The 72,089-nt window shown below is 32.7% G+C and overlaps 5 protein-coding genes across 7 annotated transcripts in view; 4 read left to right on the top strand and 1 right to left on the bottom strand.

Annotated features, from left to right (window-relative positions):
- Positions 1-3,507: 3,507 nt before the first annotated feature.
- Positions 3,508-7,784, top strand: LOC126704222 (eukaryotic translation initiation factor 3 subunit B-like). The gene is made up of 10 exons (XM_050403241.1): positions 3,508-3,546; positions 3,630-3,749; positions 3,949-4,080; positions 4,709-4,834; positions 4,923-4,988; positions 5,073-5,197; positions 5,293-5,491; positions 5,621-6,150; positions 6,417-6,519; positions 7,363-7,784. The coding sequence occupies exons 1-10, from the start codon at positions 3,508-3,510 to the stop codon at positions 7,636-7,638; spliced, it is 1,716 nt and encodes a 571-aa protein (XP_050259198.1). The 3' UTR covers positions 7,639-7,784.
- Positions 7,785-26,768: 18,984 nt separating this feature from the next.
- Positions 26,769-33,105, top strand: LOC126715337 (uncharacterized). 2 transcript variants are annotated; one of them, XM_050415902.1, is made up of 9 exons: positions 26,769-29,187; positions 29,316-29,414; positions 29,516-29,668; positions 30,228-30,261; positions 30,337-30,391; positions 31,366-31,513; positions 31,678-31,800; positions 31,892-31,979; positions 32,575-33,105. In XM_050415902.1, exons 1-9 carry the CDS (start codon positions 26,848-26,850, stop codon positions 32,739-32,741), a joined length of 3,207 nt encoding a protein of 1,068 aa, XP_050271859.1. In that variant the 5' UTR covers positions 26,769-26,847; the 3' UTR covers positions 32,742-33,105. The 2 variants fall into 2 exon arrangements, with proteins under 2 accessions (XP_050271859.1, XP_050271858.1); XM_050415901.1 differs by having other exon boundaries at positions 26,773-29,187; positions 30,228-30,391.
- A 9,326-nt stretch (positions 33,106-42,431) lies between these two features.
- LOC126715336 (probable LRR receptor-like serine/threonine-protein kinase At3g47570) lies at positions 42,432-46,968 on the top strand. The gene is made up of 2 exons (XM_050415900.1): positions 42,432-45,503; positions 46,354-46,968. Exons 1-2 carry the CDS (start codon positions 42,491-42,493, stop codon positions 46,707-46,709), a joined length of 3,369 nt encoding a protein of 1,122 aa, XP_050271857.1. The 5' UTR covers positions 42,432-42,490; the 3' UTR covers positions 46,710-46,968.
- Positions 46,969-47,903: 935 nt separating this feature from the next.
- LOC126704213 (uncharacterized) lies at positions 47,904-51,898 on the bottom strand. The gene is made up of 7 exons (XM_050403234.1): positions 51,539-51,898; positions 50,678-50,764; positions 50,062-50,369; positions 49,312-49,915; positions 48,884-49,139; positions 48,640-48,769; positions 47,904-48,462 (listed from the first exon to the last, which is right to left on the bottom strand). The coding sequence occupies exons 1-7, from the start codon at positions 51,896-51,898 to the stop codon at positions 47,904-47,906; spliced, it is 2,304 nt and encodes a 767-aa protein (XP_050259191.1).
- An 18,685-nt stretch (positions 51,899-70,583) lies between these two features.
- LOC126715334 (uncharacterized) overlaps positions 70,584-72,089 on the top strand; it is a 5,975-nt gene continuing 4,469 nt past the window's right edge. The window contains exon 1 of one of the 2 annotated variants that reach the window (XM_050415893.1): positions 70,584-70,733. The gene's annotated coding sequence lies outside the window, so the exon portion shown is untranslated. The remainder of the gene's footprint in view (positions 70,734-72,089) is intronic. The other variant, XM_050415894.1, reaches the window with a different exon arrangement.

The following is a 72,089-nucleotide window of genomic DNA, read 5'->3' as shown; positions in this document are numbered from 1 at the left end:
AAGATTCTCCTGCTTTGATTTCACTTTTCTGTTGTCCAAAATACCCTCTCACACCATATTAAGTCTTAAAAGAATAGGGTCAACTAAGTAAATCAATTTTGAATTAAAAAAAAAAAAATCAGGAAATACAATTCTAAGCTCAACTGGTAAAGTCTTTGATGGTTGAATAAGAAATTTGTGACTCAATTCCTGCCTACATTAAAAACCAATTAGTGTCATAGTTTGATGATTAAGAGCTATCATTAGGAGCAGACATCATAGGTTGAAACTCTTTATAAATAAATAATAATAAATAAAAAAAGCTTTGGACTTCTATTTTTATCTACTAATAGTTCCGTAACCATAAAAGACTTTTCCCACTCAAGAACGATTTTTTGCACCCAAAAAAGAAAAAAAAAAAAAAAAAAAAAAAAAAAAAAAAAAAAAAAACCCCACATTTCAGTCCTTCGTGCTTTTTTTTTTTTTTTTTTTTTTTTTTTTTTTAAATCTCAAACAAAAAGATTTAAATTTAAACCTAGTTTTTTTTTTTTGGGAAAAAAATTAGCGAATGCCCTAAAGATATTGATTTATGAAATATTTTTAGAAACTTTATGGGAAAAGAATAATGCAATTGATTTTTTTTGTTAGCTTTTTATATTTCCCACAAAAGTGATATCAAAACTTTCCAAAAATAGTTGTCGGGATGTTTTGCAACAAGGGCAAAAAATGCAAGAATGACCCAAATCTCCTCTTGGGTTCTTTAGAAGTGATTATTTATGGAGAGCCAAACCCAAAATTCCAATAATTAGTGAATAGAGATTAATGGTGCATTACAAGAGAAATCAAAATGCCAATAACTACCACCGCACACCCTTAGTGCGTTGGTCACTCCACAAGTATAAGTGCTTGTGAGGTGTGGGGGGTAAGGGTTAGGATTCAAGTCTCCAGGAGGGGGCTTTACACACATATACACTTAGATTAGGCTAAAGTAAAAATTCTATCTTATATAAAAAAAAAAAAAAAAAATGCCAATAACTAAAAATGCATAAAATGTTTAGAAACAACAAGTCTGAAAATTCAACCCACAAATGGCAAGAAGAGAAAATTGAGAGAAGTTGTGAGGAAGAGATGAAAGGTTTCCCTGTATCAATATTTCCACCCTAAATTTCAGATTTTTTGAATGTTTGGCTCCATGGGTAAAACATGGCTAGCTCCTTTTGAATCTAATTGAGGTCTTTTGTATTGATTTCGAGGTGCTCTAAGTGACTAGTTTTTGGTTAACAGAAGAGGCTTTGAACCCTAGGATTTCAATAAAAAAGGATATGGTAAGATTTACTTTATTTGGGTAAGAGGGTTGACTTGCTTTTTGCATAATTTGGGAAATGAAGTGGCCTAAATTCATGGGCTAATATTTCCTAGACATGGCAGGTCCTTGGAGGCCACATTTGATTGCTCCAATAGACAAGGCTAGCCACTTAGGGCCAATTATGTGTTTTAACACCCCCCCCCCCCCCCCCCCCCAAAAAAAAAAGGTAAAGCAAAAAAGTTGGATCACAGACAACAGGTGAAAAAGCTCTTTTGGGGTGGAAATTTTGGGTACAAGACCTCTTCCATGAGCTTGAGGTGCTACCAATATCCCTTGCTCACTTGGTAGCACACATAGGTTGGGCTTATGCAAAATGTTCATATGAAACCGACATATACCCTCCAAACCACATTTCCTCAATTTCCCCAATATGTCTTAAAAATGGGTATCAACAATGGTCTATTTAGTGCTATTCATAGGTCGGTTCGAGTCGGGTGTATATCCAATCCACAACTAACTCGATCAGATCAGGTGGAGAATTTCCAAACCCATAGTCAACCCTTAAGGATATTTGGTTGGTCAATTCGGATTACTGTTGGGTGGTGGTTGGTTTTGGGTAAAGCCAAAAACCATCGAAATCTACCGAAAGCAGCGAGATCTCGTCAGATCTGGCGAGATCTTACAAGATTTGGTGAGATCTAGCCAGATCTAGTTGAGATCTTGTCGAATTTGGAGAGATTTTCGCCAAAACGTGTAGAGAACTCACCGAATCTAGTGTATATCCACCGGATTTAGTTGCATTGGTTGCCAAAATTTGTAGTATTTAGCTGGAAAAAGTTGCCAAAAAAAATCTTGAAAAATTGTAGTAATTAATGTATTTCTGTTGGGTTTGGTTTCACAGGTTTTAGAGGAGGAGACCCGTAATTGACCCACTGATGTTGGGTTTTTGAAGGTTGAGACCTGTGTTTGTGTCTGACCACCTTTAGCAATCGGATTGGGTGGCAACGGGTTGGTGAAGGTTGGGTTGGTGGGTCGAGTGGGCGGGACACCCCTAGGTCTAATAACAAATGCACTAAGGGCACTCATTAATCGAACACTAATTTTTTTTAGGAAAATTGTCCCTACAACTTTTAATAGCCCAATCCACTTTTGAGTCTTCATCTCAATAAAAAAAAAAAATTAAAAAAAAAAAATCTCAAACAAAAATAATTAAATATGTGCATGATATACTCAACCCCCCCCCCTCCCAAACATTTAAAAAATTAAATTTTGACCACCGTAAACCCTTGGTACGATGGTCACTCCATAAGTATAAATGCTTGTGGGATGTGAGAGGCAAAAGCCGAGGTTCAAGTCTTTAAGAGGGAGTTTTACACATATATACTTATATTAGGTTAAAGTAGAATTTCTATCTTATATAAAAAAAAAAAAAAATTAACATTAAATTAGAAAAATAAAAGCTCTAAGCACGAGCGAAGCTCATGCAAAAAAGAATTAAATGTGTTCATAATATGCTTTCATGAATCATGACATGCTCTCTTTTCCCCCACTTTTATAAAAAAATATTTTTAGGAACTTTTATAGATTAAAAAAAAAAAAAATTTGAAAGGCGCTAAGAAGTCAAGTAGGGAACTAGGGATTTTTTCTTTTATAAATTATAATAGAAAGAAAGAATTAGGGATAGGTTTCATTCCTAAGAAGATTTATCTAGACAAAGATTATTTACGAAGAACAAGGTAAAAGCGAAATTGCAAAAAAACAGATTACTCTACAGAACGATTTCAGTTCTCAATTCGCTGGTGTTGTGTTATGCACATATATGTAGAATTTTAGATGCATTATAAAGATGCTGTATGTGGATTTCAAGTCTACAATGTTTTTAATATCAGTTAGAGTTTAATAATTTTTTGTGAAGCCAATGAACTTTATATTATGTGTTTTGGAAAGTTCTTAGTTTTACTTGTGTGATAATCTTAATTAGAAACTTAATCACTTTCATCCCGGGATCAATCACTTTGTGAATCAAGTATTCGAAATTTAAGCGTGATGACATGTGATTTCGAAATTGTGAAATTTCACTTTATCTGATGATGTGAGATCTCTAAAAATGTTTTGTAATTTGATATGTGGTGAGTCTGGTGACTAATTAATCCTAGCCAACAGTATAACCAATTCCATATTGTTCCCCCTTTTTGACAGAGTTAAACTTAAACAGGATCATCATGGAAGTTCCTACAGACTCTAGTTCATCCTCTTTTGGGGTAATTTTCTCAATATTCCCTAATATTCTTTTATATTTTTTGAAATCCAAATTTATATCTGATGATGTAAATGCATGAGACAGTTTAAAAGTACTCATTCCTATCGGAATTATGTATTTTTGGAGCTTAATCTTTTAGGAATTTTTGTGCAACATGGATTGATTGTCATTGATTTGCATAGTTGGATCAACATCTTTGTATTAGTATGTCTTGCGTCGTTTATTTGAGAAAAATGTGAAAATTGTAGAAATGGCTCGTATTCTAAGCTTGATAGATTGTTTGGATGGTATAGACTTGTCCATTCCCCATCATAATTACATACTTCCTCTCTATTTCTCACATACAAATTGACACACAAGATGGTGCTTTATGTGGTTAGTTACACATGTGAGTACTGTATAGGTACATCTTCAAAATTGGCTTACTGACAAAAGAGTTCGAGATCAGTTTCTTATTCACCGTTTTGGGGAGCTTGAGGTTTATTGGAACATTGGTACAGGACAGTTGAAGCCCGAGCTTTTTGACTATCGTATGGTAAGTTTTATACATAATCCAAGGGAGAACACTCTTACCTCCCTATTACTCTTGCTTGCAAGTTGCAAACTCTAGCTATTGACCTGCATCCTCTCTTCTTTTTTTTTTTTTTGTCGTATATTATTTGCAGTAGTGAACATTGATGCATCATGATTAAATTATTAGACATTAAGGGAGTTTCTAATAGTAGATGCACTATATTGAAAAAAAAAAAACTAGCATGTATGCCTTGCTATCCCATTCTCATCCTCATCCTCATGCTTGATGTTAAGATTACAGTTTCAAATTTTGTGATGCAACTAGAGAGAAGGAATTATCTGATAATGAGTATATGCAGATGGAGAAATTTTATCACGGATGGTCCTCTTCCACACTAAATGTAAACAATTACTTAGATAAACAAGTAATGTAATAAGATAAGGAATACAAGCAAATAATCCTGTTATTTGCAGATTTATGGTGAAAAGCAACTGAAGTTTCTATAGGAACCAAAATGTCTTTTCATTTTTAATTAATTTGGAGTAGTTTTATTCCTTTTTCATTCCTTGTTATTCCAATTAAATTTTCTCCTGAAAGGAAATGAAAACATACAAATAGCAATCGATAAAATTTGTCCTTTCCATTGCAGGTTTATCCAGAATCTGTTATGTGGTCTCCTTCTGGGACTTACATGGCCACCACTTTCAAGAAGGGATCTGTTATTTGGGGAGGCACCACCTTCTTTAGCCCATTAATGTTTTACGATCACAAAATGGTTTTCTTCTTGAGCTTTATTTTCATATTTGTCCTATAAAATTGTACTTGCCTTCTGTAATGATTTGACATTGATCAAAGTATTGCAGGTTAAGCTGATTGATATCTCACCTGGGGAGAAATATTTGGTTAGCTACAGCAAGTATGAAATAAATGTGAGTTTGTATATTCTCTTATTTTTTTGGTTGTATGTTCGTAGAATGAATTATAAGCTAATTCTAATGTGAACTCATTATTAGGGAGCTGTGCTTAAAATCTTTGATGTTGAAACTGGAGAAGTAAAGATGGTTATCGATAGAAGTAAGTTCGAGCACGCACTTGGGGGGATCGAAGCCATATCTCAAGTATCCTGGCCTGTTTTCAGGTTTTGATTTAGTTAACTTCTTGTTTTAAAAAAATGATGTTCTTAAGCATTGTTTATTAGCTTCGGTTTTCATAAATTATAGGCATCTTTTGTAGATGGAGTGGTAGAAATGATGACAGGTACTTTGCCAGAATCGGAAAAAATGCAATATACATATATGAAACCAAGACCTTTGGCCTCATTGACAATGAACCCTTAAAGGCTGAAAATGTAATGGATTTTTGTTGGTCACCTACCGATCCTATAATAACTCTATTTGTTCCTACAGATGATGATGAGGTGCAGCCTGCCAGGGTGCGTATTTAAAACTCCTCCCCCAACAAATTCATATTTTTGGAAAGCTTAAATAATGCCTTAACAAATTCTATACACACACAAACACACATTATATTTTCATTTTTCTTTTTGTTCTTTCTATTTTAGGTGAGTCTGATACAGGTTCCCAGTAAAGAGGAGTTAAGGAGGAAAAATCTCGATGGTGTTAGAGATTGCAAAATGTTTTGGCAAAGCAATGGGGAATACCTTGCTGTTATGTTTAACCAGTTAAATGAAACAAGGAGTACCACTTACCAACGGTTTGTGATCTTTGGTATCAAAGATCCAGGTATCCCCATTGAGGACTTCGAACTTGAGAATAACAATGATATGATTATTGCATTTGCTTGGGAGCCAAAAGGCCAAAGATTTGCAGTCATCCATGCTTTGGGTGAAAGGCGAAATGTGAGTTTTTACTCGGTTTTGAAAGCTCACAATAGGCTCCAATTCTCAAAGCTTGTGACTCTGGAAGTTGAGCAAGCAGGATCTCTTCACTGGTCACCTGTTGGGCGTTTCATTGTAGTAGCAGCAATGAAGGGTTGTGGTGGAGACTTGATATTTTATGATGCTGCTGCTCTTGGAACCTTAGCTACTGAGCATTTTGCGGCAGCAAACATTGAGTGGTCTCCTACTGGAGGGTAAGTGATGCATACTTCAATAGCATCATATTGTATATTGTTTTTTTTTTTTAATAGTTAGCAGTCTGGCAACATTTATTCTGGTTTTGAACACATCCTAATCATCTACCGTTATAGTTCCTTTTGTTGGATACATTATCCATCTTTATTTTTAAGAAAGTTGGGGTCAGTTATATTCTTGTTTGCTAAAATTGACTTCTATCAGTTGGTGGTTTGCTGAAATACAATTTATTTTACTTGTATAATTATGTCAACCCTTTCCGCAGGTATGTTGCAGCTATATCTGATGAAACGGACGTCGGGCGAGTCATGATTTGGTCCTTCTTTGGGGTGCTACTGTGTCAAATTCCAAGGAGGAAACTTAAACAGGTATAATTAGTGGACGTTTGGATTGCACTGAAAAGGAAAGCAGACGTGCGTCTGCGTTTTTTGTGTGGGTTCCATGCACTGTTTACGAAACCCACAAGTACTTTTTTCATAAAAAACAACTTAAAACTGGGTCCCACGGTACTATTCACACGTTTAAAAATTATTTTACTACAGTATTTTCAGTTTTCAATAATAATTAGCGGTATCCAAACAGACCTTTAGTGATATCATGTGAATGGAACAAAATTAAAAAAAAAAAAAAAAAAAAAAAAAAAAAAAAAAAAAAAGAAAAGAGGATATTTCAGTAAAAGTACAAGGTACAAACAGTTATCTGCCTATTTAACTCTTCCATTGTTTTAGGTCATGAGATTCTTGATACCAAATTGTTTTAAAATTTATTTGAGGTTTAACCCTTATTAAGCTTGGTGTCTGTCTACTTAACACCCCTTGTTCATTTTTGTTTGATCATTAAGATCCATGTTTTTTTTGGAGGGATGGGGTTGGAATTTAGTTAGCAGTTCTATCAAGGATATGATACGGATTGAACTTATTATTCGTATCCAACATTAAATATCATAAAAGGGAAATAGCTGGTTAATTTGTTTGACTAAGAATCTTCACTCTTTGCCATATGTGAGCCTTCCCTAACAGCATCATAGCATGAAGCTCATGAAAGTAATATGTGCAGGGCTTTTTAGTATTAGCATATGCCTATAGTTTTTGAACATAGCTTGTGAGTCTATGTGCTTGACAATATAAAATGCCATAACTGGAGTTCCCTTCAAAATTTTTAACAATGTCTAATTATATTTGGTAGTTCATCTTTCTCATGTTACTTTACAGTTTTGTTGGCGTCCAAGGTCCTCTTCCTCCTTTAGTATGGATGAAATGCAAGACGTGCTAGAGGCTGTGAACAACCTTGTTGGCGGCCTTGCTAACCTTAATAACGAGGACGAAGATGTTTTCACATTATCTATGGAGCAGTGTCAAACATGGGAAGCACCAGAGGGCTGGGATAGATGCTGGACAGAGATTTCACGTATGATGAATAAAAATCGGAATGCAGCAGTGGGGGAGCTTGAGACGAAGGAAGTGAGTCAAGTGACACGGGATGGATAGACATTGGTTGAAAACTGACGTACAGATACGCAATATGATCGTTTTCTTTTAAGTTCTTGACCAAAGTGGTGAAAGTGATCGCAATATAGCATGCGTGTAGTGTGTGTTTGAGATAGATATACAAGCTCCCCCTCCTAAACATCCAATTGGGGCCTTGATACTACAGTTTTTAGTTTGTACTCTGGGCTATGGAGTTGTTAGTCTGATAGTGTTTACTATTTGGTAAACAACTTGGTTGCGAGAAAGGCTCTGCTTTCGTTTTGTTGTTGTTGTTTTTTTTTTTTTTTACAGAAAAAGAAAAAAAGAAAAAAAAAAAAAAAGTAACAGAAATTGACAAAAGATCCCTCACACTGATGTAGCAGTGTGGTACTGTAATAGTCTAAATTCTACCATCTTAAAAGGAGCCGCAGAGCTAATGCTCCGTTTGTTTCAGATTTTCCCCCCTTTGAAAAGTGCTTGTTCTATTTATTTCATTGGATATATGTTATCTATCTATATCATATTATATTTAAAGGTTGCTTAACTTTTATTGTTGCTATACTCCTGTTAAGTCATATCAGCAGCCATATTTAGTGGTAACGCCACCTTATGACTAGGGGCCACCCTGACCTGAAAAAAAAAAAAGAAAAATTAATATAATAATTTAAAATTTTATATTTATTTACCTTTAAAAAAAAATTTAGGAACACCCTGAATTTTTTTATGTCAATAAAATTAAATTTTGATTCATAATTTGAGCAACTGAACAATATACTGAAGTCTTTCAACAGAAGATAGCAAAACAGGTCTGATAGGTTCGTAGTGGACAAAGGTGTAATGCCCCTGGGCTACACCTACACTTTGTTTTGGTCCTTTCTCTGGGCACTTGTTTTAATGGTTTACTGTTCCCCGTTTCCAATGAAAAAAAGAAAAGAAAAAAAGAAATATGAGCTTAATGTCCAGTCTTTTACTTGTATTCTATTTCGAGTCTGTTTGGATAGAACTTATTTTGTTGAAACTGAAAACTTAAAATTGAAAACACTGTAGCAAAATAATTTTTAAATGTGTGAATAGTGCTGTGGGACCCATTTTTAATGAAAAAGTTGATAAAAAGTGAAGTTTGTGAGACCCGTGAACAATGCACAAGTGCACTGCTCACACAGGACCGGGTCAACAATTGCTGCTGGGGAGAATAAAAAAAAAAAAAAAAAACGCAGAAAACGTGAAACGTAGACGCGCAACGCTCTATACAAACACACACTTCGAGGGCGTTTGGCTACTGTGTTTTCCTGCGTCTCCGTTCCCGTTCTGGGTTTTTTTTTTTTTTTTTTTTTTTTTTTTTTTTTTTTTTTTTTTCTTTTGCCCGCATATGTTGACTTTGGTGCACAAAAATTACTGTTTTGCACTGTAGCAGTACTGTTCATGTACTGTAGCAACACTGTTCATGCATTAAAAAATATTAAAAATGGGTCCCACGGTACTTTTCACACATTTAAAAATTATTTTGCTACAGTGTTTTCAGTTTTCAGTTTTCAGTTTCAGCAACAATAAGCTCAATCCAAACGGACCCTTCATTTCAATAAAGTTTTCTATTGAGTTCATAAAAAAAAAAATATTTATATATATATATATATATATATATAAACATTGGAGTCTTTCAAGCAAAAATGAAAAACTCAAAAAAAAAAAAATTTTTTGAACTAAAATCTAAAAAAAAAAAAAAAAAAAAAAAAATTATAATAAAACTACTACAGGTTGGACAGTGGCTTGATTTCTTCGACTCAACACACTACCCAATACAACACAATTTTCAACCTTTTATTATTTTTTATTACAGTATTATTTTTTCTCACCAGACATATATTACTTACTTCTCATTTTTTATTATTTTTTCTTATTTATATTTAACCACACACGTCTTCTGTCTTCTTGATTTTTACACTTCATACTTTTAAATTTTATCACATCTTCATCTACACTTTTACATTTACGTTTTGCCTTCCTCCTTGTTTGTCTGTGTCTTCTACCAATACTAATGCGGCATTGCCTTTTCTCAAGTTTTGAGTTTTAAATTTCTCAATATGATTTTTTTTTTAGCTGTATAGGTACCTTTGTTCATTTCATTTCTTTTTATTTTTTTATTTTTTCCTTTTGAGGTTTTTGGTTTACAGAATGCAAATTTGTTCTGGTTTTAAGAACAATTTTTTTTTTTTTTTTAAGCACAAACTTCATGCCGGCCGAATCTTGAATTTCAGTTGGTATTTACCGAAACACCCTGAAACACTTGAAATAGACCGGAATGACCCGGAATTTTTTCCGAAGTGGAATAGGGTGGGTTACTATTTCGGTTTGTTTACCGGCATGGTATTTTCTGGCCGGAACGGAATGAAATTAATAACATTGAATCAAACCTAATTACCTAAAGGCTAAAAAAAAAAAAAATAATAAGATTGTGTAATTTATACTTCCTAAGGAACACCCTAAACAAAATTCCTGGAGTCGCCACTGGCCATATTATCCACTTACTTCTAACATTTTCTCTCTCAATTTTAAGTATTTTTCTCCTTATTAATTTATCATCTATTCATCTTATAATTACTCTTTCTCCAACATTTTCCCCACTTTTAACCTTTTATTTCCCACGTTGAGCAAAAAACTTTTTGTTTCCCCACTACTCTATACCTTAACCTTACAATTCCTTCATCCCTTCATATTCCTTTTATTTTGACTCTTCTCCTCATTTTTTTTTTACCATAAATAATTTCTTTTCTCTCTTCCATTCTATCTATATTTTACCTACACAAACAGGTGAATACTCTCTCCCTCTCTTGTTTCTTTTGGTGAATTTTTAATTCTTTGTTGCACATCTAATTTCGGTTGAAGAATTTTTTTTTTTTTTTTTTTTGAACTTTACTTTGGGTTGATGCATTTGGTTATATTTTAATTTGTTATTTTTTTATTTTATTTTAATTTGGTTATATAATGTTATTCTACTATGTAGCATAGCTTGGATAATTTGTTGTTTACAATTATACATTTTCTTTTGAATATTCTTCTACTAACTTTATTTTATATAATTTTTCTATTTCTCTCACATTCTATCCTAGAATATGTGATTATTCTCTCTCTCTCTCTCTCTCTCTCTCTCTCTCTCTCTCTCTATATATATATATATATATTTATTCCTTCTTGCAACTCTACTTTCGATACTTTGGATCGATACATTTTGGTGGTATGTTTTGTGAGTTTCTCATCACATATAATTTTGGTTTGAGTTAATTCTTAGATATGTTGGAAGTGAGAATTTGACAATTTTATTTACTTGAATTTAAGTAAAATATTATATGTTTAATTTTAAAAAATAAAAAATGAGAAAAAATATAAATAATTTAATGATATGGAGGATGTGGCTAAATTTAAAGGGTTAATAAGGTAAGATGAGAAGCAAAAAAGAAAAAAGAAAAAAGAAGAAGATATAATAATAAACACCAAGTTATCCAAATCAAGTTATGTATAATAGAAATATTATATTCTTATCTACTTTTTTTAAAAAAAAAATAGTAGATAAGAATATAATATTTATGTTTATTTAAGAAAAAAAAAACGTACAGATGATAGATTGGAAGAAAAAAAAAGTCTCAATCTCAATCTCAAATTTTGTTTTTTTCAAAGAACGATATTTATGTTTATATTTGCTTTTAGAATTCAAGGTTCTAAAATAAGTTTTTCAAATAGAAGAAAATACTTGAGTTGGTGTATAAAATTTAGACATAGCAAAACGGGTTGGGATTCATTGACCCAACGCGAACCTGAAGGAAAATACCCAACTTGATCCTGAAATTTTTGTCCCAAAGAAAAAATAGGTTGACATGTGACCTGACTCTTTTTCTTTTTCGTTTTTTTTTTTTTTTTTGGGTGGGTTAACCCGTGACTCAACCCGCTAACCCCTGACCAAACCCATTTAAAAAAAAAAAAAATTGGACTACACGCCTAACTAGGTGCTAGATACGTAGAGGCACAAAGCCCTGCATTGCCTAGCCAGTGGTCATGCCCCCATTTATTTTCTTAAATAAATAGTTAAAACTAAAAGTTAAAAACCAAAAGGAAAAAAAATACAAAAGGCAAAAGCATTAAAATCCAAAACTCTTTTTTTTTTTTTTTTTTTTTTTTTTGAGAAACAAATTCACACAAGGAAGAGAGAAAAAGATTCTAATATAAGGGCACACCACATTACTATTTCACACACAAGGGAGAGGGAAAAGAGTTCTAACACATACACATACAAAAATCCAAAACTCATTTGATTTGACTATTTCACACTTATAAAAAAAAAAAGATTTGACTATTTCACTCACATTACTAGACTCTAGTATAGTAGTAGTAGAGTTAAATCAAAATAATACATACTAACAAATTTATATATAGATAAAAGGTAACATTTGTTATTATTATACTCATATTGAGCCACATTAGCAGCCATATCATCCATCTGTTTCCAACTCTCTCTCTCTCTCTCTCTCTCATTTTTAACTCTTATTCTTCTTATTAATCCCCAAATTATTTTTACTCTTTTTCTAACCTTTCCCCTCCCTTTTACCTTTTCATCTCCTTACTACTATGTACCTTAATATCACTCTTTCTCCATCTCTCTATCTTCCTTTTTTTTTTCTTATTCTTGTCCTTTTACAATAACTAGTAGCAAAGTAGAACACATCATCCCAATTAATTTCCCCACCTATTTCAATACTTCTTTCTTTCTATTTTATTTTTGACCAACTACTCTCTCTCTCTCTCTCTCTCTCTCTCTCTCTCTCTCTCTCTCTCTCTCTCTCTCTCTCTCTCTCTCTCTCTCTCTCTCTCTCTCTCTCTCTCTGTGGAGATCACCAACAAGCCATAAGTGTTGTTTCCTCTGCCGTCTACATATAGTATGGCCACCACTACAAGCCACCGTGATAGAGGGATCTCCTTTGCTGCGAAGTTGTGAAAAATTGATCTCCTCCACTACAAAATGAACATTTCTCTAATCCTGCATTGTGAATCTTTCTATATTGTCATCTTCATGTTCTTGTTCTTCTTTTTTGAGGTTAGGGTGTTCAAGTTTATATTTTAGGGGGGTCAAAAAAAAAAAGTTATCTATATATATAGTTACAAGCAGAGGGGGAGAGGGCCGACTGAGGCCGTCTGGGTGCGGAAGCATAAATAAAATGTTACAGTTGTGAAGGTGACTTTAGACCATTTCAGGGTTTTAGGTACCTGAACTTTGGATCTAACGTTTGTGGTTTGGATGAGAGTAGTTTCTCCCACCTTTCTCTTATCTATGGCTTGGATAGACATGTTTGTTCTGATGCACTTATAATACACTCTGTATATAAGGGCTAACTGTCTGGTTCCATGTAACATGAGAGTTCCATGGGTCTTGATGTTGAGGGTGAGGACCTTCATGATGTGAGGGTCATCAAGTGCTACAGTGAAATTGGGGAAACAGTCGAAATGGACTGGTCCACCGCTAAGAACAGGAGGCTCAGCCTACCACCAAAAGAGATTACAGTAAACAAAGACTAAGAAAAAATAATAGATGAAGAAAGTGATGAATGGGAATGGAAGTGTTATCAGAAAATAGATGTAAAACAAAATATAATTTGTAGGAGATAACATAATCAAAATAATGTATAACCACAAAATAATGTTCTGAAATCATAGTTATCCATTTTTGAAAATATACAGTAACTTACACACACACACACACACACACACATATATATATATATATATATCATATATAAAAAGTTCACCTCAATTCAGGGGGTTCTTTTGAACCCCCTTCCATCAACGTAACGCCGCCCTTGAAGTACATTAACCAATATGTTAAATTCAATCACTAGTATCCAATCACTATTCACTATTGAGATTAAATTCTATAAGAATGTGGTGTAAAACCTATGTTTTATCCCTTCAATCCCAACATGTCACATCATCTTATCACATATTTAAGAATAAGCACAACCACACCCAATTAATTCTAATACCCATATATATATATATATATATATAAATCTAACTAAATTAGGAATTTATTAAGATGTTATTATGTGTGATAAGATGTATTAAATTTTAAATAAAATACTGATGTGACAATATTTTATTGGATGGTGTAAAACATGAGTTTTACACTTCATCCTTACCAAATTCAGACTCTTCACTCTTATCGATCTCTTTCATTTATCTAGTTATGAGCATTCACATCAATCTTTGTAAAATAGAATAAGTCCCATGGTTTGCCCAACCAACCCCAAAACCTCCCACATTGGTCTATGTATTATCAAATTAGGTACATCAATAGGTAAAAAAATAATTACAATTGAAATATGTAATTTTTAGGTGATTGTCTCAGCAAGTTGTTTCAAATAATAATCATAGTAGAAAGCTTATAATTAGTTAAGAATCTTATAATTTAGTGATATTTAATGCTTTTCTTTATAAGAACTAAAATTTGAATCTCCATCTCTCATTGTTGTAACTATTGAATTAAAATACTTAATTAATTATAATCTTAAATAATCTTAAAATCTGAAGAGTTCCTATCATGCGAGCATAAGCAAAAGGAGGATTCCAAAGACTAGTGTGCTAGTTACGCATAAGATTCTAAATTCCAATAGATGACACATGAAAACTCTATATATATTTTAAAATCTTGATAAAGTTATGAAAACTTCACTTTTTATTTCTTAATGTTGGAAGAGACTTGAATTTAGGTTCTCCAAGTTGCAAGATTCTCTTCATATTTACTTGTAAGTTCTCTTTCTCGTTTCTCTTTTTTTAATAGAAGTGACATTCATCGTATTGCGCAGTTGAAACTTTTTAAGTATTCTAAAACGTGAATATGATTTGATACAGGTCTCTTCATGTCTAGATGTCACCCATCCATCCGAATGAAGGGGAACACAAGTGTGAGACAACTTCTACATCTAAAAAAAAGGATTCTTCATTGAATTATTGTCATCCTTAAATATTTTCTTAAAAATGATTCTAGTCCAAATATGTGAGCCACATGAGCTTAACGTGTGTATTTTATCACAACCCAAAACGATAAAATATGTGAAACCAACCAGCATTTGACACAAAGCAATTCCATGAGTAATCTAGCTAAGATCTAACTCCTAACGTTCGGCATCAAATCAAACACATGCATAAATCTCACTGGTTTGCTTCTTGGTTCTACATATAAATTAGTCCAAGGGACCCGCCCTTGAATTCTTATGAGAGGGTTGGAATAGAAAAATTCTAGCATACGCAAAAAAAAAAAAATAATAATAAATAAAATAAAATAAAAAAATTGCCAACTCAACTAGTATAAAAAAATATTAATTATTTTGTATATGTAGCATTACTCTTTAGAATAATAAGATTTGAAACACCATATTTTTCATAATTTTGTTTCAAATATAATTTATTGTCATTAATACATGATAAAAGTAGTATTGACATTAGACTCAAATAAAAAGACTAATTTCTCTTAGAAACAATCATATTAGCTGTTATGAAAAAAATTGAGAAAAATATTTTTATCCTTAATTTAGAAGAATGATGTTGAAAATACTATAATTTTAACTAAGTAAGTTGATGTGTTATCAATTACAGAAATGTGATTCAATTTTTGATTTGTTAATTATAAAAATGACATTAATTAATAATTATATTCATTACCACATAAATTCATATATAAGTCTTTTATAATAAAAAAATTTAATAACTTAGCATCTTCCAGTATAGAAATGGTTTCGAGACTGACTACTGAGTACTGACTAGTTTATTTACTTGGCACACATTTACTCCCACCTTATCACCTAAACCCAATGGAATCGGCTCACTTGTCAATTGTCGAGTACTACTAAGGAGTATCAATATAATCACCTTTTGTTGTTTTCAAGAATGAGTTGGAAATGGATCTTAATTAGTGGCCCACGTATGCACTCAATTTTCTTGCCGAACAAAGTTGAAGATGGAAGTTATGCCTAACTTGATGCTGAAGTATTGGAATATATAGAATAGGACGCTATGATGGGGTCGACATGCTAAAGTGAACCAATGAAGAATGTCAACCTCAATTCCTCAATATGTACAATCTCATTTCTCAAACACATGTATTTATTGTTGTTGTGCTTTTTTTTCCCCTATCTTTCTGTGTTGAAAAGCATAGCATAATTTATGTTCCCAAATCCGAATAGTCCCTGCCTAAAGTTAAATATTGTACGCTTGTATCCCTTTTACACTAGGAAAGATACCACTTCAATTATTTAAGGGGGAAAAAAAGAATGAGGATACCACTTCCATTTTCTGTTCTTTTTTTTCTTTTTTGCATGTTATATGGTATTATGCTCAATTCGAATTTTCTATTCCCACATGTCCAAGTCCAATGGATAGAGTGTCACTATGATTACGCTCAAGTGAAAAATGACAACTTAGGTCGTCCCTCTATATACCTTTTTTTTTTTTTCCATCAAAAAATATATTACCATTGTGTGATTTTTTTTTTTTGCATTTCATAGTTTAGGCAATAGCGGTTTTTAGATGCTATTCTCAAGCAGGAAATATTCGTGATGTGTTTGGAATACATGTCTAATTTTATCTAAAATGAAGAGACTGACTTTTGCTTATGGAAGCTTTGAATTATTATAATAGAAATTATATGGGTTCAGTGGTGGTCTTTTCACACCTCTCGTGATCAATATAAGTGTTAGAAGCATATTATGATTGTCATGGAATCATAATTAAGTATGTATACGGAACTTCTAGTCCATATTATGTTTGCCACGTATACTACCTGTACACATACAAATATTCATCAGAAAAAAACAGTGAGTAATTTGTAGATATTTGACATACAATCACTTACGGGAAATGGAAGAAACTGTAGATATCTCTTTCTTTTCTTTTCTTTTTCTTTTCTTTTTTTTTTCTTTTTTATAACAGAAATATTGTAGATATCTCTGTCATTCTACTTTCATTATGGGAAATGGAAGAAATTGCATAAACATGAAGCCGCTATGTTAGGTTACGAAAATAGTTGTCTTATAATTAGTGTGTTTTTTATTTAACTTATTTTGGTGACATCAAAATATGCAGGGTTATATTATATATATGTATAGTTGGCTCTTTTTTATGCTATCACATAAATTTTTGGATGTCAACATTTTTCACATCATTATTATAATTAAAAAAAAAAAAAAAAACTTGGTTGTGGTAATTTGTCAATCAAAACCAATTAGAACTTACTATTTTATTAGAATAAATAACCCAACATTAAAAAAAAAAATTTATTGAATTTTTTTTTTGGGTCAAAATCTTATTTCATACATATACATTGCATCAAATAAAGCAACAGTTCTCTACACAATTTCTAATTAACCTACGTTTTGCATTTAATTATGTAGATTATTTCATCCTAATTCTTTGATTTAGTTTGTTATTTGTTGAGATATATAAATATATATATATATATATATATATGTATGTTTGTTTGTTGTATGCATGCATGCATGCATGCATTATTTATAAATATGTTTTGATAAATTTCCCATGCATTGCATGTGTTGACTGTTTTATTAGCATAAATCAAATGGTAACAAACATGCTTTAAGTGAAACTAAGATCCCGTTTGGTAGAGTTATTAAACAACTAATTTTTAGTTTTTAAATAATATTAAATACATTTTTACACATTTTTTACACACTTTTTTACCTACACATATTTCAAAAAACTACAAATAATATTACTCAAACTATTCTATCAAACGGACCTTAAATTTTTTTTTTTTTTTTTTCCTAATGTGCACTAGAAATAAATAGGAAAAATGAAAAACCCCCGTCAATATATTTGGAAAATTGAAGTGATTGTTCAGAAAGTGAGAATCCTGTATTAGGCTCTGTGCCCTTTCCCCTTTTTTCTTTTTTTACCAAAGGATGCTGCGCACCTTAAAAAGCATGAGTCATCTATAGCCCTGTTTTGGGAAGAAACATTCTTTTATCTTTTGCCAATTTGATAAAAAAGTTTAATACAATAATTAATTTTTGAATCTAATACAATTATTACTTGATATAATAGTTTAAATTTTTCTTTTTCTCTATAATTCCATAATTACAATGGAAGTGGCGGTATTCGAACCTTAGATATTTTTGTTGAAAATAAATACTAGAAGTGCTGGCTGAACTACAACATTATTGACGTAATTACAATTTTTCATGTCAGTCGAAAGCTTTAATTAATCTCACCAAATTGATAAGCATTATTATTAAGCTCAAATGAACTCCACCAATTATACCAATGAACTGGTAATATGACGTCTAGACCAATTTGAGTATTTAATTAGATTGTTTAAGCATATGACTCAATTAAATCCAATCAAGTCCAATAGGTTTTTTTATAACCTAATCAAATTGAAAAGATTTTTTAGAACCATTTTAATGTTTTAGTGTACTTCGAATTACTTATTTGCCTAACTTTTAAAATTCTATTCTAAATTAAAAAGATATTCGAATTTTGGTATTTTAGAAAAAAAATTACTATATTAAAAAAAAAATAAAGGAATATTATATCTTCAATGATTTATATAGGGTCTTGATCTACAGTTCAAGCCCAAAACGTATGGGATATTGGCCCAATGAGCCCAATACAATAAATTTGTAGAGAGTGGGTCGAAGAACTAGGCCCTAATGAGTTGAACAACAACTAGTACTGAATTGAATGATAATCAAACACAAAATAAAAGATTTTGATATCAATAGACTTTCAGTCTGAGAAGGTCACACTTGTATATATTGATCACAATTAAATACAAAGACAATTTAGATTGCTACAGTCTTGTTTCTCTATTTTTCTGATCTTTTTCTCATGTAGGGTCTCTCACATTATATAGCTCTCTGTGGAACATCTTGATTCTACACTTGTTAATCATCTGAGCCTCCATTTGAGTACCTGTCTCTTCAGACATCCTTTCTAGCTTTCTGTAAGTTGTGGTAGCCAAGGTAACACTGTTCAAAGGTCTTCCCCACATAAATGCGGCCAGAAAAGTAATTGCAATACATTTAATGCAATAACAACAGCTTTTCCTTAAATATTTTTGGGCTTCCTTCCTTCTTATATGTTCATGAGACATGTTCCTATCATTGTAGCTTCTTGGAGGGTCATTCTAATTGCTGAAATACATATTTGAGCTGCACACGCCACATCCGAGGAGTAATTCCTCCTCGTACTACCTTCCATTCGTTCCTTACTTATGAGACTTTAAATTGAGACCCTAAATAACTATTTGCCCCTCCTCGGACCATTCAGCATCCTCGGACAAAAGCCCAAGGCGCAACATATTATTCTGGGCCTTTATCCCTACAATTTATTTTCAAAATTTTCTCTCTCTTAATTTAAATGAATTTTTTAATGAAGAAGACTTTAAATTATTTTCTTTTCAGCTTTTTTTATTTATTGTTTTTCATATTTTTATTTTTTGTAAATAAATTGACTTTATTAAATTTGTTTTGGACTTTTTTTATAATAGAGCTCTCTTTTATTTATTTATTTTTATATTTTTAGAGAAAAAATAGACTCTTTTACTATTGTGATGTTTACCATTTTTTAAAAGGAAAATGCCATTTTGGTCACTACATTTTAGGGTTATTGTCAATTTGGTCCCTACATGCATTTTGGTAGCAGTCAATTTAGTCCCAAAATAGTATTTTCATTTAAGTTCCCTAGTTTCTTTTTTCATAATATTTTTCTGTAAATAAATTGACTTTTTTTAATATATGTCCCCAACTTATTTCATAATAGAGCTCTCTTTTATGTCTAACTCGTAGAAAGAAAGTTGAGTAATTAGTATTGTGAATTGTGATGTTTACCTTTTTTTTTACTAATAAATTAAATAGTATTGTAATTATGTCATCATATACTTCTGAATCTTTTATATAACTCTTTGTTAATTGACCTATTAAATTTTAACCATTTATTTATTTTGTATACATATTGCTAATCTACTCTTTTTTTTTTCTTTTTTTTTTTTTTGAGAGTTCTACTTTGTTTCTTAATTGAATCTACAATTCATTCAACGGCCCAATAATCTAAAACCTACATCATGTCAAGTCCCAATATGGGTTTAATAGCTTGGTTTCAAATAGTTAAATTGGTAAAGTATATTGTCATCAAATAAGGGACCAACCCTATGTTCGAATTCCATCTATACCAAACATCAATTAGTGTTTTGGCCAGTGATAAAAAGAATTATCATGTATACATGCAAGTTATATTTTAGAATAACTCAAATGCTTTGTGACCTAAATCCTAATAGTACATTTGGGTGTCATGCTTGTTAAGTATAAAAAATGACATCTTTAACACCAAAACACAAAAAGGGAAAAATGGCAAAACAGATTAGCAATGAAAGAAGAGGTGTGTATGTGGAAAAACCCTATGAATATAGATTAAAAAAATAAATAAATAAAAAACCACGGTAGGATGAAGGATGGGATATCCTTATCCCTTAAAGACTATGCAATATTAAGAAAATTTGAGGACTACACGGTGTTTCTTCCCCCAAAATCCTTACACTTTTCTACTCTCTTTCTCTACCCAAATTTCTCCTTGTTGTTTTCTCTTTTCTTAACAACATTCTCCTCTTATAGTACGAGGAATGTTGCTCGCTGTACAAGGATAGGTGTATCACTCTCATTGCTCCTTACAAACCCTAATATAGCTACCACTAGTACCATTCCGCAGCTGGAAGAGAGAGAAAAACCATATCTTTCAAAGTGGTGGGTTGAAGGGCGGTTTTGTACTATCATGAAGGACAAGCAGAGAGAAGGAGAAGGAAAACGTGAGGCCTAAGGACGTTACATGTGTCCTTGGCGGTGGTCCCAACTTATACTAACCAATGAGAGATGTCCTACAGCATCTGATCAACAGGGGTTGGATTCTTTCTCATGATAATGCTTGGTGTCCATGCTAGATTGCACATTTCTCTTCCTTCAATGGCATTCACACCATTGGTACGAGCCAAAGGCATAGCTTCCCCAACCAAAGTCCCGTGCTTTTATAACTCAAAGTTGTCCACGTGGAGGGTCAAGTTGTAGCCACCAGCTTCTATAACTCATCGAAGTCGGTATGCTCATTTCCACCAGCTTTTGTACTATATATCATGAAGCGGACGACATAGGTATAAATAATTATCATGGTTTTAAAAATAAATTGGACCGACCGGTTCAATCGGTTCAACTAGGAACCAACCACTAGTCTGGTTCGAACAAAAAAAAAAACACTAAAATCATCAAAAACCGGTCAAAATCGGGTTGAACAAGGGATCGGAGGCAAAAACAGTTTTGCCCTTGGTTCGGTTTTTAAAACCATGATAATTATCAAAAAGCAGACAACATAGGGGTATATATATATATATATATATATATATACTAGCCTCATCACAAGCGCTTCGCGCGCAATGAGGGTTTTTTTTTTTTTGTGTCATAATTTTTCATTCATTCTAATTTGAGGTTTTCATGTTTTCTCATTAATATTAAGCATTTACCTGTGTTTTATTTTATATATATAATTTTTATTATGAGAATCTAATTTATAAGGGGATAAAGTAATTTGAAAATCAATAGGAGAGTGATCCTATTTTTTAAGCAATGTTTTAGTGACAATTAGAGTTGTATTTTTACCAGATTATCCTTTAGTTTAGTCTTTACTTAAACATAAGGGTGCAAAGACATTTTTGAACAAAAAAATGAGGATTCTAAACAAGGAAACCCCTTAAATATTAGTGTATATAAATATATATATATATATATATAAATATAAGTTTAGTAATTATGCATCAAAGCATTTAAATCTTATATTTTCTCAAATATAATTAAAGGTAAATTATAACTTACCCACCTGTGATTTGATTGAAATTTAAGTTGCCTACATGTGGTTTGAAATTTAACACTTTACCCACCTGAAGTTTGACCAAAATTTAAGTTATCTACTTGTGATTTGAAATTCAATGATGCAAGTGTTCTGCTGAATTCTTTTTAATCTTATTTGATTTTGTATTTTTATTTTTTTGTATTTTTTTTGGAGAGAAACATAAAAGTTGAGTAAAATTACATATTTAGCCATATTTTTAATAGAAATGGATTACGAAACTCTAACTAAACTAACCTCAGGTAGATAAGTGTCAAATTTCAAACCATAGATAGGTAACTAAAATTTCGACCAGACCACAGATGAATTAGTTGTAATTTGCCCTAATTATTCCGTACTTTAGGAGTATAACCACATTGAGCTGACATAGGATTGAATAGTTACTCCTATTCTAGTGTTGATAACTTCATTAAAACACCTATAATGATTATGATAATGGTTTTTAAGATAGATAAATAATGGAAAATGAGGAGGTGGAATTCCAATTACGTACACTGTGCACTATCAAGGTAATCATGATAAAAGTTTTTTTTTTTTTTTTTTTTTAATTTTAAGAAGGCAGTATTTAAAATAATAATAATAATAAAACCTGTAGTTTATATTATCGACATGACATAATAAAGGTTAATACAACTTTATTGCTTAAAAGTAGCTTTTTTTTTTTTTTTTTGATAAGAGTAAAAGTAGCTCTATAGTTGATGGGAAGTGATTTTTGCATGCACGCAGTGTGTAAATATGGGAAGTGATTTTTGCATGCACGCAGTGTGTAAATATGGGAAGTGATTTTTGCACGCAGTGTGTATGTACACACTGCGTACAAATAATTAAAATCATGGTTTCAATTATTCTCCAATTTCGGTCCGAAAAATACGAGGAACACTTCAAAGTTGCCTAACTCGATTACTTTTTCAAGTTTCAACTTTCAAGAATCTATGAGCTGGTATTTGCCATATGGCCAGCATGTTAAGCTTATATTCAGTGTATCAGTCATGTCCCAAATTTATTAAGAAAAAGTTTTTCTTCTCTTTTTCTCATTATTTCCCTCTCCTTTCTTCTATTGTCTTATTTCCTATCAATTCCAAAAATCACCAGAAGGAGGACACGTACACATTCGGTGGCAAGATAGCATATTAAATTAAAATAATATAATGTTTATGCATTTAGTATGCAAAGTGCAAACCAAATTTTTGTCCCAATTAGCAGACAACGGATCCACGTCGGAATGTTATAAAAAATTTCAGAGTACTGAGTAGAAAGTAGAGCTCTTTCCTTCACTTTTAAAATTCCTTCTTCTTTTTTTTCTTTCTTTCTTTCTTTTTTATTTATTTTTTTTATAATATACAATAGGAAAAAGTTTAACTATAAAATTGGTTATAACATAAAACTACAACCTTACTCAATATCTTTTTATTAAAGGTGAATTTTGATAATTCCATCATTGAATTACATTTTTTTCTTATATTCTCCATGTTTATCAAAATTTCTAGAAAATTAAATATCAATAACTATGTTATCAATAAATTGTTTAAATTACAAGTTTTTGTAATTTAAAATTATACACAAAATATAAGGTTATAGATAATATAGTAAATAATATTTGATTGACACAAAATTTGACATGTGTATTAAGAGCGTAAAGAGCATGCAGTTTAACGGTTAGATTTTCAAAATATGTAGTAATGTTTATTTTATTGAGTAAGGTTACAGCCTTAGGTTCCAATCAATTTTGTAACTAAACTTTGTCTTATACAAAATGACTCAATACTAAAGCCTTACGAATAAATTGGGCACTTAGTAATAAAATAAAAAATACCAAAAATATTTATTAATTACCAATTATTCCCTTTCCTCAAAAAAAAAAAAAAATACCGATTATTCCCTTCCCTTCAGGATTATGAATTTAGATTTTTTTTTTTTTTTTTTTTTTTTTTTTATAGATAGAATTTTACTATAGAATAATCTAAATGTATGTGTGTAAATGTAAAGTTCCCTCTTGGAAATTTGAATGCTGGCCCTTACCCCACCCATCTCTACGAGAAATGATAAGATTCATATGGTGGACCACATCACTTGTCCACCATGTGAATTTTCCACATGGTGGACAAGTGATATGGTCCACCATTCCATTAAAAAACTTCCACCTGTTTAAAATTGTTAGTTAGAAAAAAATTTTAAATAGAAATTAATTACTGACTCAGCAATTTTAAACAAGTGGAAGTTTTTTAATGGAATGGTGGACAAATGACGTGGTCCACTAGAGGACTCTATAATTTCTCCACCTCTACAAGCACTTATATTTATGATGTGACCATCATGCCAAGGAGAAATTATTATTTACAACGGGGGGATTGCTAATGTAGTCCCCCTTGACCAATGAGATGATGCCATTTATACAAATGTATGTATCAGTTTCCTAATTAACGCAATTAATAAAAAATAAAAATAATCAGATGATGTCACATTTGTATAAATAACAACATTTTATTGGTTAGGAGATCAAGGAGGACCACATCAGCAGTCTTCCTAGTGCATCTAATGATGTGTAGTGGTCTATAAGGAATGAGATAATGCATTGAATGAAAAAATATTCTCTAAAAAGTTAAAACTTAAAAGCCATAAATATTTGAAATTTAAATTTAACAACTTAACAAGGAAAGTCTTAAATGGGATAAATTCTTCAAAGATTAAAGACAATTAATTCTTGAAATATTAACTTCATGAATAAATCTTTCCTTTAATGGTGATCAACCAAAAAATATATATAAAAACTCCCACCTTCGGTTGACACGGGGGAATGTCTGGTTGCTGTTTGAGCTCTTTGATTTGCCAGTGACTGTGGCTTCTCCTCTATTATTTTGGAAGGTGATTATGAAATTGTGCATAAAGCTCTCAATTGCGTAGAGGTATCCCTCTCTTCATTTTGCCATCTGGTAGATGAAGTCAAGACCCTTGCGAGATCTTTTGTGCAGTCATTTTCTCTCATATACATAGACAAGACAACTTTGTAGCACACAACCTGACTAGGCATACTAGACATGATACTGATTTATCGGTGTAAATGGATGATGTTCCTCCATACCTAATTTTTATAACTTTAGCCAAATTTGACTGAGTTTTCTTTTAATAATATTTGGTTCCTTTTTCTAAAAAAAAGTTGATTTAAAATATAAAAAATAAAAACCTTTGCTCATTCGTACATGCTCTTAAATTTTTTTTTTTTTTTTTGGGCGAAGTTAAGAGTAACTCACAGATTCTTGGAGATTGTGAGATTAAATGTCGAAACTAGAAAGCAATATTAAATAAAGAGAGGAAAAAAATACTATTAATTTGTTAATGAAGTGAAAAACAATAAGTATATGGTGTTTAAACAGGTCTAATTTGTACTGAAATATTCCATTCCAAAACTAACACTAAAACAGAATTAACAACACTGTTTGATACAATAACAAAATTTAAGGACTAGTCCATATGTGTAATGCACAGTATAACATGTATACTTTACTAACTATTTATTTATTTATTTATTTATTTATAGGTACGATAGAAATTCATTGTATGATATCTGCTCCATGAAGATTGCTCTTATTATTATTCAAAGACACACATATCTCTTATTTGATTACTAGCAACTTTTACTATTTGAACTAACTGGAACACACTACTAATTATGCTATTTAGAGCAATCCCGAAACGATACACTAAAATTGATCTGTATCGAAATATTTCATTCTGAAACGAAATGAACAACGTTGTTTGATATAATACCAAAAAGTTAGACACTAGTCCGTATGTGTAATACGTAGTGTAATACGTGTAATTTACTAAATACTTTGTTTTTAGATATGATAGAAATTCAACGTATGACGTCCACTCCATGATAATTGTTCTTATCATCAATTATCAAACTAAGAAACTAATTATATTTTGTGTGTCGAGATTTAAACCTCATCTCTCAATGGATGTCAAGAGAATTTTACCAATTTTTTTTTTTTTTAGAATATTAAGTATTTTAACACATACACACTGGGAGAGGGGAGAAGGTTTTAAAGAAACTAACAATGGTGTATATCCAAAATGACATAACTCTTAGATACACAATACAGACTAACTATGAGTTAACTTAATTCATTGCTAACTATACTATTTAGATGTATGATATATAATATATTGGTCATGTTAATAGGTGCCTTTAGAGTAATTGTTAATAAATCATATTAGGAAAGTTTTTAACACCACTTTCGTGTGAAATATAAAAAGCTGTCAAAAAATTTAAGGTTATGTCTGGTAATAGTTTTTGTTTTCTATTTTCAAAAACTTGTTTTTGGGAATATAAAGAAAAAACTAATTTTCTTGTATTTTTGAAATAAAAAACATGTTTGGTTAGTTGAAATTAAAAAGATAATTTTTTGAAGAAAAAAATAGAAAAATAGAAAAATATGTTGTTACTAGGATTTGAACTCTAATACTAACTCATTAAATAAGACAGATTTATTAAATTAAATACGTATTTTCATTGACTTTTGAAAATTAGAAACTAAAAATAGCATTTTGCATGTTTTTAGTTTTCTTCACAAATTGAGTTTTGAGAACAGTTTTTGTTTTCTATCCATTTTAGGTTGCCAAATAAGTTTTTTAGTCTCAAAAATATAAAATTGTTTTTGGAAACAGAAAATAAGGGAAAAAAACAGTTATCAAACATACCCTAATTACTTTATCATTTTTCCATCAAAATATTTCTAAAAATAGTTCTTAAACCAATAATTTATTGACATTAAATACATGAACATAATTTATCTTTAATAATGCACATATAGATTGTATCAACTCTACTTAATAAGGTCATTGTTTAACCACCGTACACCTTTGGCGCAATGGTCTCTCCACAATTATAAAAATGTTTCTACATGTATAAGTACTTTTGACGTGTGGGAGTAAATGTTGAGGTTGAAGTTTTCAGTAGGAAGTTTCACATACACATATATACTTAGATTATGCACAAAAAAAAAAAAAAAAAAAAAAAAAAGTAGGGTCATTGATTAACGTGAACGTCTATCTTTATATGGGAAGAGAGTGCATTAAATCTACACAATCGCGCATCGTTCTAAACAGAAAAACCACCTGAGACAAATGGCAAACTCGCAAATTTCACCCAACCTGAAGCCCAATTTCTCAACTACCCCAACTCTTCACGCAACTATATAAACTCTCCCTCCACCTCTCTCTCTCTCTCTCACACACACTCAGGCTCACTCACCAAAGAGACAGTCTCTCTTTCTCTCTGCAATGCCATGCCATTTTGCCATGAAAGAAGAACATGTTATTGTGGGTCGGCGCAAGAGGCCGAGTACGAAGCTTAAGCTGGTGTGTAGCTTCAACGGTTCGTTTCAGCCAAGACCGCTCTCTGGAAAGCTCCGATACGTTGGGGGAGAGACCCGAATCATCTCCGTAGACCGCTCCATCACCTTCTCGAAGCTCCGTTCCAAGATTTCGGATCTTTTCCAAACCACCACGTCGTCTCCTCCATCGTTTTCATTCTCTCTCAAATACCAGCTCCTTCTTCATCCTCACAAAAAACACAATACAGCCTGTAATTCCGAAGAGCATAATGATGAGACTCCTCCTCTTGTTTCTATTGCCTCAGACGACGACGTTCGCTGCATGGTCGATGAGCTTGATCAGCTTCACGGTAAGAACGCTAGGCTCTGGCTTTTTGTTTGTGCCAATCAATTTGTTTCTAATGATAATGACAACAAGAAAGATTGTAGCTTTGGTGTGTTTTGTTGTACTTGTGTTGGAAATGGTGAATTGTGTGTGAATTGTGTGGGGAGGGATAAGAGTTCAAATGGGGTTTTGAGTGAGACCCATTTGAGTTTTAATGGAGATCAGTTTGAGAGTAAGGTGGCCAAGAATTTAGTGAAGTATGGGGATGATTCTCTAAGGAAAATGGTGTTAAAGCAACAATTTTTGGCTAAGCAAAAACCGGGTTTTGTAGGTGGGATTATTGGGACTGAGATGGGAATTCCATGTTTTGGTGAGAAATTGAAATATGGTAATCACCCAGTTGTGGGTTTGGTCCCTGAACCCCGGGTTTCATTGAGGTCTAATGGTGTAGGTGTAACTCATGGTTTAGAGAACCGGTGTAGAGTGGATGTGTTGGGTAATAAGGTAGGGAGTGAGAGTTGTAGGAATTTGAATCCTTTGAATCCGAGGGATGGGAATCTATGTGTGGAGAATAATAGTTCTTTGCGATGTTTGTCAGGGCTGTATGGTCAGGTTGTGTCTAATGGGGTTGGGATGAATGTTGGGAATTTTGGTCAGTCAGTTGCTGCAACAGCAGCAGGGCAGCTTTCAAGGCAATTGAATGGTTCTAATAAGGTTTCGATGTGTAATGGTTGTGAGGTTAAGGGGGAGTTCAGAAATGTTGAGCAGGCATCAATGAGTAGACTGAATAGGGAGAACATTATGCCATGGGGTCCCAATTGTAATTTTTGTGATGATCATTTGGTTGGGTGTGCTTATCTGCCGAGATCTTCTTGTACAGATGAAAGGGTTTGGGGTGGCTTACATAGTGGCATCCGCAACCATAGGTTTAGTGTAAATGATACTAGGATTCAGCGGATTTGTTCCAATCATGTAAGTATCCATCAGAACAATCCGGTTGAGATGGGGAACCATCGGACTGTTAGGTTAGATGGAAGGGTTTCAGTGTGGAAATTCGACCATGGGCTTAGGCCAAATTCGAACATATTAAAGCAGGGTCAATCTATGAGGGTTTATTATCCCAATTTTTGGAAACTGTGGTCTGGTTTGCCTGATCAAGCATTGGAAGGAAGGGTGAGAATGATGGATTCTTCCTTGAATAAAGGTACTTCCTGTCTTGATGTTCAATATGGTAATGAGAAATTAAGAGAGCAGGTTTGCCCTGAAATTTCACATTACAGATATTCCAATCCTGAGGAATGTCATTTAGCTTGCCATGGTCCATATGTGGGTACTGAGAGACATTTGTCACGCATGACAACAGTGGATACTCAGGAAGATCTCTTGACTAGCTCTAATTGTGACACACCCAAAATTCCATATCATGCTCTATATGAGAATTTTCATGGAGTACCCATAAATTGTGAGCCCATTCACAGTGACCTTGACAAGAAACCACTCCTGATTGATAAACCGAAGGTAATTAACATCTCAGGTTTTTCAGATAATATGGCTTATAGCAATGGAACAGAATTCAGGTGCAATAGTAAGCAGTCAGATGTGGAACCAGGCATTAACTCGTTTAGCAGTTATAGAAATGGCACTGATAACATACAAGGTGGAGTTGAATCTTCAGTGGATGTTTCTTTGTATAGCCTTTCATTGTCATCCTCCAAAGAAGTGGGACCTTCTGTGCTGTCTTCTCTTGCTACCTGCAACAGTGCGGATGCCATGCTAAAACCTCAATCAAAACCTGTGGATCCTATGGATGAAGAGAAATTCAGCACAGGGCCCCAAGTTGATGAATCCAATGAAGTTGCACCCAATCCTTCCTCTCAGAACACAACCAAAATGGAAAATGATGACGTGCATACAGAAGAGTTACAACAAGACCCTCCACATGGTTTAAGCATTGATGAAAAGGTACTAACTACAGATATTTTATTTCTTTTATTAGAAGATTTAAGAAAAATATTGCTAGATTCAGTGGCTGATAGTTGGCTTTGAACTTTGATGCCTTTGACTTACTAATGATTTTTCCGGTTTCTTAGGCTGACAATAATGAAAGTTCTAAATGCTCCAAGTTAACTGGTGGAATGCCTAGTGACCTGAATGCATTTTATACTCATCTAGCCACTAGAGAGCTGCAGGTAATTTGTTAAACATACACGATTTTTAAGTCTTTTAACTTGGTAGAAGTTGAGCTGAGCAAAGTATAACAGAAAATGTTTCTTTCTGCTTTGTTCTGCAGACTATTAAAAATGCTGACCTTGAATATATAAAGGAGCTTGGTTCAGGCACATTTGGAACTGTTTTCTATGGAAAATGGAAGGGGTCTGATGTTGCCATTAAGAGGATGAAGCCAAGTTGCTTCACTGAAGGTTCATTGGAGGAGGACCGATTGGTAATTTTCTTATTTTCTTCCCACAGTTCCACTGTTAAATTTATTCTGTCGTCTGTTCACATTGGTTTGCTTAGTCATGTACAATCACCTGTCTATTATAATCCATACAATTTCAATTTCACTTGAGTGGTTTGATCTTTGAGTTAAATATTGCTCTAACCTATTGAATGATGACCATTCTCTTCTAAATTACGTTTCATGTAAAGTTTGTTGGATTTTTTTTCTTTTTGGCTGAACTTATTTGTGTTTTGATACCTGAGTAGGAGATTATTTTGTTTTTGAACTGCTGATTTGGATATGTCCTACTCTCTCAGTTTTGAAGCTTTCAACTCATGTCCCTTATTTTTCCAACATCAACAGTTAGCATAAATTTAAAATCAGTTAAATATCTTAAGAGAAGGAAATTATGTGCATAGATGGTGATAATGAAACCCTAAAGATGATGCTTTCCAGGGAAGAAAGTACTAGAGAGGAAATAGGGAAATGGCTGTGTGCTATTGTCAGCACTGAATACCTGCATATTATCTCAACTTAATTGTTTCTATCTACACCTTTGCAGGTTGCAGACTTTTGGAGGGAAGCACACTTACTAGGTCAGCTTCACCATCCAAATATTATGGCATTTTATGGTGTAGTTAGGGACGGACCTGTGACAAATTTGGCAACAGTGACAGAGTACATGGTCAATGGCTCCCTACAACAAGTTTTGCGAAGAAAAGATCGGTATGGTATCTAATCTTGTTTTGTGGTTCAATCTATAATTCATTCAGTTCGACTCTTTACTGCAAATTGTGTTTGATTGTTTTCCATCAATACAGGACACTTTGCTTCTCCTTTTTTATGTGATTATCTTAAATGGATGTTAAACCGACCTTGATTTATATATTGATCTATCTGAAAATGGACAGTTATGGAATAATTCCATGAATTTTTGGACCACCATAATATGTAAAAATGTTCCATAATGTTGAGGATCCTGGATTTAGCTTATATATCTCTTAAGGCTAACCTTCATATTCAGCTATATTATAGTAGTGCATATTAATGTGCTTTATTTTGTTTCTTGATTGCGTGAACAAAAGAGAAAAAAAATAATAATAATAAAAAGAAAAGAAAAGAATTTTAGATAGCATCTGTCCATCAAATATTAAGGGTATATTAATATATTTCATGTGAATGTATCAAGTATCAAACATCTGTCATGATGTAATCATATGGGAATCAGAAAATATTACGGAGTGAGAAGGAACTTAAACAAGCGTGTGCAATGCAATTTGGTTTCCAGTTATATATATGATCATGGCAAACTTGCTATGAGGTATGAGTTGTGTGAGTGAGGGTGTGCCGTAATCTATCATGCAAGGAGTATGAACACCTCAAATGTCTAACTACACGTTCTGGAGTTGGTTGTGCAATCAGTTTGATCACATCTAGAATCCTCCATTGGTGAGACCATCACCACTATCATATTGAAAATTCAGATGTGGTAAGATTACACATTGCTCGGAGTCTGGTAGATCATCTAAGGTTAGCTTATACAATATACAGTAATACCCCTAGCTAGAAGTTGTGCATTTTCTGACTATGTTTCCTGCTACATCTATCATTTTTTCTGTCATTCTTTTGGGCATTAAGTTGTTGAACACCATTGTAGGAACTCATTTTCTATATTTAAATATGCCAATTCTTAATTACAGGACAATTGATCGTAGGAAGAGGCTTATTATAGCCATGGATGCAGCTTTTGGTATGGAATATTTACATGGGAAGAACATTGTCCACTTTGACTTGAAATCTCACAACTTCCTTGTGAATATGAGGGACCCTCATCGACCAGTGTGCAAGGTAATCTACCTGATAAGAGCCATCGCTGGTTTTGATTAGAATTTCTTATCTTATACGTCCTCTTTTATTGTGTGGTCCATCGTCCTTGGCCTCAGTTTCTTGTTTTCAGAATTTTTCATCATTTTTATTAAACAACTTTGAAACTTTTTCAATCATTCTTTCAGATTGGTGATCTGGGCTTATCAAAAATTAAACAGAGGACACTTGTCTCTGGTGGAGTACGAGGGACCGTACCATGGATGGCTCCTGAACTTTTGAATAGTGAGGACAGCATGGTTACAGAAAAGGCGAGCATGCCCACTTTAGATTATCAAACATGTTAAGTTTAAATCTGTTGCCATTCACTTTGGTTGTAAAATGTGTTATCACCTGTTGTAGGTTGATGTCTACTCTTTCGGAATAGTCATGTGGGAACTCTTGACTGGGGAGGAACCCTTTGCGAAAATGCGTTCTGAGGAATTAATAGGTATAGTCTAATTTGAAAATGGAAAGTGAGTATATTAAAAACTCTTATTTTCATTGGTAATTGAGACACTTTGAATAATTTTCAGACTGTATATCATAGTGTTATCTATTTACAGTCCAAATTATATTACTTAGGAATCTGAAAACTGTTAGCCATCGTATTATATCTGGAGCAATACCTCCACTTAAGATAAATTGGCAATCTTTTCTTGCAACCCTTTTGCCCTGTATTCTCTGATAACTCAATTCCCAATTGTTGGTGCTCTTTGCTTTCACTCTCGCTCTCTCTCTTTTCCCTTACTAGAGATTTAATCCTCTGAAGGATCTTATCCAATTGATAATCATTTTTTTTCTGCACATCTATAAATTCTATGCTAGTGAAGAGGTCAACGACATGGATCATTTAGCTCTAACAGAATCTCAATAATGTTCATATAAATTAAGTGGTGTTTGAATATATATATATATATATAATATTACATTATATTTATGTGTAAACTGGACAACAATTAACCCAAAGTATTTTGATATAAATACTTGCTTATTATCCATTTATATTAAAGGATGATGATGCAAATCTAGTTGATAAATTTCAGCTGGTATAATCAAAGGCAACCTGCGACCAGAAATTCCAAACTGGTGCGACCCTGCATGGAGATCATTGATGGAGAGCTGCTGGTCATCTGATCCTAACTCTAGACCAGCTTTCTCAGAGATTGCAAAGGAGCTACGTACCATGTCAGCAGCCCTGAACATCAAGTGACAACTCTGAAGTTAAGCCATAGGTTGAACTATAAATCTTGTTTGTAAATATTGTAGGAGCACCAAGAACAGGGCATGTTGGGACGTGCTTATATTTTACCGTCCAATGTCATGTTTAATCTGATAATAACATAACCCTTCTTAAGGGTAGGTCAAGCCAGGTGTTGTTTTTGCAGTCACTGGTGTGATACATCAGTGTTTAGGCAGAGGCTGATGTTTGTGAAAGTAAAAGAGCTGTAATATGGTTTAGTTTCAAATACTTTGTAAGTCACCAAGGAACAGGTAAGACCTCGATTGAGCTTGTAATTTTTTTTTGTCAAGCTTCTAATGGTCATGCACTGCTGTATATACAGCTTGTAGCTCTCTCTTTTTCTCTATGAGATATAAAGATTACTTCATAGTTCATACTATTCTTTTTTTTCGATCTCTGGTAGTTTATGCAGAGCGCAGCTGATCTGGTCATGAAACCGATATTGCCATTGATAATTTGTAAATGACCAAAATTTCATCACTCAAACATTGAAGGCATTTGAGAATGTTAGGAACCCACATTTGAGTATTGATTGCATTTAGTTAGTTAGTTAGTTACAATTCCAAGCATGTTAATCACATTTAACACATGTTGGAATTATTAATGCATATGGAAAATAATAGGACCATGGATAAGGCCATGTGGGCCAATAATATAGTTTTATGGTTCTATAAATATCTACTTGTAATCACATTTACATATTGAAGAATAAACCAATTTCTTAGTACATTAATGCATTTCTCTCTTAATCTCTTTCTCTCTCTATGGAGAATGACTACCTCAAATTAAGTTAATTTTCCTACAATTTCCATCAATCTTCTTATAATTCCTGTCCGATCCCATTATGAACCACTAGGTTCCTAACATAGAAAGATATTTTAAAAAAAACTGTAGCAATTTGTCCTAGAATCATGGGTTTCTTCTAAAGATTCAGTACAGTTGGAAAATAATTCAAAATTATCAGCCAAGGCTTACTACAATCCACTGAGAATGATGTGGCCATTTTTTCTTGCATGCTGGAAGTCTCTTGTGAAATCCCTCTATATTTGTGAAATTGGCACATACAGAGCATAGACTTCCAAGCGAGATTGCCAATCAGTTCTATAGTTCTACTTCAAAGGGCATCTCCTCAGGTGCATTTGTAAATTTACCCATTAATCCTATGATTCCAAGAGAGATGGCCCAACTTCCACTAGAAAAAACCTTACAAGTTACAACCGTAATAATTTATAGGCACTGTTTATGTAACACATTGTGTGTTTTTATAAAGGACTTTGTTAACAGCTGTGGTTCATTTATGATCTATAACAAATCCCACCTCCATAGAATATTAGCAAAATTTTACTTTTCAGTTGTGGTTTATGTTAGACATGTACTTTGGTTTTTCCAATAATTATAGAACAAAAATGCTCCTTTAACATACCTTTAACACATTTCCCTCTATTTCACTTTTTATTTCCCCACCTAATTTCACTTTATCAACATTTTACTCTTCATCTTCTTTCACTTTACCAATATCAAACTCACTTTCTTTCACTTTACTATTATCAAACCCACTTCACACACACCAAAAAAAAAAAAAGGGAGATGAAGAAAAGTTCAAGTGTTCAACGAAGGATTAAACAATTATTTGCAAGGTACAATAATTTTATTTTATTAAAATTTAGAGATAAAGAACACGTTTTTTCAATTTTGGGTTCAAGGGCATTTTTGTTAGGTTGTAAAATGATTTGACTTTCTTCATCTAAACTGACACACATTTAATACATATCTAGTTTTTTTCATATCCCTAAAAAAAATGTGAATAACTTATTTTAAATTTTAATTTAATGTTACTATGCTCCTATTAAGTCACATCATCAGCTACATTATACTCTTTTTCTTTTTCTTTTTAAATCATTTTTCTCTTTATGATTTTTTTTTTTTATATAAAATAATTAAATACAAATCATGGGCAAACATTATTATTCATTAGATACAAATATTTGACTATTCAGCTACCTAAATTGATTTCAACTTTTCATTTTCCTCTTTCTAATTTCATGTAATTTTTAAAATTGAATAATTCATTATCTTTTTAGTGGATAAAATTAACATTTCAATAGTCCCTTCATTTATCTACCATTATAGTGTTTCCTCTTCTAAAATTTCAGTTTTTCATAGCCTTATCTCTCTCTCACACATACATTAATTAATTATTTATTTAAGTTTTATAATGTTATATATACCAATACACATTTTAGATACAATCACCCATCATCTACAACAAAAAATTTAGCACAATACTAATTGTTTGCCATATTTTTCAATCAAGTTTTAGTTTTCACCATTTTGAGAAGACATTAAGCATTAAGTGTCTCTTCGTTTATCTACCGTGACAAATTTATAGTAAGAGAATGAGAATAAAAAGACCTAAAATATAAAAAAATAAAAATAAAAGGGAAAAATTATATGTAAATTTAAAACTGTCTAAGAGGAATATATATAGACAATACTTAGTTATAGCGTCAACATTAAAGTAGATAAATATGTAAATTTAAAACGACCAAAGATGAATTTGTAAAACTAATGTATTTATATATTTAATATTGTAAAAAGAATGAACAAAATAAAAATCACAAACAAATTTGAGAAAGACATGGGGTACAACAACAACAAAATTACTACACTTAATATATTTTAATTTTTTGACGCTCTACAAATAAGCATAAAAAATTTCCACAACAATGATAGGCCAAATAAAACTACATTAACAATTTTAAGTCAATTAAAAATAATAAAAGTAAATATCATTGAAAATTTTGGAAAGGAAAACGGGGAAAATATATATATATATATATATATCTTTTTTTATTGTGCGTTTTGTTTACCTCAATGGTCTTCCTATTGTTGCCTTAATTTTGAAAGTTTTAGACAAATATAATTGATGTCTTCTCAAAATGATGAAAACTAAAACTTGATTGAAAAATATGGAGAACAATTAGTATTGTGCTAATTTTGTTGTTGTAAATGATAGGTGATTGTATCTAGAATGTGCATTGGTATATACAACATCGTAAAACTTAAATAAATAATCAATGTATGAGTGAGAAAGAGATAAGGTTGTGAAAAACCGAAATTTTGGAATAGAAAACCCATTTTATGTATATTTTTCTCACACAAAAAGATCATTTCTCTCTCTCTCTCTCTCTCTCTCTCTCTCTCTCTCTCTCTCTCTCTCTCTCATTTTTTTTTTCATTTTTTGTTGGATTTTTTTTATGAGGCTTGTATTCCCATTGTTCTATTATTGACTAATTCATGAGTTCCTTAATGCAAGTATTTTTTTTTATCATTTTACTTACAACAATAAATACTTTTAATTTTGTTGACTTGATTTGGGGAAAAATCATATTATAATGTGTCTATATTTTGTTTTGTTGTCAGGTTTTAGTTTATTTGGAAAACAGTAGGATAGTCTGGACAATATGATGAAGAATACTTAGTGCAGTTGAAGAAAATGATCTTTGTATAATTTCCTTTCACTATTTGTAAATATTTTGTTTAACAAATTAGTAGCAAATTGTTAAGTCTTTATTATATGATGTTCTTAGATACTTGAGTAATTGTTTTAAGCATTTACGAATTAATAATTTGTATGGCTCATTTTCCTTATCTCATTTGTGTATTCTTGGAGATTTTTTAAGAAAACAAATTCATTTTTGTGTTTAAAATTATTTATTTATCTATTCATTTTTCACACGTTGGATTAGATGTTAGATTATATTATGACAATATTAATACAATACTTCTTCTTTTTATAAAAAAATTTCTCTACTTTTTTCCCCTTTGTACTTTTGGTTTTTTTTTTTATTTATTAAGAAAAAAAATTACAATCATCATGTATAAAACTTTAACCAACACTTTTGCTTGGGAAAAATGACGTATTTCTATTGTGTTACTTCAAAACCTTAATAAAAATTTGGAATTTTGATTATGCATTGGATATTTAGCTTGATCACATCATGTTTGATATGTTTTACATATTCGGGATAAGAAGTTTGGCTTTGATGTGAGTTTTATTTTTCCCTTTCTTTTTTATTTGAATTGTAGTTTTGTTGAATTTTATTAATTTTTTGATATGTTTGTTAGTGTTTTTGATTGTACGGTAGAAAAAATTGGGTTTGAAAATCTTTGTTTAAAACTAAAAGAATAATTTCCAAATTTTATATACTTTTTAATGATACACAAATTGTTAAGACAAAACATAATTTACTCTAGAGCATCATTATGCTATTAATCTTTTTATGTATAGATACTTAAGGAACTTGATTAATTCTTTCTTAGAATTCCTATTATCCTTATGTCTAGCCTCTTAGATTAATTTTTTGGGGGTTCAAGTGATAGTCTAGCAACATTCTTTACAGCGTCCCCTATTTGTGGTTCAAACCCCACCATCCCCCCTCCACCACCATCGACATCTCTCTCTCTCTCTCTCTCTCTCTCTCTATATATATATATATATATATATTTATTTATTTATTTATTATTGGCTATTCAAATTAAGAATTCTCATGTGTTACTCTTTAAAGATTTTTATTAGATGTATAGATGGCACTTTTGGTTTATGAAACATGATCAACAAAATGTGATTTTTATATAATTATATCTAGACTATACTGCAATGTCATGATGGATGGATTGGTCTTATTTTACTATAAAATCTAAGTAATCATGTGGTTTATGAATTTGAAGATTTATATATTGCGGAATTTGTTCATATATTCATATGATGAAATAAAGTTTGCTCTTTGCATTTTATTTTATTTTATATTTCCACTTTATGATATATGATTGATTGAACATGATCTATTGCGTAGTTATCTTTATATACTTTTTCACTTAGTTTCCATTGTATGGAAGAAAGAGACGTGAATCTATGTTTTGGAGAAAAATATACCTATAAGTGTTGAATCGCATACATCTATATAGTAATAAACAAAGTATATATGGTTAGAACTTGGTCTAATAGTTCTCACACTGTAAATTTATTTTTAATAAAAAAATTATTGCATTGTGTTTTCATACATATCTCACTATATATAGTACCCAACTACAAAATATATTTAATTTGTTAGTTGTTACACCACAGAAAAACTTCTAATATAAAACATAATTTCAAATAACACATATTGACTTTTAAAAATATACAATCTAATATATTAATTCTGTAATTATCTGATAAAACATATTTATATCAAATTTTTCCGCGTATCATGCGGATCTGCGACTAGTTTGTCCATAAATTCGAGGTTGGCCAAGACTTTTAAGGCAGTAAAATTATATTATGTTCACACATATGATTGACAGGAGTGGAATTTTAGGGACATTGGCAACTATAGAGTGAGATTGCCAATTAGTTACATAGTTTTTTTTTTTTTTTTTTTTCTTTATGTGTTGACGGGAGTGGAATTTGGGGACATGAGTATCGATAGGGGTGGAAGTATTGATGGGGGCAAAATTTTAGGACATGAGTATTGACAGGGGTGGAATTTTAGGACATGAGTAGTGAGATTGCCAATGAGTACTATAGTCAGGGCCAGCTCAAGGCCTAGGCTTAAGGCCCCACTACCAAAAAAAAAAAAAATTCCTCTAAGGAAAAAGGGCCCAAGACTTTTAAGGCAATAAAATTATATTATGTTCACACATATGGTTGACAGGAGTGGAATTTTAGGGACATTGGCAACTATAGAGTGAGATTGCCAATTAGTTACATAGTTTTTTTTTTTTTTCCTTTATGTGTTGACGGGAGTGGAATTTGGGGACATGAGTATTGACGGGGGTGGAATTTTAGGACACGAGTATCGATAGGGGTGGAAGTATTGATGGGGGCAAAATTTTAGGACATGAGTATTGACAAGGGTGGAATTTTAGGACATGAATAGTGAGATTGCCAATGAGTACTATGGTGGGGCGTTATATATATAATTTCATAAGATTTTGGGCCTTTAGGAGGATTTTTTTTTTTTTTTTTTTTTTTTGGTAGTGGGGCCTTAAGCCTAGGCCTTGAGCTAGCCCTGAATATAGTACTCATTGAGTTGAGCTTGAGCCTAGGACATGAGTATTGACGGGGTGAAAGTATTGACGGGGTGGAATTTTAGGACATGAGTAGATTTCCAAGTGAGATTGCCATATATATATATATATATATATATATAAGATTTTGTGTCTTTAATAATCAAGGAGGGGCCCTTTTTCCTTAGAGGATTTTTTTTTTTCTTTTTTGGTAGTGGGGCCTTAAACCTAGGCCTTGAGCTGGCCCTGACTATAGTACTCATTGGCAATCTCACTTGGAAATCTACTCATGTCCTAGGCTCAAGGCCAGCTCAATGAGTACTATAGTCAGGGCCAGCCCAAGGCCTAGGCTTAAGGCCCCACTACCCAAAAAAAAAAAAATCCTCTAAGGAAAAAGTTTTTCCCCTCCTTGATTATTAAAGGCCCAAAATCTTATGAAATTATATATGTGTATATATATATATATATATATATTAATGATTGTACACTTATTTATTTATTTATCAATGATACTAATGAAATCACAAATTTTAATTAGGCTTACAAATTAGCATGTTACCAATCATAAAAAAGTAAGGGTAAACTACATATTTGGTCCCTAATCTTTACACTATTTTTCAATTTGATTCCTGACCTTTCAAATGTGTCAATTTTGTATCTAATCTTTTGGTATTATGTAAAAATGGTCTCTACTGTTAAGTGATTGATGAAAAATACTGACGTAGCTAACAGCTAAAATAAAATATTTGTTTAATATCACAAAAGACTACCACCTGCCATGTCAACATTACCTAAACTTTTTCTTTCAAAATAAAAAAATAAAAATGTCCAACTCACGATGAGGCTCAAATTGGAATAAAATCCCTAATAATAGAAGAGGCTGTTGATTTAGCTCTCACGGCAATGACAACCCGATGGTGAAGACTGGCGGCAAAAACCCGACTTGACGTTGATCTACTAGTGACGAAAACAGCTTTTCAAAAATGATTGTGCATATGAATGATTTTTTTGCAGCTGAGAACATAGATGAGATCCAATGGAAAAAAATAGAGAACTCCTCTCTTGAGATCCATCTCGATAGCAAGATCTGGGTTTGGTTCATTGGTTTGCATTTGCATAAAATTTACAACATTGTTCTTGTAATTAATCAATTTGATGAGGACGAAGAGAAAAAGAGAAAAGAACAAAAACTAAATGATTGCATTGTCAAGGGTGTCGGAGTCCAGATTCATGCCATGTGAAAGTTGTTTTTTATTTAGTTTAATCTAGTCCACGTGGAAAAATGATAGTGGCATAAAAATTATTTTTTAATTTTGGCCGTTAGCTATGTTAGCATTGTTCATTTATCACTTAACGGTAGAGACCATTTTGACATACTATTAAAATGTTAAGGACAAAATTGAAATACAACGTAAGGGTTAGAGACCAAACATATAATTTACCAAAAAAGTAATTTAAACATTTATTAATTAGATTGATAAAATTCATCAATGAGAGTCATTGTCATATCATATTGTGAATATTTTGTAGGGTTTTTCCTTTTCATTTCTATCAAGACTCCCAAAGTATGAGACCAATAGAAACCTAATTCAATTAAAACCCTAAAATGTAGCAAAACAATGTTGAAAATGTGTTAAATCATCAATTATAAATTAATCACCCCTAACAGTTTGATACTTTAATTTTTATAAACCTATCTCCCACAGAGGCACACACCAAATAATATCTATCTATTTCTCTTAAAAACAAGATAGAAAATTAAAAATTAGATTACAACTTTACTTAACCATGAATTTTCATATATCCAAAATAAAGTTTCTTTTTTAATCATAATATATTTTTATTTCTTTTTATTAAAGTTATGGTTCAACTATGATATTTAATTCTCTATATGAAATTAACATTAATTTAGTTGATATTATTCATCAAATTATTATGTATTTAATGTATCAAATTAACCTTTTTTTACGGTGATCAAATTAACCTTGATTTGATTAGTATTAAATAATTTTGCTTAATTAATATTTACATATTAAAGGTCACACATAAATTTTTCGCATTAGGCCTCAAATTATGTTGGGCCGCCCCTTTCTATAGTTCAAATTTAAAGGACACCATTTGTAAATTTACCTATTAAAAGTAGAAAAACAAAAAATGAGGGATGGACCCAGTATACTAAACTAGTGGGGGCCGAAGTATAAAGGGGGAAAAAAAACTCTAAATAAGCATCTATATAGTATTAAAAAAATATAAATACTTGAAATTGTTGTTTCTAAATACATTAAGATGTAATCATTTACCAACAAAGACAAAAACAAGAACAAAATAATGTTTCTTTTTAACACTAGGCTCGCTAGGATTTTTTTTTATATTGAAATTAGACCATTCACAATGGTGGTGCTAAAAATTTTAACTTTTAGCACCTCAAAAAACTACTTTATCTATTTTACCATCTCGCTTTACAATACATCCAATATCAAATGTTTTTTTTTTATTTTTTTTTATCACTTCATCTAAAATAATATAAAAAACTCATTAAAATAATAAAGGAAGAGAGAATTTGAGTTTTTTAATTGAAGGAAGAAATATAATCTTAATAAAATATTGTATTTTATTTTTAACAATTTGCTACAGTTAACTGGTATTTATACTAGTCTACTGTAGTTGAAACAAATTTAGTTTTAACTTCTATAATAACACATGATTTTTTTGGTTCTTTAGTGGTAAAATAGTTTTTGTTTTTTTTTTTGTTGCTAAAATACAATCACAATTGTAAATGTTTTTATTGTTTTTATTAAGTTTTTGGATTAGATAGTTGCTATTTAGATGAGACTATTTTTTTTTTTAGAATGAGATGAGACTAGTTAGGCTTATTAAGGAAAAGGGGACTTGAGATTTTGAAATGGAGGACCCAACTACAAAAATTAAACATATAATAACTTAAAAAAAAAAAAAATGGACCTACGGGGCCAGCCCCCTTGGGCCCCACCTGGGTCCGTCTCGAAAATCCTATATAATTTCAAGTGAGATGGCCCAACTTCGACGAGAAAAAGCTTACAAGTTATAACCATAATAATTTTTTATAGGCATTGTTTATGTAACACTGTGTTCTTATAAATAAACTGAAAACATGAGTCACGCTGTCATCCATAGATGTTTTCGTGATGAGAGGATATCCCTCTCCAGTTTTCTACGTCTACAATTTTGGGACATGCAGGATCTCATAAAGGCAATAAAATTATATTACTTGGGTCATTTTTTTCCCCATGCTGAAAGTCTCTTGTGCAATCCCCCCCCCCCCCCCCTTTTTTTTTTCTTTTTTTTTTTTTTTTCAAACATGACGGGACGGGAGTGGAATTTTGAGTCATTGGCAACTATAGAGTATAGACTTCCATGTGAGATTGCCAATCAGTTCTATAGGTTATTTAGCATACCATGTGCATGTAACACCAATTATCCATAATTTGTCCATAAAGTTGAGGTTGGCCAAGACTTTTAAGGCAATAAAATTATATTATGTTCACACATATGATTGAATTCCCCTACCACACGATATGAACACCACCCACCAACAGGAATCGAATCGTTGCCTATAAATTAAACTCAAGCTGTCTTTCTTGCACACTCAAGCCTTCTTCTCTGTGTCTCCCTTGCACACTAGTCAAGTCATGATGCTAATAGAGATGCCATCCACTCTCTTGCTTCTGCTCTTGGCTTTTCTCTTAGTGCAGCCATGCATACCTCACATGTCCCAATCTTCCAACAACTTTACTGATCAATCAGCTCTTATTGCCATCAAATCTAAAATCACTTTTGCTCCAAACGATACTGCCTTCACTGCTGCTGGTAACTGGTCAACAACAACAAACTTCTGTGAGTGGTTTGGGGTCTCTTGCAGTCGACGCAGACAAAGACTCACGGCCTTGAACCTTTCCAACGTGGGTCTCCACGGCACCATTTCCCCTCATATTGCCAACCTCTCCTTCCTAGTCTCACTCCATCTTTCTAACAACAGCTTCTATGGTTTTCTGCCTCATGAGATAAGTCGTCTACACCGCTTGAGGGTACTTAACTTGTCATTCAACCTATTGGAAGGTAGTATCCCTCCAACCATACATAATTGCCAGAAGCTTGAATATTTATCCCTTCGTAGCAACAAGTTGAGTGGTGGCATACCTAAGGAGTTGGGCATGTTACCTATGCTTCGTGAATTACGCCTTGGTTCTAACAGTCTTCTGGGTGCAATTCCATGGTCCCTCGGCAATATGTCGTCATTAAAGATACTGGATTTGCAAACTAATAACCTCACTGGTACATTCCCTCTTGACATCTTTAACTTGTCTTCTATTACGGATATTGCTATTTCAATAAATCACATCTCAGGAACTCTTCCGATGAATCTTTGCAAGCATTGTCCTAATCTTCAAGGACTGTATTTTTCCTATAACGAATTCAGCGGTAAGCTTCCCTCACAGTTTAATCACTGTAGAGAGCTTTTAATCTTATCTCTGACAGACAATAAGTTCGATGGAAGTATTCCAAAAGGTTTTGGGAGTTCAGGAAAGCTTGCAATTCTTGATCTTGCAGCGAACAACCTCACTGGAAATATACCTCCAACCATAAGCAACCTGTCCACGTTGCAAGTGTTTTCCATGAGCGGCAACAAAATTAAAGGTAGCATTCCAAGTGGCTTATGGGCATGGCGTTTCCCAAATCTGAATATTTTGGAACTTGGCGGTAATGATCTCACCGGAACAATACCCCAAAATATTTTCAACATTACCTCTCTAAATTTGCTCGAGTTGGGGCAAAATTCTTTGTCTGGAGATCTTCCATTAGATACTACGATCTCTTGCCCCAATCTTGAAACTCTGAGTCTTGGTTCCAACAAATTCAGTGGTCATATCCCATCATATCTTTCAAACTGTTCCAACCTCATCAAAGTAGATTTTGTTTCAAATTTACTCTCTGGGCCAATACCCAGAAGTCTTGGAAACTTGAAATTTTTCAAAATACTTAGTCTAGCTGATAATCAGCTAACTGGGGAGCCTGGCGATCAAGAGCATAGTTTCCTTACATCTTTAGCTAGTTGCAGATTTTTGGAGACGATATCCATAACCCTCAATCCCTTGAATATTACAATCCCGGATGCCATTGGAAACCTTTCAGTTTCACTTAAATCCTTTTTGGCAGGTGGATGCCAAATAAAGGGTCAAATTCCAATGGGAATGGGTTCCTTGGAAAACTTGATCTCAATTGAATTGACGCGTAATAGTTTGACAGGAAAAATACCGTCATCAATTGGGGGATTGGAGAGCTTGCAAAGATTGCGTCTTGGCGACAACAAGATTGAAGGATTCATTCCAAAACAACTTTGTAAATTACAGAATTTGGGAGAATTGATTCTCTCAAATAATAGCCTCTTTGGATCCATCCCAAATTGCATTGGAAACCTCAATCCTTTGCTAAAATTATACTTGAGTCATAACCGGTTAACATCATCTATCCCATCGAATTTGTGGAGTCTTAAAAACCTAATATTCTTGGATTTATCCTCAAATTCCCTTGTTGGATCATTGTCTCCAAACATGACAAAATTGGTTGTTATTGTAGACATGGACTTGTCTCATAACCAAATTACTGGAAACATTCCGAGTGTCATTGGTACTTTTGAAAGCCTTAATTATCTAAATTTGTCAATGAACTCATTCCAAGGAGACATTCCACAATCTTTTGGACAATTGAAAGGATTGGAAAAACTAGATCTCTCATACAATAATCTCTCTGGTGCAATTCCCAAGTCTCTTGACGCACTTCCATATCTCAACCATTTGAATTTGTCCTTCAATGACTTATCAGGAGAAATTCCATCTAGTGGACCTTTTGCAAACTTCACAAGAAAGTCATTTTTAGGTAACGAAGCACTTTGTGGGAATCCAATTTTTGGAGTTCCACCTTGCACAAGTTCGAGTTCTCAAGGATTAAAGGTGAAGCAACTTTTGCTCAAATATATTGTACCTGTCATTGCATCATTTATAATCTTTGCATCACTTGTCATTATGCTGAGAAGACATCCAAGATGTAACATACATATTCTAGGTTTACCTATCACTTTGCCTTCTGTGGATTATAGAATGATATCATATCATGAGCTTTGTTGTGGGACAAACAACTTCTGTGAAAGCAACTTGCTTGGAACTGGAGGTTTTGGTTCTGTGTACAAAGGGACACTGTCTGATGGGACTATTGTTGCTGTCAAAGTTTTAAATCTGCAATTAGAGGGTGCTTTCAAAAGTTTTGATGTTGAATGCATGGTGTTAAGGGCAATCCGACATAGGAATCTAGTTAAAGTTATAAGTACATGCTCTAACACGAAGTTTAGAGCTTTGGTGCTGCAATACATGTCAAATGGTTGCCTTGAAAAGTGGTTATACTCTCACAACTATTGCTTGAATCTTGTTCAAAGAGTAAGCATTATGGTTGATGTTGCATTAGCATTGGATTATCTCCATAATGGTCAATCAGAACCTGTGGTTCATTGTGATTTGAAGCCAAATAATATCCTCCTGGATGAAGACATGGTTGCACATGTGGGTGACTTTGGCATTGCAAAGATTTTAGTTGAAAATAAAGATGTAACACAAACAAAAACCCTTGGTACTATTGGCTACATCGCACCAGGTATACTAATTCACCTCTACTTATTTTATTACTAGGCTAATTTCATGAATAAGCTTAACAATGACTATTTGCAGGAAAAACAATGTGTTATGTTGCTAGTTTTCACTAGCTCAAATTTGTAGTTGCATTAAATTCACAGGAATATACACTATACTCAAATTATTTGTTTTATGACCCATGCTGACTAGTGAAATACGAATTAATTAAATAGGATCAAGATAGTGTGAGTTTCAGTATTGGACTAGTTAATACAATCATAATACTTGTTCGGCTTGCCTTAAGCCCACTTATAGCTCATTTTATAGCTGTTGGCTATATACTAATGCACTTTTGGTATAGTTTATTTTTTTAATTTTTTCTTTCTTTTCAAATCTGTTTATTTGAAAATGCTTTACATTGAGAAAATGGAAGTTTAAAAAAAAAAATTAATTGTATTTTGAAAATGTGTGGTTTGAGACCACTTTACCAAACAGTCACTCACTTGTCCTAAAATTGATTAAAAAAACCTTCAACTACGGTGACAAGCCTCCAAGTTAATATAAATCATTCAATGTCTAACTTAAATGGAGACACAAAGTAAGCCTGATTATTACTCCAAAATACAAATAACAAGGATAAACCATTAGGGCATAATAGGACCCCCAATAATAATAATGAACTATAAAAATAGGGGAAAAAAAAGAAGAAGTAATCTAGTATATATGGATACGTTAAACACATTTAAAAAAAATATATATGTATAAGTGTGTGTAATATTGGTGTATTAAAAGGACATAATTGTAAAGTGTTTTTTTTTTTCAAGCATGTGGATCACTAACTTAAAACTTCTTGACAAATGTGAGCATGACAGAGTATGGTTTTGAAGGGAGAGTGTCCACCAAAAGTGACATTTATAGCTATGGGATAATATTATTGGAGATGATCACGAGAAAAAAGCCCACCGATGATATGTTTGTTGGAGAACTTGCTATGAGGCAATGGATTTTATCACTATCTTACAAAATGGAAGTCGTGGATGATGGTTTACTTAGGATAGAAGATGGAAGGGATGTAACTTTCATGCAAACTATTCTGTCATCTATCTTTGAATTAGGCTTGAGGTGCTCTGAAGAATTACCAGATCAAAGACTTGACATCAAAGACGTGGTGGCCAAGGTTAACAAAATCAAATTGGCACTTCTTGGAAACAGAAATAGGGGTATCTGATATCTAAGTTATTGCTTAAGTTCCTTGTGTGTGCTCACATAGATACGTTGTAAAGCAAGCTTTCATGTTTGTCTTCTTTATATTTTATCTTTCTTTGCTTTTTTTTTTTTTTTTTTGTCTTTTGTATAATTTTGATATGAACAAGGTTTATTCTCCATCCAACCCATCATTATGTGGTGATTAATAAATCCATCTAGTTGTATTAAATCATATGGCTCATTTTGTTTTGGAAATAAACACTATCCTTCGTTTGTTTCCCTTTTTATCTGTGTATTGATAGCCAACACGCATTTCATTCTTATAATCTAATCTAGTGGATAAGTTGTTTTAGGTTGTAAAGAGAAGAATCAAAAGTCAAAACCCATATTGTGTGTCAAGCCACATGTACACTTGGATGGTCATTCGAATCGCCATGTAATGACTCCATTGTTTTGGAGAAATTTTCCTCTTGTTTTGGAAATAAACTCCATCTGACATGCAATTAATTCTTATAATTTAATCTAGTGAATAAGTAGTTTTAGGTTGGAAAGAGATGAATTAGAACTCACATCCTGTGTCAAGCCACATGGTGCTACTAGGTTTAGTCCGATACTGTTTGTAATTACTAAAGGAAAGTGCTAGCCACATATGTGCTTATATCCCAAAAGGACAAAGTCATGTTATAATTGGAGCTTCTCACAATCACTTATAAACCTAAAATTTACCTAATAAACATAATGTGTGAGATTCAACACACACCTAAATAATCTAATATAATCAAATCATGAGCATATTAATCATGCCCAGGCCACAGAAAATACTCAAAGATCCTTAGTCACCATTAACTAAAGAATTGAAAACATTATTGGAAATTTGGCTCATCACTTCACATTAGGACTTTCACATGATTGTCTACTTGATCATTGGATTTTTTATTTGAACAATTCTGCAAATTAGATCTGTAAGAAATTAAATCTTATATTAGTATTACCATTAAAAATCACTGAATTTAATCATATAATGTATACATGGTAGAAAGGACATTTCAAAAGTATTGATCATGTGATTAAATAGCTTTTAGGGAAAATACTAGTAGAATATTTGATTCGTCACAAATCTAATATGTATAGCGTTACTTGTTCAAATAAAAAGTCTAATAATTAAATTTACATTCTTCTTTTTTTTTTTTGGTAAACAGACGATTCATTACGAAAACTAAAACATTACAACAAGATCAAGGCACTGCCTATTAAAGTGCATGCCAGAAAAATCATCCATAAACACATTTAGAATGTCCTCAGGCGGACTAAGAAAAGAAAGAAAATCAATATCTTGCTCAGCGCCCCTCCTAGCAAGCACATCCGCACACTGGTTAGCTTCGCGATAGCAATGCTTAAACTGAATCCGGTGGAATTGAGTCACCAACTGCCTACAGTCGTCCAATATAGGAGATATGACATTGTTCTCATAATTTAAATTAAGCAAAGCATCCACAATTGCTTTAGCGTCAAGCTCTACAATCAAAGAAGGTATATGTAAGTTGCAGCAGAGAATTAAGCCATCTCTTAACCCCCAAAACTTAGCCATAAAGCTGTTTGTTGCACCAATACGCCTGGAGAATCCAGCCATCCATTCACCCCTGTCATCTCTAACAACTCCTCCACACCCAACTGAACCCGAATGAGTACAGAGAGCTCCATTAGTGTTCAACTTTGCCCATCCCTCAGGTGGTCTTTCCCAACGGATTCTCTTGATGACTTTACGAATTGGACTTCTAGGAGAGTATACACAATACAAAAATTCTTCAATTTGCCTAATTATCTAAGCAGCCTGCCTTGGGTTTTGGGTCTTCCTTTTAAACACAAAGTTGTTTCTACTTTTCCAAACATTCCAAACCACAAAAGGAAAGATCGTACTCCAAGGAGGCTTTCCAACAATGAGACTCTCAAACATCCTTCCATTTGCATTCAACCACTCCTGCAGGTTTGCATTCCAAAATTCGCAGTTTGTAGCTTGAATTCCCAGGTAGCGCCAAACAAATTTGACAGAGGAGCAATCTCTGAGTGCATGAAGTATTGACTCTGGTTCCCATTGACAAACAGGACACATCTCATCATTTACCACTCCCCTTCACACCAAGCAACTTTTCACTCCAATACTATCGTGTGAGCACATCCAAAGAAAAATCTTAATACGAGGCAAAGTTTTAGCTTTCCAAATCCAACTAGCAGAAAAAGGAGGTACTGGTACAACCTCAATGGCAAGGCTGTAAGCACTTTTAAGGTCAAAAATGCCTCTAGGATTCCCTGCCCATGTAAGCTTGTCCCCACCTCTACTTGTCAAGGATAATGGCGTGACTTGGATCATCATCTTGGTGCCTGATGGGAGGTCAAAAGGGATTTGATCCCAATCCCACCCTGTGTCCTTTATAATATCCTTAACTTCTAATACCTGAATGAGGTGCCGAAGAGGGCCCTTCTCTGTCCAGTAACTTTGCCAAAAGTTCAGTGTGCTATCTCTTCCTATTGCCCATCTACTACCTTTAGTAAAAAACCTCCATACCTTTTTTCATTGCTTTCTAAGTTTGTGAACATGGCAGTCTATTAGCACTGACGGTGTTTACTCTCCTTTGGTTGCAATACTTCATTTTAAGCACTTCAGCCCATGGTTTGCCCCTCTCCATGTGAAATCTCCAATTGAGTTTAGCAAGCAAAGCAACATTTTTTCCAAGAAACCCTAAACCTCCTTCCTCCTTCGGTTTGGCCACCTTGTGCCATCCAACCCAGTGGATTTTCTTAGCTGCATCAGAGGATCCCCATAAAAAATTCTGATTGACCCGAACAATACCATCCAGAATTTTTTGAGGAAGATACACACCTTGCATGACATAAGAAGGTATAGTGGCTGAAGAAGCTTGAATAAGAACCGAGCAACCAGCTAGGGACAGCATGTTAGCCTTCCACCCCGCTAACTTTTGCTTAACTTTATCCAAAATGAAATTAAAGTCCTGTGCAGAGGTTCTTGAGTGTTTAATAGGGAACCCCAAGTACTTACCAAGGTTAGGAGTGGAATTGAAGCGTAGGATGTCACAAAGCGACTCTCGGGTATCCCTATCCACATTAGGAGAGAAGTACACTTTTGACTTAGACTCACTTATAGATTGCCCCGAAACACTACAAAATTCATCAATAACATCCCTAATAGCACCACAATTTATATTATCTGCCCTAGCAAAAAACACCAAGTCATATGCAAAAACAGATGAGAAAAAGCCGGTCCACTCCGAGAAGCCTTAATTGGCTGCCACAGCTTCAATCTGTATTTTTATTGAATGAGCTGCCCAAGAAGCTCCATACATAAGATAAACAGATACAGGGACAGCGAGTCACCTTGTCTTATCCCTCTCGAAGGGTATATTAGGTCTAAGGCTTCTCCATTGAATAAAATTGAAGTGGAAACTGTAGAAACATAACTCATTATAATATCAATGATGTCTGAAGGGAAATTAAATCTAATCAACATATCCCTTATGAAACTCCACTCAAGTTTGTCATAAGCCTTCTCCAAGTCAATCTTTATTGCCATATATCCCACTTTACCTCTCTTTTTACTCAAAGTGTGAATAATCTCTTGAATAATGATTGCATTATCAATGCCCTTTCTACCTGGAACAAAGGCTGTCTGCAGGGGGAAATAAGCTTGTCCAAATGGGGTCTCAATCTAGCAACTATGGTTTTTGTCACAATCTTGTAAACTGTGTTGCATAGACTTATAGGTCTAAATTTACCTAAAGTCTCCGGGCCTTGGATTTTTGGAATAAGAGCTATATGAGTTTGGTTCAAGTAGGTAGGAACTTTCCTTTCCCTAAAAACTCTCTGCACTTCTTCAATAACTGATTTGCCTACAATCAGCCAGAACCTTTAGTAAAACCCAGCATGAAGCCCATCCGGCCTCGGAGCTTTAAAGGTTTTCAAGGACCAAAGGATTGCCTTTATCTCCTCCTCCATAACACCCCCACTAATGCTGTCCTTAACCTCATCCGAAAGTCTAATCTGCCATTGAGAAACTGAAGGTGGCTGCCAAGGAACCAAACAAAGGAAAGAAGAATAAACATCACTAAAACCCCTTCTAATGAACTCCTTCACTTCGTTTTCGTCACTAACCCACTCCCCCCATAGAGTTTTTAATTGCTCTTATCTGGTTTCTTTTTCTTCTTACTAGAGTTGAGACATGATAAAAGGTCGTGTTTTTATCTCCTTGAATTAGCCAATTAACCCACATTTAAGGGCCCAGAGGTCCTCCTCTTGGCTTAGCACAGTCTTAAACTCCTTCAAAAGCTCCTTCTCAAGGTTGAGGAGGAAGGTGGAAGGCCTAACAGAAACTGCCCGCTAAATACCATTAAGCCAAGCCATTAAAATCTTCTTCCTAGCAAATATGTTTCCAAACTGCTGCTTGTTCCAATTCGTAGCATCCTTGGCAAAATTTTCTATTTCATTTATAAGGCCATTAGCTTGACCCCACGCTTGATTGACCACCTTTGGGAAGGAGGGATCTGTTAGCCAGCAAGTTTGAAATTTGAAAGGTTTTGGCCTGCCCAAGTGCACTCTAGGAACCACTTCTAATAACACAGGACAGTGATCTGAGTGACATCTAGTGAGGTGCACCACTCTAGCATTAGGGTATAGAAGACACCAACTCGGGTTAACGTAGAATCTGTCAATTCTTTCTTGAATTAGAGTTTGAACTTCCCTTTTGTTCATCCAGGTAAACCGGGGTCCTGAAAACCCAATATCTATCATGTTGCATTTATCTAAACATTCTTTAAGTAAAAGAGATCTGTTAATACTCACAGTCCTACCTCCGAATTTATCATCCTCAAGAAGAGGTTCGTTAAAATCCCCCGCTAAAACCCAGGGCATACTATGCAGGTCAGCTGCTTTATTAAGGTTATTCCATAGAATTTGCCTTTCGGCACTCCTAGGACTAGCATATACAGCAGTAAACAACCAATCAGAGTTAGAGCTTATTACCTTGATAACAGCATGAATTTCTTGCTCAGTGGTAGCAAGCGGGTTTACCTCCACCCTATCTGAGTGCCAAAGCATCCAGAGACCTCCTGTAAAGCCAATAGTATCCGTGTGGATGGCACCGTCAAAAGGCAACCTGTCCGTTATCTCCCTTGCCCTATCACTCCCAATTCTGATTTCCATCACAACTAAAATTGTTGGGTTATGATTATGAACCAACTCTCTAATATGACTCTGAAATGAAGGCTTTAGAGTGCCTCTACAATTCCAAATTATGATATTCATTAAAAATAATGGTAAGGGGTGAGACATTCATCAGAGGGTGGCAAGGACTTCGCCTCCCCCCTCAAATTCCATCTGATCCGCTTAAGCACTTCCTTCGTCTGCCTTTCTTCCAGACTCATCGTCAGATTGGGTTGAAGTACACCCATCACCATCTCTAGCACCAACACAAGGAAGCTGAACACAACCATTGGGCAAAGAACTAGAGTTAGTATTGCTTGATTTTCCAACATCTTTCGCTCTGCTAGGTATTCCCTATGGCTCATTTCGCATAGTGTGGGTATCAAGGCTACCTGAGGTAAAAGCTCCCAAAATAGGCTTTGCTCCTCCACCGGCATTAGCATACTCATCATAACAAGCCACCATGTGATCTTTGCCTTCGCCCAAAACTTCCAAGCTCTCTGATGCTCCTCGTTGAACTGCCCCATTTTCCTGGTTGGATTTGCACGAATCTCGGCCAAACCCACTGCTGAGATCTCTATTACTACTCCCCCTAAATTGATAGCCCATTTCAGGACAAGACATTGATGAGAACTAAAGCTCAAAGGAAGCTTCATCGGCATTTGCTTATTCAACTGCATCATGAGTCACCAGCTTTTCCACTTGATTTTTTGGGGACAGAGTAGATTGATCTACTTCAATAAAATCTAATGACTGGCCACGAAGCGCCCTAGATCTCGCAATAGCCTTTTTCCCCTTAATTGAAGCTTTCAAGTTTGGATTGGTTACCATTGATATAGACCCGGCCTAAGGCTTTACATTCATTTCAGTAGAATTCCTTGGACTACGAATTGGGCCATTTCGATCCTAGATATGGGCTTCCTGTTCCATGCTATTAAAAGCATTTCCTATCTGGGCCTCAATCACATGGCTTGAATGGGTAAGCTTCCTTTTCGTCTTTAGGGCCGGTACATCAAGAGTCTCCATTTTGTCCGAAAAAAGACTTGATTTAATCTCCCTCCCAGACTTCTTTTGGCTTTGTCTCACCTAACCGTTATCCAGCGCAGAGAGGGACCCTCCACTTCTTTGATTCTTTGTCCCATTTTTCCTACGTGCAAACACTATCCATGGTCCGTATGTCCCCTCATGCTCACTCTTATGCACATCTTTGCTGGTCCCCACCCCTAACTCTGCTGTGTCAGGCACACGATCTTTGCATGCACTAGCTTCCCTCTCCCTTGCTTCCCTTGCTTCCTTCGCATCAACCTCCCCCTGTGGTGCACCATGGCGAATAATTTACAGGCAACTTTCCTTACGATGACCCATCCTTTACATTCATGTTGAGGTTGAATGATAGTTTTAAATTTTATGTATTGCTGCATTTTAACACGTAGTGCAAAACCGAAATAGGCTATTATTATTATTATCTTTTGAAATCAGACATAATTTTATTTTGTTGTCATATGTAGTGCAAAACCCTAATTTTATTTTGTTATCTGGGATGCAAAAAAGTTCCCTTTTTTTTGGAATAAAAATTTTTCATATTTTAAACCCTTAAAACCTACTTTATCTACTGTACTATTTCATTTTATAACTCAGCCAACATCTCAGTTTCTATTTTTAAATACAACTCATTAAAATAATATAATTTTTTTATTCTTTTACTCTCTTCCTTTTATCTTTTTTCTTTTAAGCTATGTTAGTGCCACGTAAACCCGCCAGTAGAGAAGTGACTCCATGTGAACCAACTATTACCTCTCTAGAAGATTTGTAGCAAGTTGTTCCGCTTTACATGGCACAGGCATTATTCTCTTTTTTTTTTTTTTTCCAATCTGCTACTGCCTACCGGAGAGCCTTCCTCTCCTCTCCATGCTCCCAGCAAGGCAGCAACCAAACCCATCCGTACCACAAGCCCAGTGACCAAATCCATCCCTACCAAAATCCACTAAATCTATCTATACCAAAATCAACAAGAATCCAGACCCAAAATAAAACATAGCAAAATCCCAACAAACCCATTCCAAAATCAGCCAAAACCAACAACAAAAAATTACAACAAACCCAAATCAGATAACCCAAAACCACCAAACCCACCGCCGCCGCACCACCACAACAAACCCACCGCCGCCAACAATCACCTACAACTGATTCAAAACCCAAGCCAACAACCGTCGTACCACCATCAAAACCCAAGCCAAAATACCCAATCTCCACACCGATCAACTGACTCAACCCAAGCCACCACATCACGCCTGCAGCAACCCACAACCATCGAGAAAGCCATCGATTTAAACCCACCGAAATCGCCGCCACACACCACGCCGCCCGATTTAAACCCACCAATTTCAACCCAAGCCACCACACCCACGCCGCACTCCGCCCGCCACCGATTCAAGCCCCAGCCCCGAAACCAAAGCCCAACACCACCAAAACCACCAATAGAAACCCAAGCCCTAGGCACCGATTCAAACCTCAGCCACCGAAATCTATGCCCAGTACCACTGAATCCACCGAGAGAGAGAGAAAAAGAAACAGAGAAGAGAGAGTGAGAAGAGAGTGCAGAGACAAGAGAGAGAGTGAGGAGATATTTTACATTAAATTTTTTTTTTTTTTTTTTCATCCCATGCTACGGTTGGTTTTATATATAAGAACCAAAAATTCAAAGGATGTAAAAATTTATAAAAACCCATACCTTGATGGAGTATCTTTTTTGTGGTTTTGGTTCTAAAATGGCAACTCCTGTTTACACCCCAATGCTAAGGGATTCAAGCCTTTTACTCCTATTTTTAAAAATATTTAGCAATATTACTCCTGTTTTGAAATTATATAGATTCTTGCGAAAATCGAGTTTCAATGAAAAAATCGATTGGTTTAAAATCGAGCTATGCCCGATCAAACTTAAAATAAAATAAAAAATAAAAAATTGCATAGAACTCGAGTTCATGGAACTTAAGTTCCATTTAAATTGCATGAAACTTATAAAAACAAAAAAATTACATGAAAATGCCACTATAGGGATTTAAAACACCACTATAGGACTTTAAAACGCCACTATAGGGCTCCCTGAACCTGGTATGAGGCGATCAAACTTATAAAAACAAAAAATTGCATGAAAACGCCACTATAAGGCTTTAAAAAGCCATTATAGGGCTATAAAACGCCACTATAGGGCTCCCTGAACCATGGGGCGATCAAACTTATAAAAACAAAAAATTGCATGAAAACACCGCTATAGGGCTTTAAAACGCCACTATAGGTCATCCTGAACGCTGCTATAGGTATGGAACTCGAGCTCCATGAACTCAAGTTCTATGCAATTTTTTTTTTTTTTAAAGTTTGATCACACAGTTTTTTAATTGAAACTCAATTTTATTAAAATCGAATTTTGAAATAGGGGCACGAACTTATATAGTTTTAAAACAGGGGCATATTGCCAAATATTTTTAAAAATAGAGGTAAAAGGCTAGAATCCCCTCAATGCTAGTGCTCTTATAATTCTTTCAAAAGAAAGAAAGAGCGGTATTTAGTTGGTTGAAAGCTACATGACTACTACATATTAGAGCATTAGCATCAGAGAATTCTAATTCTATTCTATTTTACCATTCCAAAAAGCCAATTTATCATTATATCATTCCATTTTACAATTCCTCCTACATCCCAAAACTCTATTTTTATTAAAATATTATTTTTTAATCTTTCTTTATTATTTTTTTCTAACCGAAACTTCTAGTTTTCCTAGGCTTTCCAACAGTCTTTTTTTTCCTCTTTTTCTCCCTCAATCTTTAGTACCGGTTCAACACACAAAGCCACACACACACAGACCCATCGGAACAAAAACCCAAAAAAACCCAAGCCACCACTGCCCACTGCTTACCAAAATCCCACCGAAACAAAATCCTATATTAAAAAAAAAAAAAAAAAAAAAAAACCATCAAAAACCCAGAAGAACCAGCCACTTCAACCACAAACCAACCACAACAAAGCCACACACACACAAACACAAACCATCAACAGAGCCACACACACACAAACCATCAAACTAGTTGGAGTCAACAACGGCTACCACACCCACCACCCAAGCCACCGATCAGCAAACCCAAGCCATCGATCAACAAAACCCACGCCACTGATTTGAGACCCAGGCCGTCGAAAATACCCAAAAATCATCACCGAAGCCACCATCGGAGCTACCGATGATCAACCCAAACGATCCACCCACTGATCAACAGATCCACCATTTCAAACCCACCGATCAACTAATCCAAACCCACCATCAACCCATCCCAGCCCAACGATCCAAACCCAGCTCGCCGATCCACACTGATCCAACCTCCAACCTCAAAAATCCAAAACCCTGGACCGGTGCAATGAGAGAGAGGCTGTGCGATGAGAGATGAGAGAGAGGCCGTGTGAGATGGGTGAGAAATTTTGGTGATGAAGCTTCAGAGAGGAGAGAGCAGATAGAGAAACAGAGAAGGAAGAGTGAGAAGAGAACAGAAAAAATGAGAAGGATGAGAGAGAAATTTCGGGGGAAATAGGAGGAGTAAATTTTTTTTTTTTTTTTTTTTTGCAATAATGTGAACAGTACAATTCTATGTTTAGAATTGTACTGTAGCAGTATTGCAAAAAAATTTGCAATACTACTGTTTACAATTCCCTGATGCAAGAGTTTTTTAGGCTTAAAATGCCAAATTTCTCTTAAATATGGCATTAGCATTCCCCAATGCTAATGCGGAATGCTAATGCTCTTACTAGTCGTTGATCCACACAATGCATGGGAATATATAAATATTATGTAATGAGGTATAATCTATATATATCATATTATATTATATATATAATAAAAGTTGGGCTTAGACGCCGTGGTTGCGCCAAGTGGCGGCACCAAATTGCAGAAATTTTCTTAAATTTTTAGATTTTAAGAAAATATATATATATATATAAGTTTTCTTCAACTATAATTTCTAAGTGGATATAATTTTTTTTCAACCATAATTTCTAAGTGGATAAAAATCTTAATTTGATTAAAGTTGAATTACACTTGCTGTATTTCTAAGTGGATAAATACAAAAATCATAACAATTAAAAGCCATGCATGAAGTGGTTAAGTACTTCACGTGGTGTTAAACCAAATCAAAACTTAATTAATAGTTGGCATATCCAAAACTTAATAATAGTTTAATTAGCTTTAGACTTTTTGTTCATATAAAATTCTTCAATGTGGAGTGTGTGTATATATATATATCAAATAATTCATAATTAATACCAATTGCAGAAATTTTAATAAATTTTTAGATTTTAAGAATAGATATATACATATTTTTTGGAGAAATATGACGAATCAAGTAATGAAAGAAAGTAGTATTTGATTTACAACTATAACAGTTGTGTCTATCTAAATCAATAAACTTGAGGATAAACTGGAAAAGGTATGGGAAAGACATTGTTCACTTGAACTGAACATGGTTATCATTAACTTTTTGGCTTCCCATTTCAGGATTCAGCAAAGATTAATAACTTAGAAAAAGAGTGTGAAGACTTGAAAAATCTGATTCCGGAACTTGAGGAAAATATTCCAAAACTGCAAAAACTGTTGCTAGACGAGGAGAAAGTCTTAGAGGAAATTAAAGAAAATTATAAAGGTGATTTTTTTTATTTAATTTTATTATTATTATTATTTTATCTTTTTGGTTATGAACGATAGGAAAATGTTAGTCGTCGTGTTACAAATCACACTTAAAAGAATTATGTGCAGAAGTAAAAAAGAGAGATAAAAAAACGTAAAAGAAAAAAAAGATTGAATTTGCATTTTTTTTTCCTACGTTTTTTTTTTTTTTTTTGGGTGGATAAATTTTCATCTTATGTCATATTTTTCCTAATAATAAAGTTAAAAAAAAAAAAAAAAGTATTTGAGTTTCACCTAAACTATTTCTTTTTGTTCATATAATCTTCTTCACAACCTAAAATTTCCACTATATATACACACAATTTTTTGGTGTTTCATTATTTCTACTACGTACTTTACAATTATTTGTTATATTCTTCCTTTCTCCTCTCTGCCCTACCTGCAACCTTGCAGGTAATTTTTTTTTTCTTTCATCAAATTGAATAGATTTTGTGTATTTGTTGCCTTTTTATTATATATAATATGATTTTTATCAACAAGTTTTACAATTAGGCTAAAATTCTATGTTTGATCACACCTTTTTGTTTTTTTTTTTTTTTTTTTAGAAGTCAATACAGCAAGAAATATATTTGTATTTTTTAATTTCTTATTATATGATTATTTGTTGTTGACATCAATATTTTATAATGGATTTAATTTGTTATGGCTTTTGTTTGGTGTTTTGTTCCATGTAATCTATATTCTTTAATTAAAAGAAAAATTTGCTGTCAAACATGAAATTGGATATGAGAGAATCCATCCGTCCAAATTTCTATGTAAGTCCATCTTTACTTAACTCCGGATTTTTTTTTTTTTTTTTTTTTTTAAGTTCAAAAATTTGGATATTTTTTCATTAATGAATTGAGGCTTTGGCTTAATTTTGTTTTCAACCATTTCAATTATTGAATTCATTATTTTTTCCTGTGTAATATTAATATATGTATTTTTTTATGATAAAAATAATAATATATGTGTTCTTAAAGGCTAAAACACAATACAATTACAAACATTACTTTAAGTTAGGGTGTTATATTTATTTATTAGTAAGTTAGAATGTTACATCAAGTTAATGTATTATATTTTTATTTATTATTAATTTAGAATGTTACATATGGATACATATGCTGATTTGAGGTTGATATAACTTATAACTATTTGAATGAGATCAACACTAAAATAAATGATTTAAATATCAAAATAAGAAATAAAAATTAAATTTCTTTTGAGTGTACAAGTACAATTTATTTTTTAATCTTAAATTTTGAATTAATTCTTTTTTTCATTTTATTTGTTATTAAATTTAATTATATTATCAAAATATTTTTTATTAAGTCGTGCATCAAACGGGCATAATACTAGTAATTGAGAAAAAATCCAATTAGATTTCACATTGGAATTCAATTAGAGTATAATTTTGCGCCACGTGTCCCAGCTAATCTAAGTTTTTAAATTTTTGTGCCAAGTGAATTAATTCAATATAAAAATTAGATTTCAATTAGAGTTTAATTTTGTGGCATGTGTCCCATCTAATCTTTTTTTTTTTTTTTTTTTTTTTTTTTTTTTTTTTTTTTTTTTTTTTTTTCGTACCAAATGAGTTAATTTAGTTTAAAAAACGAAGAGTCCAATATAAGTAAACCATAAAATAAATAAAAAATAAAAATTGAATGATTTTATATTTATGAGCCTTTTTTTTTTTGTTTTTTGTAGAACTAAAAACAATTTAAGTTTATAAGTCATCTATTATATATATATATATATATAGAGAGAGAGAGAGAGAGAGAGGTAAAATTGAGAGAAAATTCAATTAGATTTTAAATTGGAATTCAATTAGAGTCTAATTTTGTACCACGTGTCTCACCTAATTAAAATTTTTAAAATTTTGAACCAAGTTAGTTAGTTCAGTGTAAAAATTGGTTTTCAATTAGAGTTTAATTTTACGGCACGTGTTCCATCTAATTGAAATTTTTTAATTTTTGTGCCAAATAAGCTAATTAAGAATAGAAAATGAGGCGTCCAATATAAATAAATCATAAAAAAAACATAATCATATATCTAACACTACATATAAAATTAGAGGAAGTGAGAGTTTGAATGATTTTATATTTATGAGCCGTTTTTTTCTAAATAAAAACAATTCAAATGTATAAGTTATCTATATATATTAACAGGTAAAACTTAGAGAAAATCTAATTAGATTCTATTATTGAAGTCCAATTTTGTGCCATGTGTCCTAAATTATTTATTTTTAGAGAAAGATTTATTTCTTAATTTTGAAATCAAATGTGGGACCACATTCAAGCGAGTTATTGTGTACAAAAACTAAATAGTCTAAAATTAATGAACATAAAAATATTTAAAAATTGGACAATTTACATTTTCTACCTAATAACATTCTTACAAGACTTTTTAAAGAGTTAAAAAATATATATATATATATAAGAATGATTATTGGAATGATTATTGTGGGCTACTTTTTTGTTGTCCCAGGGAAACTATTTGTGTACTCCCTGGGATACTTTTTGCAGTCCCACATCGAAGACAACTCCCCCCACTTGCTGCCTTATAAGTTGTGAAGTTGAAGGAGTAGTGTACCATCAGTTATTAATAACTGATGGTACACTACTCCTTCAGCTTCACAGCTTATAAAAGTAGCCCATAATTATCAATAATATTTAAATTATATATATAATATTATAATATTATGCATCTTAATGTATATCTTTTAAGTATATACATGCATATGCACAGAGTTACAAGCTAGTATATATAAAAAGTAACAATTACTTCAAGTATTATCTATTTTTAAAAAAAATATTTCTACAACTATTTTTGTAAGGACTCAATTTGTATCAATCCCCAAACTGGTATTGGGTTCGTACGTTATAGGCCCAAACAATAAAATTTGTAAAGCGTGGATGTCCAAGAACTAGGTTAACTCTAAAAAAAAAAAACGATTAAGCCTCACTTTGATAGATTAGCACGAATATATCGATTTTTCTCTTCTACAAACAAGTTCAGCTCTTTTTTAGGTTTTCTTCTCAGTGTTTTTTGTCTTTCGTTTTTCTTCCAATCCTCCTCCCTCAATACTCTCTTTCCTGTTATATACTGCCCTCCTGATATCATCTTCACCACACACGTGTAGGTTGGGTTCGGGGGATTTCTTTCTGTCACATCTAACACCTTCTGGAACCTCCAACCAGCAACTGTAAGGCTGCTTCATCACTGTTCAGGTATCACCTCCACATTAATGCGACCAGAGAGTTGGTTGAGAGACAATTAATGCGGAGGTAGCTGTTGTCATAGATATTTGTTTCCCATTTCTTTCCTACATTCGGTCCCATATTCTATTCTACTTTTAATGGTAACGTAGCTCCGAAGTATGTTTATAGCAAGGTGGCGCTTAGGTCATCCTCGGACTCAAATTGCCGAGAAGGATTTCGTCCTCAGACGAATACTGAACTCACGTTACGCAATATCTACTCTACCTCTTGTTTGGTTATCCTTGCAAACTGGTTTGGGCCTCCTCGGACAGTTTTATGTCCTCGGATGGGCCGCAGGCCCAATTTACACGATTTTAATAATTCACTAGTTAGCCGACCCCCACAATTTTTTATCTTTTTATCTCTACTAATATATCGTTTATTTTTTGTATTTTTTATTAATATATTTTTAAAGTGAACTATATTCTTCTAACTTCTGTTGTAGGGTATTAAATTTGCCTAATATACAACTAAACTATATAAGTTTCAAATTTATTATTCAAATTTATTATCTCTTAAGAAATAAGAAGATTATCATAATAATAAAAATTATTATAAAATTACAATGTTATCTTAACCAAAATTATAATGAAACCAAAGGGGGAAAAAAAGAAAAAAAAAGAAGAAGATAGAATTTATAATGATTTATTACTCAAACAATTGGTAGGTATATTCAAATTCATAGCCTTGTAGATTGTGTTTTAATATAAACTCAAATTCCTATTTCCCAAAAAACTAAATATTATCATTCTGATCTCGAAAAAAAAAAAAACCCAAATCAAAATTCAACCAAAATTTTAAAAGGGAGAGGGAAGACTTTGTGATGAGAAATTAAAAAAATATAATACCAAAACGCATGTTTTTTGTAATTAAAAAAAAAACCATCAACCTTAATCACAATTATCAAAAAGACAAAAATCTACTGAGAAAGAGAGAGAGAGTACCCACAATTTTTTTGTAGGAAAAATATGGATTGAATGTGAGAATTTGTATTGAATCTATACAAAATAAAATAGGAAAAAGAAGGGTCAAAGTATAAAAAAGAGAAAAAGATCAAGAAATTCTAACAGTAAAGTAAAGACTAGAGAGGAATGGGGAGATAAAGAGGAAAAAAATGAGGGGAAAGGTTAGATGAAGTGTAATAGTAAATATGGACTAATAATTAGAATTTCCAATCATATAAAAGTATAAAATTATTTACTTCAAAACAATATTGATAAAGATGATAGTTTGGGGAAAAATAGCGTCCTTTGGATCTCAATAATTCCACACAAACACATATACTTTGCGGCAATTGTCCTATGTGGCAAATTATGATTGATTGTATGTCACTATCATTGATTATATGCCACTATCACTGATCACATGTACCCAACCTTTTTTTTTCTACCACTCACCGTTTTTCACCTAAATAAATTAAGGTAATGTCTGTGTTTGTAATTTGTACATGGTACTAGCATTATTGTTAACCTAAAATCTACAAAAGGATCTGAAATTGGGTATTAAATCCGAGTCCAAGTTTTTTACTCGAATTTCAATTTTTTTATTTTTTTATTTTATGGAAAGACTGAAAACTTCATTAAGAAAACAAAAACATTACATCATAGTGAAGAGCTTGTTCTAAGAAATAAGAATTCTCTTCAATCTAAATTGAAAAATCTACAATGTCAAAAGCATGTTTAACTAAAAGATGTGCTGCTATATTACCTTGCCTATGCACCTGAGAAAACATAACAGAACCAAAATCATTAGAAGACGCCCCATACCTTAGATAAAAGAAGCCACTAAAGTAGGGGAAGGTAAGAGCACGATAAACAGTGAGTGAGTCAGCCTCCAAGATAAGGTTGTGAATACCAACATACTTAGCCAATTGATGGCCAGCTTCAAAAGCTTTTGCCTCCACCTCCAAAGCACCCAACGCAGCACAAATCTTCTTGCTTGAGGCTGCTACTATCAACCCCTTATCATCCCAAATAATGACTCCCACACCTGCTTCCTTCTGACCCGAGAAGACAGCACCATCTACGTTTACTTTATACAAAGAACCCGCAGGAGGCACCGAAGCAGCAGGTAATTTCGAAGACTGCTGAGGAGAGACCACATTAGCTTCCTGATATTCGTACAAATATCTCGTAGTGCATTGCAATTTGGTCGCTCTTTCCTGGAAATTGGAGGCTTTGACCCGCATTGCTTATAGGCTTTAACATATTCTATGTAGGACTGAACGTGTTGGGTACCACAATGATTGGAGCCCAGCAGAATAAGCCCACGCTTGCCTCAAAGGATGTAAACAACGGCGGTTTTCGCTTTTCACCGATTTAAGCAAAGTTTTATCCTCAATACATGCCCCTAATTTGTATCTTACGGTATATTTGTAGATTGAAGGAAAATGATGTAGAAAATAATTATAATTATTTTTATATTTAAATACTTAATAAGAAGACAATTAAATCCACATTACTTTTACAATTTTAATCATAAGTACAAAGAAGTGTTCTTATGTAAAAATAATAAATAAATAAATAACTTTTTATTCGGTAATAATGATAGAAAAAACAAAAGGAAATATCAAATTGTCAAATCATTTTCATGAGACATTCTCTTGTATATTTTCTTTTTCAATTTATTATATCATATGCTAGCTTGATATAATTTATTATAATTTTTTTTTTTTTTAGAGTTTCAACATGATAACTATTTATTATTAGACCAACTAAGTAAGACATCAATTAATTTTTAGTGCGAGATTAAATCTTAAATATTTTATTCAGGCCATAGCCTCTTATTTGTCATCGAGTAATTTTTATCATGTAAGGAGGCAATGTAATGGTCTAGCTCATTCTTTAGCAAGGCGAGCTAAGAACCTATCTCAATCTAACGTCTGGATGGAAGATGTACCACCAGATATTTCATCTGTTTTACAGGCTGATCTATTTGGCCTTCTTTAATACAAAGCATCGTCTTACGGATTCTCAAAAAAAAAAAAAAAAAAAATCTTAAATATTTTATTCAATTATTAAAGGGTTTACTAGTTGAGCTATATCATAAATAAATACTTATCCTTTTTTTCTATTCTTATTTTATCCCCTTTTTTTGGGTTTTATTTCCAAGACAAGCTACTATGTACTTATTTCACCTTAAAGCAATTTCACTCAAATAAAAACAAAATACAGTACAAGTTAAGGAACGGCAATGGTTCGGATGAGTAGTGCCTTGTCTCCTATATGAGGTTAGGAAAATTCACGTGAGAGAAGCGGAACAGGTCGAGGTGGAGCGTGATGGAGACATTTGCCATTCTTAATGATGTGCCTCCAATACTAATGAGAGATCTAGAGAGGATAAGGAAAGAGGGAGTGGTAGCAATGAAAGTGTTGAAGACAAAGATAAATGTTTTAAGGGATGATGATAGAATATCTATAAAATTAAATTCTAAGTATGATATTATGGAAAAATATCAAATTATATATAAATAATTTAAATATTACAAACACACCTTGGATTCAAAAAAAAAAAAAAAAAAAAACATGCAAGAAATGAAAAACAAAAATGAATAGAATGAAATGAAGTAATTTTGTTTGGATATTTAAAATAAATAAATGGAAATAATTGGAATGTAAGTAACCTCATTTGAGAGAATGAATAAAATTATTTTATGACAATATTATTATTAGAACCCTATTTTAAATTAAATAGCTGAATATATTGGGGTTTTTAGGGAGTTTTAGTATATAAAAAAAAATCATTAAATCTAATTTCATTTCATCTAATTCTTGGGAGGAATAAAAATTTAAGGTTTTGAGGGAACATAGAGGAATTAATAGAATTATTTTATGATAATATTATTATTAGAACCCTATTTTAAATTAAATAGCTGAATATATTGAGGTATTTAGGGAGTTTTAGTATATAAAAAAATCATTAAATCTAATTTCATTTCATCCAATTCTTTGGAGGAATAAAAATTTTAGATTTTGAGGGAACATAGAGGAATGAGTGATCCCTCCTACCCATTCCATTCCATCCCACTTAAACTCTAAAACAAGAAAATGAACTTTCCATTCACTCCATTAGAACTCCCAAATAAAGAAAGGAAAAAAAATATTCTAAAATTATTCATTTCATTCCTTTCATTTCTATCTTCCCAAATGAGCTATAAAAAATTAAAGATATAATTGGAAACCTAGGTCATCATTTTACATTTAGACCTTGATGTGAGTGTCAATTTGATCATTGGATTTTCGATTTGAACAATTTACACTTTCGTACATTAGAATTTTAACAAATTAAACCTTATATTAGTATTTACCATTAAAATTCAAGAAATGTAACCATGTAATGTATGCGTGGTAAAAAAAGGCATTTCAAATGTGTTGATCATGTGATTAAATCCCTGTCTTTGAGAAGAAAATTTCTGATCTAATACATATAGGGTTAATTATTAAATTTATATTCATGTTAATGTTCTTCTTAATAAAAAAATTCGTGTTAAAGTCTAATAGTGATATTTGTTTGTGTGTGTGTGTGTGTTTTTAAATGATATGTTTAAAGTCTTGCTCCATTCAAGTTGAATAACATGTAGTGCAAATCAAGAGCCTTATAATTCAACTATTTAATACCTCCTAGTGTTTCCAATAGAGACATTTAGGGTTTAAAACGTTAAATCCCTTCACCCTTAACTAGTCAACTATTGAATTATAAATAAATATATGTAGTGCAAAACCGAAATAGACTATTCATTGTCTCATATGAAAGTTCTTCTTATTCACTATATAGATAAAGAAAATTGATAAAATAAAATAAAATTTAGTAGTTCTTTCAAAAGAAAGAAGGCAAGTTATGTTTTTTTTTTTTAGAAGAGACAAACTTTTTTGTTGAAAACTTTTTGTTGGGAGTATGCTAAAATATACTTGAACTTTAAAAAAGTAAGAAAAAATGATATTTTAAAAAAACTATACATAAAAGCTAAAAAATAAAAAACTAATTTAAAAGTTAGTCTCAAACACACACGCCAATTGGACACGTTGACATGTCATGTTAGCCTATCCATTTTATTTGAAATGAGAATTATATTATACTTGAACATTTTTATTTTATTCAACTGTTATGTTTTCTTTATTTATTTATTTTTTTAGAGATGTTTTCTTTATTATTGCAATGCATGGCACTTGGTACCAAAAATAAAAATATTCACAACATTCGTATTGTTCCAATTAACAAATGTCGCCCTCCTTCTCAAATAAAAACAAATGTCGCCCTCTTATGTGTTGCAAATAAACCAACGCTCTAGCTTTGATCTATTATTTATGCTGAGTTATCTAAGTTCAGGTTGATATTGCTATCTAGACTCTTTTTTATAATCGATTATTTAGATGCATTGAATATGAAGTTACCTAACAAAGGCCTAGAATTAATAGAGGTATCGATTCGGGTTAGTGTATCGTATGCATGTCATGTTGAGTTAAGGGTATTCGGCTAAATGACTTAATTCGAACCCGACCCATTTAATTATCATGTTATAACCCTTCAACACTAATATGACTTGTTAATGAAGTAGGTTGACACAATACAACCCACTTGACACACTTAATAAACAGGTCATGTTAAGTTGACACGAATGTGACACAACCTATTTCAACTCAATTAATATTAAACAAGTTAGTTAGACACAAATTCAATCCATTTAACCCACTTCAAAAAAACACATGATTAATATTGTTATAAATCTAATAAACGATAAATTTTTTACAAACTCATAACATCAAAATACCTATTAAGCATACAATTTGAAAGTTAATAACAATATCAAATACTTAAAACGTATTGTCCAAAAGTTCAAAATTGTTAGGTTCTAAAGTCTTAGGTTTTTATGTATTTAGAACTCTAATGTGTATTGTTGGCAAACCATGATCAAAACAATATGTTTAGAAGTGTTTAGTCTTGCTCAAAGTTGTATCTTTTATGTAAAGTTGGAATCGAGCTAATGCAGAAGTTACTGTGCATTTCGGCCTGGCTCGATCGATCGAAGCTTAGGCTCGATCGATCGAATCTCGGGCAGAATGCGTTTTTCTGCAGATTTCCAACTCAACCCTAGTTTGTTTAAAACGTTTAGGGTTTTCTAATTTTTTCTAAGTATAAAAGGCAAACCCTAGCCACGTTTTAATGTTGCTCATATTGCTGTTTGTGTAAATCTTTTGTAAGATCTAGAGGAGTTTTCATTTACACAAACTTAGGGTTTTCAAGGAGGAGATGTTATCTACACCTTGATGATCAACTCAGTTGCTTTCATTGAATCTTAAAGAAATACTAGCAGGTGTGCTTGTATCTGGTGGTGAATCCAAGAAAGAAGGAGTCCGTGGATTCGGAGTTTGCACGTGGTCGTGTCAGTAAATTCTACTGGTGGATAGCAATAAGAAGTCGAGCGTGGGGGCTTGTAAGTCTTATTGTATAAACTTCGATTCTTTCAAGATAGTGGATTCAAGTTTACATTGAGAATAGTTAGATCAAATCCTCCCCAGGTTTTTACCGGTTTGGTTTCCTGGGTAATCATATCTTTGTATTATTTATCTTTCCGCTGCTTTGCATGATATGATTGTTTTGATTGTGATAACCTAGTATTTGTTAAATTGGACTAAGTAACAACTTAGCTAATTACCTGGGTTAATCCAATTGTGTTTTAAGGGGTCTAAAAACTATCAAAAATAATATCAAAGTACTTAATAAATATTAAGTCCATAATGTAGTATCATCTATCTAAAAATAAGTTATTTGCATCTAGAGTTGTAAATAAACCAAATTGTTTATGAACAATTCAAGCTCGACTTGAGAAAAGCTTGTTTATGATTGTTTGTTTATAAAACAAACCAAGTTCAAACCTTAAGTTTAAGCTCGATTATTAAACAAGCTAAGATCAGACATAATAATATATTCATGAACTATATGCAATATTATATTTTTATATATATACTTGTATAAAAATAAATTTATATAGACTTGAAATTGGATTGTACAAGTTTGTTAATAGGTTCATACAAAATTTAATTATTATTTGTAGATTATTGATGATATAAATTGTCTATTGTAGTGAAAACTCATAAAATTATAAAGAGGTAAAACATTTTTAGTCATGGTTTCACAATATATAGGAAAAGATTAAGTTAATCAAATAACTTGTGAACAAGTTCGAGCATGCTCAACAAAAAAATGAGCCAAGCTTGAACATAAAATCTTTTTTTTTTATGATGAGCTCGAGCTCGGCTTGTGTTTGAAAACAAATTAAATAAATAAGCTTGAAATGTTAATACTCGACTCGACTCGATTATAGCCTTATTTACATCCCTAAAAGAAGTGCATACACTTCAACTCAAATTCGAAACAACACAATTCAACAAAAATATAACATCCATCTACAAATTAGTTATTTACATCCCAAAAGAAGTGCATACACTTTAACCCAAATTCAAAATGATATAGTTTAACAAGAATATAACATACACAGAACTTGCCAAATGTAAACTACAAAAAATATAAAATAGTTTATGTCTCTCTGATTTTCCTTTTAAGTTTAAAATATAGGTTGGATATAAAAGGTATTTGAAAAATGTAAAATAAAATGAATATTTATTTGTTATACTACTTAAATAAGCTGTGTTAAATGAGTCATTTCAAGTTGCCACGAATAAATTGGCATGTTAAACATGTCAATTGAGGGTCATGCAAGTTGGCTCGCTTATGACATATTTCTTATCGTGTCACTTTCGGGTCGACCCGTTTACAAACCGAACCTACTGAGACCTAACCCTAACCCGTTCGTGTCATATTCGTGGGTCATGTCAAACAGTGACACCCTAGCTTAGAATGAACATATTTGTGATGTGCCTAGTATTATAACTTTATATAAGGATGTTATTTGGTTAAAGTTTTGAATTTTTGGAGAACCTTGTGACTTCAATAATATATATATATATATATATATATAATAAAAGAAGGAGAATTGGGTTTGAAACATAATCCCGACTCTCCCCTCATTGTATGATTTAAAATATATAAATATATATATATATATATATATTTATATATATATATAAAGCTATGGTTTTATTTATTTTGGATAAATTAAAGGAATGCATCAAAGACAATTCATTAAAAGTCAAATACATAGAACCTAGACATAAGCCTTAAGTTATGTTAAAACACATTTTAGAGGGTCTACAAAAGCAACAGAAGGTTTCGCCATTTCAGTGGCTTGTCCTGTCGAAATGCGTGAGTGATGCTTAAACTGCTCTAATTTCCTGCCATGAGAGAAAGCATGCTATAGTAAGGTTGAGCTTTGGGTGTATCTTAAGGTTGCTAGAGATTAGAGCCGAGACCCAATTTTCATATGGAGTATTTCTTTTTTTGAGGGGAACATATGGAGTATTTCAATAACACTATAGGCTCATCTTGAAATATTATTGCAAGTTTGAAGGGATGGTATTTTGTAACTTTCACATATACATCACATACGTTATAAACATGCAGATCTCTTATTGTTTGAGATTCATTATTACGAGAGAAATTATGTACATTCCTCATGTATGAGGTATTTATCATCCATTTTATTTTTATGGTTCCTAAGCTGAGTATTTGGTAGGTAGTAGGTATTCTTTTTTTTTTTTTTTGTTTAGAAGAAGGTAATTGGTATTCTTAGAGCATGGTGATATAGTACTTCATCCTCTTATATTCATGATAAATCTTATAATTAAATTCAAATTATAGTAGGATCCATCATAACGTAAGAAGATATAATACAACTTTACCATATTATGAGAATACCTAATAGTTATCCTTCGAACTTTTGATTTAAATTTTTTTTAAATTAACCAATTAATTTCAAAATATAATATTTTTGGAAATTTTTGATTTTGTGAAAAAAGTAATGTTAGAAAACAAAAGTTTCATAATTTCTTACACAACTTTATTAGTAAAATCAACCATTACACGCACGCCCCCTCCAAACATAAATCTTCTGTTCCACTTTTTATATTTCATTGTATACTCCACAAATTACAACTTGTCATGTTCTTTTTTTATTTTTTTTTATAAATAACCTAGATTTAAAATGAAAAAAAAAAATTCAAACACAACATATATACATTTTTTTTTAATATAATGACGTATTACAATTGGTTGAGTATAAAGTTGGATATAAGATATGTACTTTCCCCCCAATTGTAAAAAAAGGAAAAAAATTGTTTTTTAAAACATTATCTTTCAAAAAAACATGATAAAAATATAAATTAAAAATAAAAAAAAGAAGTTTTTTTTTTTTTTTTTTGAAAAACATAAAAAAAGAAGAAGAGCAAAACTAGGGCCGCAAGCAGCCATAAGATAAGCTTTACTTAACCCAAAAAAAAACCTCCCTTTTCCACTAGAGAGCGTGATGATCACCCCCAACCCAAGCATATATGGTGCTAATATTATTTATATATATATATATATATATATATAAATAAAAAAGCATACAGTCTTTTTTTATTTTTGGTAGACAAAAGCATACAGTCATACTCATACATATTGCCCTTCTCCCTTCCAATAGAACAAAACGGCGCCGACTTCAAACAACAATCGTTCAAAATTTTCAATTAGAAAAAATAATAATAATAATAATATTAAAAAAAATGAAAATGCCACGGCACGAGCGAACCACTTTCGTCCACGTCAGCTCACACCCTTATATACGTTGGCCCTATTTGTTTCTCACTGTTCTTCTTTCAAACTCTCTCTCTCTCTTAGGTTTCTCTCTCTCTTCACCGAACCCAATCGAATCAAGGGGGGAGGGGAGGAGGGGTGTTTGTTTCTCGAGAATCCGAAAAAGATTTTGAATCGGCTTCTGGTAAATCCCCTTTTATTAACAAATCTCTAATTTTTTTTGACCCTTTTCGGGGCTCCGATTATACTCGGATCTGCTAGCTTTGTTGTTCTGCTTGTTATTGTTGTGTTGTGTATCTGGGTGGTGGTGGTGGTGGTTTGTACGGATCGGCTTCGGGAAGCTTGTGATGTAGTAGTTTGATTCAAATTTTGGAGCTTTTTGCTGATTAGGGTTCTGGGTATTTTTGAAAACTTTGTTATTGTTGTGATGTAGTGTTTTTGTTGGAAATGGTAATTTGGGGGTTTGAGCTGTGAGAAAAAAAAGGGTGTTTTGGATATGGGTTTGTTGTGAATTTTGATTTGACTGCTTTGTATGAACTCAAATGATAGTGAATTCATTTGCTTAATGCCTGTTGTAGTTTATGCTTTTGTTGTTTTTACTTTACAGTTAAAATTTTAAAATTGTTGTGAAATATTGATTAACAGCAGAAATCTTTGTGATTGAGTAACACAGCTGAGTTTAACTCGCTGCTGCTTCTGGCAAACAGAGAGAGATTAAACAAATAAGCATTTCAATTGCATTGGATTAGATTCTGGCAAAAAGAGAGATTTTTAAAAAAAAAAAAAAAAAAAAGCGTTTCAATTGCATTGGATTAGGTGTGACACTCACTCATAGTACATGAGTAGACTATAAGGTGCTTTAAAAATATCTTTTTGCTCCTGCTCCACTATGAGTGCAGAAATTAGGAATTAGAATTGTAATATAGCTGGTTCGTGACAACCGATGATGATTATGGTTCTTCCGGTTGTGTGAGTGAGAGAATAGCTTTCTGATCAGAATTTTGATTATATATTTATCTGAATTATTGAGAATTTTAAGGTGTTCAGATTGCCCATGCATTTATCAGGTTGAATTAATTTAGGTTCATTGTAACATATACTCTCTAAAGGCTAGAACTTCTAAGAGTGGGAATTCTGCAAATGCCTGGTAGTGTATTTTGCATTACAGTGTCTTTATGTAGGTGCTTTCCTTTTTTATCTTACAAGCTTTGGGGAAGGAGATAAATTTTTCCACCTTTGTTTTGGTTTAACTCTCTCTTAATAATGTATCATTTCTCTATAGGGCTGCAAAAGAAAGTGTACTTTTTAAGTGGTGTTCATATCTGCTCCAACTATGGTCATAATATCATATAGAAGTTAAGGTTTTTTTCCAATCAACTTTTAGTCAGTTATATTTTTCAGAGGATCTTGTTTCAATATTAGCAAATGAGGATAGCCACTAGAAAAAAAAAATGACATGCAAATGTAGTGCCTCAGAGTTTCCAATTTTCATATCTTATGACAACCCAAAGGAGGTTACTCAAGGGTTAGTGAAGTAGAA

The sequence above is a fragment of the Quercus robur genome, chromosome 2, assembly GCF_932294415.1.
Source record: "Quercus robur chromosome 2, dhQueRobu3.1, whole genome shotgun sequence".
Lineage (NCBI taxonomy): Eukaryota > Viridiplantae > Streptophyta > Magnoliopsida > Fagales > Fagaceae > Quercus > Quercus robur.
The sequence above is the reverse complement of the archived record's forward strand: the minus strand, read 5'-3'. Positions and strand labels throughout refer to the sequence as shown.

Excerpts from the sequence above, each read along its gene's own strand:
- LOC126715337 (XM_050415901.1), top strand. The coding sequence starts at position 26,848 with ATGCCATGCCATTTTGCCATGAAAGAAGAACATGTTATTGTGGGTCGG. Across the intron at positions 29,669-30,227 it reads CATTGGAGGAGGACCGATTG|GTTGCAGACTTTTGGAGGGA; the intron begins GTAATTTTCTTA and ends ACACCTTTGCAG. Across the intron at positions 31,980-32,574 it reads GCGTTCTGAGGAATTAATAG|CTGGTATAATCAAAGGCAAC; the intron begins GTATAGTCTAAT and ends GATAAATTTCAG.
- LOC126704213 (XM_050403234.1), bottom strand. The coding sequence starts at position 51,898 with ATGGAAATCAGAATTGGGAGTGATAGGGCAAGGGAGATAACGGACAGG. Across the intron at positions 50,370-50,677 it reads TTATGGAGGAGGAGATAAAG|ACAGCCTTTGTTCCAGGTAG; the intron begins GCAATCCTTTGG and ends TTCCCCCTGCAG. Across the intron at positions 49,140-49,311 it reads AGTATTGCAACCAAAGGAGA|GTATTAGAAGTTAAGGATAT; the intron begins GTAAACACCGTC and ends CACCTCATTCAG.
- LOC126715336 (XM_050415900.1), top strand. The coding sequence starts at position 42,491 with ATGATGCTAATAGAGATGCCATCCACTCTCTTGCTTCTGCTCTTGGCT. Across the intron at positions 45,504-46,353 it reads TATTGGCTACATCGCACCAG|AGTATGGTTTTGAAGGGAGA; the intron begins GTATACTAATTC and ends TGAGCATGACAG.
- LOC126704222 (XM_050403241.1), top strand. The coding sequence starts at position 3,508 with ATGGAAGTTCCTACAGACTCTAGTTCATCCTCTTTTGGG. Across the intron at positions 6,151-6,416 it reads GAGTGGTCTCCTACTGGAGG|GTATGTTGCAGCTATATCTG; the intron begins GTAAGTGATGCA and ends CCCTTTCCGCAG. Across the intron at positions 6,520-7,362 it reads CAAGGAGGAAACTTAAACAG|TTTTGTTGGCGTCCAAGGTC; the intron begins GTATAATTAGTG and ends GTTACTTTACAG.